Source organism: Gopherus evgoodei, chromosome 21, assembly GCF_007399415.2.
Source record: "Gopherus evgoodei ecotype Sinaloan lineage chromosome 21, rGopEvg1_v1.p, whole genome shotgun sequence".
Lineage (NCBI taxonomy): Eukaryota > Metazoa > Chordata > Testudines > Testudinidae > Gopherus > Gopherus evgoodei.
This window is the reverse complement of record NC_044342.1, coordinates 12,510,284-12,581,687: the sequence shown is the minus strand read 5'-3', so window position 1 is coordinate 12,581,687 and position 71,404 is coordinate 12,510,284. Positions and strand designations below refer to the sequence as shown.

The window sequence follows — 71,404 nt, the reverse complement described above, 5'->3', positions numbered from 1 at the left end:
GGCATAAACTCTGCTCTCAGGTATATCAGGTAAATCTGGAGGAACATTATCAATTTCAGTGGAATTACTCCAGCTTTACTCTGGTTTGACTGTGGCTAGAATCTGATCCTACATCTTCCCCTGAAGTCCAGATTCTTTCTCTCACAGTACGTTTGCCCTGGAGTAACCCATTGATTGCAGCTACACTATTCACAGGTGTAGGTACTACAGCAGTGTGACTGGGTGCTGAACCTCTTCAGCTGTATATCTCTGTAATTCCATTGAATTCCCCAGTGCAAAACTGCAATAGTGGAGTGCTGGATCAAGTCCTTTGTGACAAGTTGGGATTCGGAACATTTGTATTTGGAGATTTCATTTTCAGACACTTCTAATTTATGGGAAAGCACAGTAAGCATCTTTTTGTCATATCTTCTAACGTTACATCCAACCATCTACAGTTCAGTTCTGCTTACTCTGGAAAGGGGGAGAAAAGGGCGAATAAAATCATGATCAGGAATGCAGGAATGCTTCATGGGATTGATTCTCATTTTAATTACCCTGGTTTACTTTGGGACTGTCGAAGGAACCTCTCAATGATATTTAGGTGCCTAACTCACTGAAACTGCTTCAAAAATTGCAACCTTCATTGACTAAAGGCATATTTTTTAAAGTATTCAGGTGCCTACTGGGATTTTTAAAAAGCACCTTGGTGCCTAGCACCTGTCCTAGATGCTTTTGAAAATTAGGTCCCTAAATATCTTTTTAAAAGTTGCCATAAATCTTTACAGAGAGATAAAACATACATTGCACCACAGTTTAGATTAAACGGAACTAGAAATATCAAAAAGCAGAGTTGCTAATTTAAGTATCCAGGCACACCTTTTGCATGTGTTTTGCAGGTTTCCTTTGAGGATGAGGACTGATGGGTTGAAAATGGAGTGATCCCTTTGTGAAAAGTGTTCATCCACGGGCAATGTGTTTTTTTTGTCTTTTATCATTTTCCTGTGTAACTTCATGCAAGAGCCTAGCAATTACCTGGTTTCCCCCACACAGTTTTTATTGGGGCATTTGATGCGCTAGAGGAGTAAACCACATGGATATTGAAAGATGTGTCACGTGGGGTGCTGAGCCTAGGAACCTAAATTCATCACTCTGCTTCACACTAACTGAACAGAGACACTGGCTTTATGTCTCTTTACAACAATTTGTAGCACACCCCACTGCCTGCTAACCATTAACTGCCCTCTTTGGTTCAAGTGGTCTCTTAAAGCTTGTGTTAACACCTTACGTTTAACTATCTGTCCCACCTTGTATTCAGCTTGGACACTCTAGTTACCTTCTCCAGACCTGAGGAAGAACTCTGTAAAGCTCGAAATCACGTCCTTTTCACCAAGAGAAATTGGTTCAGTAAAGAATATTACCTCACCCACTTTCTGTTTCTCTAGAAGTTCTTTGACTCTCTCCAATAATCAATATTCTTTAAGCCTCGTCTACACAAAATTATAGGGCTAGTATAAGTATGTTGATTAGAGGTCTATTTTTTAACTGATACAGTCATAGCTGTACAGCCCGTACTACTGGTGCAGCTATACGAGAATAATGGTGATTTATACCAGTAAATCTTATTCCCCTTTCTGTGTGGCAATATCAGGTATATATACAATATATACAATAATGGTGTAAGCACATTTATACTGCTATAACTGCATCCACACTTGGAGTTGAACTGCTTTAATTATACTACTGTAGACAAAGTCTAAATTTCCCTTTCAAATCAAAAGGAAACTGTCCATTTACTTCAATGGCCATTGGATTGGACCAAAGAAGAACACATCTAGGAAATGAGGTTCAGTGAACACTTACACTTTCCACAATTTCTACAGATCAGCTATCTTGCTGCAGTGTTGTCTGTCTCCCAAAGATGCACCTAAATAACAATAATAATAATAATAATAATAATAATAATTCAAAGACAATGATAAGTTTTAACATCAAGAAGCATGTAATAACATCAGGAATTGATCAGAAAGGTTAGGAAAAAGTCATGTGTTCTCACAATGGTGAACTTCAGAGAGAAACAATGGACATCACTTTGAACTATAGTATTCAGGCATAATTTAAGTGGAGCAAAGTCAACATTTCCTATTTAAATAAAAAGGAAACTGTCCCTTATATTCAATGGCTGTTTCACTGGATAAAAGAAATGACGTTTTTGGAAAATGTTGTCAAGTGAATACTTACTTTTTTGAAAATTTAACAGATCAGATATTTTGATGCAGATATTTTGTTTCATGAAGATGCACCTATAAACACAGTTCAGAGCAAGGAATTTCTTCAAGAAACATGTAATATCAGTAACAAATCAGAAAGGTTAGGGGGGAAAACCATGTATCCACATGATGTTGAATTTCAGAACTAATTAAACAGGAGGCTTAAGAGATGATTACAGACCTTGCTGCACCTAATTTGAAGTGACAGAAATGGGGAGCATATAACACTTTTTCTTCTAACTTCCCCTTGGGGGCTCGTCCCTAAAGCACCATCAGATCACCAGAGGGGGATCTAACAGTTAATTAGCTGCCAAACCAATGGAGAACACAGAGGTATGGATTCTGAGCTCAGTTGCTCTGTAAAGACCCAGTCCAGTGTCTGCTGGAGCCAAAGCTCATCCGTCCATCTAAATCAATGGATGTTGGAACAACCCCAAAATCAAGAATAGCTGTGTTAGTCTCACTCACTTACTCCAGATTTACGCAGGTGTGCAAAGGCTCACTACAGGTGGGTGGGTGTCATATAAGGGCCAGATTTTCCTCTAACTTCCAGTGATTCAATACCACTACTGACCCCAGTGGAGCAACTCCTGATTTACAATGGGGTGAGTGAAAGGAGAATGAGAGACATCATGGTATCCTCCTACTAGATTTCTGCCTCCTGGACTGACTTGTGGACTTTTTCCTCAGTCAAACAAGCCAGCCTAGAGTAGGAAACCTGTGAAGAAACTGGTGGGATGTCATCTCAGCTACCCTGATACTTTCACAGGTTTAGAGCCTTCTCTTCCACCAGTATGATGCATGAGATAATGGGAATGAAGGCAGAGAAGGGATCTGTCCTTGTGTGAAGGGGCATGTTAGTGGATGTGGGCATGGAGACATTCCATCCAATAAACTTACCAATACAGTGCGGCTTAGTTCCAATGTATGTTTTATGTTCCTAAAAGCTCATGCTTCAGGGTTTCAGCCAGCCACCTGCAGGGGTCAGGAAGGAATCTTTTTCCTGCACTGTATTCTGGGAGAAGATTTTTTATTTTTAGTCTCCTTCCTTTGAAGCATCGGGGATGGCCATGGCTGGAGATAGGACATTTGATGGAGAAAGCCAGGGCTCTGAGATAGCACCAAGCATCCTCTCGCTCAGGAGCTGGGCTGGCTGGTCCTTATTCACATGCTCAGAGTCTAACTTTTGGCTCTTGACACAGTCCCACATGGTATTCTCATAAATAAGCTGGAGAAAGGTAGTTTTGTGGGAACTACCATTAAATGGATAGATAATTGGTTAAAAAACTGTAAACAAAAAGAAGCTATTAATGGAATTGTGTCAGATTGGAGGGAGGTCTCAAGTGGGGTTCCACAGGGATCTGTTCTGGGTCCAGTGTTGTTTACCATCTTTACTAATGACCATGTTGCAGGAATAGAGACTATACTGATCAAATTTGCATAGGACACAAAGCTGGTGGGGAGGGGTGCAAACACTTTGGAGGATAGAGCTAAAATTCAGAGGGATCTTGGTAAATTGTAGAATTGAACTCTAGACAACAAAATGAAATTTAACAAAAACAAATGTATGGTGCTGCACTTAGGGAAGAAAACACCAAATGCCCAAATACAGACCCGGTGTAACTGGCTTGGCGTCAGCACTGCTGAGAAGGATCTAGGAGCTGTGGTGGATCACAGCCACAAAACGAGTCAGCAATGTGATGCTGTCCCAAAAAAAGCAAATGCAATTTTGGGTTGCATTAAGAGAGTCATAGCATGCAAATTATGGGAGGTGATAGTAATGCTCTGCTTGGTGCTTGCTAGGCCTCAACTAGAGTAGTCTGTCCAGTTTTGGTCACAAATGTATAGAAAGGATGTGGAGAAACTGGAAAGGATCCAGAGGCAAGTGATAAAGATGATCAAAGGGATGAAATGCAAGCTGTATGAGCAAAGGCTGATGGAACTGTATGTTTAGTTTGGAAAAGAGGAGAGTAAGGGGAGACATGATAGCTTTCTTCAAATACTTGAATATTGCCATAAAAAGATGGAGAAAAAGTGTTCTCTCTTGCTACAGAGGCCAAGACAAAGGGACAATATGTTCAAACTACAGCACAGCAGATTTAGATTAAATCTCAGGAAAAACTTCCTAACTGTAAGAACAGTAGGACAATAGAACAGATGCCTCGAGAGGTCCTGGAAGTTCCTTCACAGAGGTTTTCAAAAGGAGGCTGAGCAGACACCTGTCTTGGATGGTTCAGACACAACAAATCCTGCATCTTGATTTTGTGGATATGTCTACACTGCAATAAAAGACTTATGACAAGTCCGCGGTTGGCCCGGGTCAGCTGGCTCAGTCTCTTGGAGCTCAGGCTGCGGGACAATAAAATAGGAGTGTAGCTGTTTGGATGGGGGATGGACTGGCTGTGAGACCTCCGTGAGTGGGGAGGGGTAAGGAACAGATACACTATATAAGGAACAATAAGGGGAAGCAAATGGGAAAAGAGGGGAAAAAGGCAGCTATACTGTATAATGGGCACTAGGGACAGCAGAGGGTTAGGGGTGGGGGAAGGGCGGCTATACTATATAATGGACACCTGGGGGAGGCAAAAGAGGGTGGAGGTGCTCCTCTAATTTCACATTGCAATATTTCCCTAAGAACAGTATTATTATAGTTTCATTATTTCAGTATTACCATCCATGTCTTCCACCACTTATCTTTGGTCAAAATGATTCTATTCAGTTCAATGGAGCTACACCAGACTCCATTAGCCAGCTCAGTATGATTAATATCTAATTAATGCCCAGGAGGCTTTGAGTCTGTAAGTCTCTGGAGCTGGTCGTATATTTTCACATCAGCCACCTGCAGAGACTACTTATCCCTTGAGCACTTCACTTTCCTTTGGGAGGCAGATGGAGATGGTGGGGGGCAGTCAAGGGATGGTCATAAATGGTGTCAAGGGATTGAATTCTTCAGTTCCTGCCATTGTTAGCACAGAGCAGTGTAAATCCCTGTTGGCAGAGGCAATGACCATCCTCAGAACAGCTAAGAAGAGTAATTAATATCAAGAGAATTAATTATTCCAACAACATAGCTGAGCTGTTTGCCCTGCATTTGTGAGTGTGGCCAAGGCAAGAAACATTCCTGGACCTGGCATTGTCCCTGGTCATCCATCCACTGTTCATATGGGCCCTAGTGCTGAGGCCTCATTGACTTCAATGGGAGCTGTAGCTGTTCATCTGGAGAAGAAGGGCATGAATAATTCCCTGGAGGGAGCAGAATCTTTCCCCTCCCATAGTACTCCCAGGATGTTTCATGTAGAACAACAAAGATGATGCAATGTCCTTTAGCTGTCGCCACTCAACATTTCCCTGCCAAGTTGTTACTGTACTATGTGTCTCTTAAAAATAGCAGATAATCCCCTCCCTGCTCTTCTGGGTCTATTTGGAATCCAGAGATCATGCATGTTTGTCTCTGAAATTCACATGACTGTATCTGTACTTGCTTCACCCTAAACACTACAGTCACATCTCACTGGTGTGATTAATATTGTCTTGGGTTCCCGTCACACAGGCAGCGGCAGGTCCAGGCACCAGTGCTCCAAGCATGTGCCTGGGGCGGCAAGCCACAGGGGCCACCCTGCTGGTCCCTGCGAGGGCGGCAGTCAGGCAGTCTTCGATGGCTTGCCTGTGGGAAGTCCACCGGCCCTGCAGATTTGGCGGCAAGTCAGTGGTAGGTACGCTGAAACCACGAGACCAGCGGATCTCCTGCAGGCAAGCTGCCAAAGGCAGCCCGCCTGCAGTGCTTGGGGCAGCAAAAAAGCTAGAGCCACCCCTGCACACAGGACCACAAAACACTTTAGCAATGCATCAAACTGAATGTGAAATAGAAATGTACTTGGTGGTCTCTGGAACTGAGCCGTGAAATGCAGCCACCTCTTAAGGGCAAAGGTAGGATTGCCAATTTGGGTTAGACATATTCCTGGAGGTTTCACCCAATGACAAGATCTTTACTTAAAGATTAATCTTTAATTCCTGGAGACTCTAGGACAATGCTGGGGGGTTGGCAACCCTAGGCAAACCAACACAACACTGTTAAATAGATGATTAAAGCAGGAAGGTGAGAATACCTGATGCAAACTGGGAACTCTGTTTACGTCTATACTGAACACCCGTGGCTGGCCCAGCTCAGCTGACTCAGGCTTGCGGAGCTTAGGTTGTGGAGCTGTAACATTTCTGTGTAGACATTCAGGTTCTGGCATGTCTACACATCGAGAGGATCCCAGAGCCCAGGCTCCAGCCCCAGCTCAAACATCTACACCACAGTTTTTAGCCCCACAAGCCAAGCACCGGGAGCCTGAGTCAGCTGACCCAGGCCAGTTGTGGCTATTCTGCAGGGCTTTTATTCCAGTGTAGATGTATCATTGTCACCCCCTGTTGGAAGAAACTATTAAAAAAGGCTGCCACTAGCCAATGCACACCGCTACACCTGTGAACAGCACAAGAGAAAACTTGGTGGCAATAGATGATTTTGCATTATTGTATCGCATCTAAGCCATATAACTTCCACCAGAAATAGCACTGTGACAGCATGGACCAGCATGTTCCAAACTGAACCCTCCACCCCCGTTTCCTACAGTGCTCCACTGCCTGGAATGGTGCTGGAATGCTGAATTCAACAGGCCCCAAGAGAGGGGAATGCCCCCAACTGATAGCAGTCTTCATCTGCCTGAAAGGGGGTTCCAAAGAGGATGGAGCTTGGCTGTTCTCAGTGGTGATAATTGACAGAACAAGAAGCAATGGTCTCAAGTTGCAGTGGGGGAGGTTTAGGTTGGATATTAGGAAACACTATTTCACTAAGAAAGTGGTGAAGCACTGGAATGGGTTACCTAGGGAGGTGGTGGAATCTCCATCCTTAGATGTTTTTAAGGCCCGGCTTGACAAATCCCTGACTGGGGTGATTTAGTTAGTGTTGGTCCTGCTTTGAGCAAGGGGTTGAACTAGATGACCTCCTGAGGTCCCTTCCAACCCTGATATTCTAGGATTCTATGCTTTATTTACACACATACACCAGTTCTGGAACAGAGGTGGGGAAGCAGCATGCAGGGCCATTCCTTCTCCCAGGATTCTTGGTCTAAGGGCAATATCCAATTCCGAGGGAGCAACCCCACCTCAAGAACTGACTTTGTGCCCAATGCACAGAGCAAACTCCTGCTCATGCAGTTCTTTCTCTCCTAAGGTTGCCTTCATGCCAAACCTTGCATTCCCAACCTTGTCTTCCCAAGAGTCAAAATTTGCACACACACTAAGGAGAAGAAATTAGAAGACTATGGTGATGCCTGACATAAAATTTGATGAAGATGATGATGATGGGAGCCCCTAGGGGCCAGGACCCCACTCTAGTAGATGCTGTACAAAAACAGAAGCAAAAGCCTCAAATAACTTTCTGTCCAATGTATAACTGGTAGAATCAAACCACCTTGTTTATGTTATTTAAGCTTCCATATACAAAGCTTTAGGGATTGTGTCTCCAAGGATTCTGATCATCTGAAAAAGATGCACTCCCTATAAATCGCTCAGATGACAATAGAATGTCAATTCCTACCTGAAAGTGTTGCCATTTGTTTCTGAACACTGCTGAGAACATGCTGCAAAAATTCTGTGCTGTCTCCTTTTACATTTCTGTCCCTCTCTCCCCATCAGAGGAGGTCACCTAGATATTCCTTCAATATCGGTTCCTAAAGAGTTTTCATTTCTTTCACAGGACAGATTGCGAAGCACAGCAGCGGGTTCAAGTTGTCTACCTTGAAGCAGTCGTGGAATGTGAATATGTAAGTACTGCTGCATCGCTATGAATAAATGTAAGAGCCTTGAACTGTGGTCCTCACCCAGCTAAAATTCTTTTGGGGACTTTTTCTTGGTAAGGGATACAGCATCAGGTCTTGAGTGAAGCAGAGTGGGGCAGTGGGGTGGAGGGGGTAGAGGTAATCACTTAAGAAGACCAGAATGAAGGTGACATATTTAGGCTTGGGGGAATTCAATTTTTATTTTTATATAACTGTGATGAGAAATACTGATGTTTATTTTTAAGCATTCCCTCCCCCTACCTCCTCCCCGTTTTTACTGATTTAAATTTTCACAGTTGTGGGAAGTTAGGGTGGGTCAGACAATAATCACTGAATAGCAGTAGAAGCTGAGAATGACAGGGTGGATCACAGAAACCCCCTTTGGGACTGCCACCTGATGTGCTTTGACTACCTCTGAGCCCATTTTCCCTGCCAGCTTAGGCCTTTAGTGCCCTGCCTGGTTTGAGCTAGACATGGTTGCCTGTCCCAAACCCATCCCCAGGTCTGAACCATGTCCCCTAAAAGCTCCAGACTTAACTGAAAACAGCTTAAGAAGTGTTCCTCTCTCCAACACTCAGATGCCCAGCTCCCAGAGGGGTCCAAACCCTAAATAAATCCATTTTACCCTGTATAGAGCTTATAAAGGGTAAACTCATAAATTGCTCGCCCTCTATAACACTGATAGAGAGAGATGCACAGCTGTTTGCCCCCCCAGATATTAATGCATACTCTGGGTTAATTAATAAGTAAAATGTGATTGTACTAAATACAAAAATTGGGATTTAAGTGGTTCCAAGTAATAACAGACAAAACAAAGTGAATTACCAACCAAAATAAAATAAAACACGCAGGTCTACACCTAATACAGTAAGACAATGATTACAGATGAACTCTCACCCTCAGAGATGTTCCAGTAAGCTTATTTTACAAACTAGCCTCCTCCTAGTCTGGATCCAGCAATCACTCACACCCCCATGGTTACTGTTCTTTGTTCCAGTTTCTTTCAGGTATCCTTTGGGGCTGGAGAGGCTCTCTCTTGAGCCGGCTGAAGACAAAATGGAGGAGTCTCCAGGGATTTAAATAGACTTTCTGTTGTGGGTGGCAACCCCTCCTGTCTTCTGTGCAAAATCCAGCTCCAAGATGGAGTTTTGGAGTCACATGGGCAAGTCACATGTCCATGCATGTCTCAATTTTTACAGGCAGCAGCCATTGCCCCCATACTATCTTGAATATCTCCAAGAAGACTTCTTATATGGATTGGAGTCCTCCAAAATCCATTGTCAGTTAAGTGTTTCTTAATTTGCACATTCCTTTCTCAAGAAGCTGACCAAATGCTTTACTAAGGCTACTTAAACTCAAACAAGTACACAGCCAATATTCATAACTTCAAATACAAAAATAACACATGCATACAAATAGGATGAATATATTCAGTAGATCATAACCTTTACAGAGATATGTTACATTACATATGTGGCATAAAACATAATCCAGTTATGTCATATTTACTTTCATAAGTATATTTCCATAAAGCATTATTGGGGTGCAGCGTCACACTGAGATTCAAAAAGTTAAAGCTTTATAGTCATTAAAACACAAATTGTCAACATCACATGTCAAAATGTATGAAGTAAATATCTTTAAATCAAAATCAGCTAAGTTCTCAAGCCGCATTTTATTTTTTGACTTTTCCTGTCTGTAAATTTTTATTATTATAGATAGAAATATTTTTGTTGGTTTGTATTCATGCAGTAAAATTGATGTTTACCTAAAAATTCTAATCCTTCCCAGCCTAACTACATGGAGTAGTTCTCAAACTGTGCTCTATGGAGACTTTCATTTCGGTCCATACAATGAAACCTTGTAATAAATAAGTTGTGTTTGGAAGGCCTGATCTTATACATAGGCTTGGTAGAATTAGATTATAACCCACTAGATTCTCTTCCCCTCACAGAACTGGTGATAGAACCCAGGAATCCTGATTCCCAGCCCCCCCAGCTCTAACCCACCAGACCCCACTCCCCTCCCAGAGCTGGGAAGAGAACTAGGAATCCTGGCTCCCACTCACCCCCACCCAACTCAACCCTATTCCCTTCCCAGAACTGGAACAATATTAACAACTCTACCACATTTACACTGGCCACTCTTTTCATTTCTCCTGCAGGTGACATAGTCAGTGTAAGATGGAATGGGCAAACCAGTCCATTGTGACTGAATTCATCACCGCTGGGTTCCCCAGCCTGAAGAAGATCAGGGTCCCGGTTTCCTTGCTGGTCTTGCTCATGTACACGGTGACCATGATGGGAAACATGGTCATTATCTTTCTCACCAGGACTGATCCCAGCCTCCGCACCCCTCTGTACTACTTCCTGGGCAACTTCTCCTTCCTGGAGATCTGGTACACCTCGGTCACAGTGCCCAGGATGCTGGCTGACTTGTTGGTGGAAAGGAAGGTGATTTCCTTCAACAGCTGCATATCTCAGCTTTATTTCTTCCTCGCCCTGGGTGCCGCTGAGTGTCTCCTCTTGGCAGTCATGGCTTATGACCGCTACTTGGCTATATGCTGCCCCTTGAGGTACACAGCTCTCATGAGTGGCAAGGTGTGCATCCAGCTCACCACCTGTACCTGGATCACCAGCTTCCTCCTGCCCTTGGTGCCAGTGATCCTCATCTCCCAGCTCCGTTTCTGCGGCCCCAACGTGGTGGATCACTTCTTCTGTGACATCTTGCCTGTGCTAAGGTTGGCCTGTGCCAACACCCACCTCAATGAGATGCTCAGCTTCTTTCTCTGCTCCTCAGTCATCCTGGGATCCTTCGTGTTGACCATGGCCTCCTATGGGAGCATTATCACCAACATCCTCGGCATCCCCTCAGCTGCTGGGCGCAAGAAAGCTTTCTCAACCTGCACCTCACATCTGACAGTGGTGGCAGTCTTCTATGGCACAGTGACCTTCATGTATGCCCGGCCCACAAGGAAATTCTCCTTCCAGCTGGACAAGGTGGTTGCAGTCTTCTACTGCGTGGTCACCCCACTTCTCAATCCCATCATATACAGCCTCAGGAACCAGGAGGTGAAGGAGGCCCTGAGAAAAGCCCTGTGTGGCAAAGGAAGAGCCCTAAAATGACAGTGACAGGGACAGAAAAGGCTGAAACAAATACAGGGAAATTGGCAAACCTGCCAATAAGGAGTGGAGGGTATGCCTGCTTTGAATGGGGAGTCCACCATGGTTTGCTGGACTGACTGCAGACCCACCCCCCAAACTAAGTGTTCCAAAGGAACCTAAGGGAATTAGGAGACTAGCTTCAATGGAATTTTGGTACTTAACTCCTTTCTGCTCCATGGAAATTCCCAGCCTTCTTGCCTGGATTGAAATGTTCGCTCGGGCAGTATGACAGCACTGCCTTGCACTCATCTTGCCTCAGCATGAGAGGGTGGGCTAGACATCTTCTCAAGGGCCCTTCCAATCCTTCATTGCTGTGATCCTACAAAGCAAAGGGCGGAAGGCTAGTCCATGGCCCGGGCACTAGGATATGATGTAAAAGGCTTGGCTTCAAGTTCCTGATGCTGGTGACTAATGGGAGTTAGGGACATAGGTGAAAATGCCACTGAGTGCCTAAATACTTTTAAAAATCTGCCCTTTGGGGGGGCCTCACTTTCCTACCTCCTAGGGATTACAAGGCACTCAGGTATACTGTAACGGGGGCCAAATAAGTACTTTAGCCAGATATAACTATATTGCAATAACCCACTTGTTATTTTTAACATTTAGTTCTATTTTCCTTTTCTATTTCTGCATATTGTGATAGACCCAGGCCAGTTGGGTACAGCAGAATAGCAGAAGGCAGACATACTGGCCACTGGATTAACAGTTTTCTGTTCCCTGACTGACCAGAGCAGGGGCTGCTCCAGGCTAATGAGAACACCTGACTCTAATTAACCTGCAAAGAGTCAGGTGAGGCCATTCAGTTAATGTGACCACCTGACTCTAAATAAGGCCCTGCTGATACTATAGAAAGGGCTCACTCCAGTCAGATAGGGAAGAGCCAGGGAGCCAGAGGCGAGGGAGTACGACTGAAGGGCTGGTTACTGAAGACACCCTCAGACCGTCGTTAAAGGAGCCCTAAGATAAGGGTGAAGAAGGGAGAAGCAGGAGAGCTGTGGGGAAGTGGCCCAGGGAAATGTAGCAACTCTAGCAGTGAAAGGTTGGCTGCCAACAACTGCTATCGTTAGAGTCCCTGGGCCGGAACCCGGAGTAGAGGGCGGGCCCGGGTTCCCCCCAATCCACCACTACAGGAACATCTCCTGGGACTGGAAGTCAGGCCCCTGTCAGGACAGGAGGCTGAACAGAGACTGTGGGAGTTCTCTCACCAACCTCCTTGCAGGCCTATGAGTAGACTGTAATCCTGGCCCTAGAGAGAGAAGGGCTACGCGGAGGGTCACAGTGAGCCACTGAGGCTAACGTTAACCACCTAGAAGCGCAGGACCCACGGGAGCAAGGTCAGAGCTCTGCCACAATATATATGTGCATATATAGTCTACAATATATGTAACCCATCCCAGGTGGGCTGTTAATAAAGTTTGTCTCTACATTTGTTTTGTCTCTTCATTTGTTTTCCCTTTTGTTCTGGTGGTGATTAGTTTAAAGTATGAGGGTATGGCTACACTTACAGTTGTACAGCGCTGGGAGTTACAGCTGTCTTTGTACAGCTGTGTAGGGAAAGTGCTGCAGTGTGGCCACACTGACAGCTACCAGCGCTGCAGTATGGCCACATTTGCAGCATTTGCAGCTCTATTGGGAGTGGTGAATTGTGGGCAGCTATCCCAGCTTTCAAGTGGCTGTAACGTGGTTTTCAAAAGACAGGGGTGAGGGGGAACGTGGGGGAGAGAGAGAGAGTGGCTTTTTGGATCTGTCAGCTCCCTGCCTTGCAAGTTCTAAGGACTGGAACATACACATCACCAACCTGCAATCAATTTAAAAGTTTTGAGCCCTTCCCCCACCCCTCTCTTATTCATTAAATGCAAATTATGCACTCCTAAATAGCCTTCAGACCACATAAGCAGCTGCTCAACACGGACTCTCCCCTCCCCCTCTGCCGTGTGACTTCTCTCTTCAAGCAAACAGCTGTGAACCTTCCAAAGCAATTCCCCTGCCTGCTTCCGCTCGCTAGAGCAAACAGGAGCTGTGTTTGTTTTTTAGATAAGCAGCTCGGGGGAGCTTGGAGTTCAGCCATTCTTCCGGTTTGTTGTGAGCAGGCATTCTGGGATACCTCCTAATACCCTGGAGGCCAATAAGAGCGCTTTTGGTGGCCACACTTGATGAGCAGCGCTGCATCACCAGCGCTGCAATCGTTACACCCCAAGCAGACCAGGTGTACAGCCAGCGCTGCAGCCAGGGAGTTGCAGCGCTGGATGTGCCTTGCAGGTGTGAACAGTTACTAAGTTGCAGCGCTGTAAACCCACCACCAGCGCTGCAACTCTCCAATGTAGCCAAGCCCTCAGTTGCAACTCAGGCTGGAACTTTCAAAGGGACTCTAGATCCCATTGACAATAAATAGGAGTTGGGAGTGGAGGCTGGATTCACAAAAAACTAACTTTTAGGCACCTAGAAAATCACTGGGATTTGCAAAGCCTGAATGAGGGTTGAGTGGAGCGAGATAGATAAGAAAAAAAATCAGTTTCAGGTTGAAATGAATCAATATTTTTTCCCAAGATTTTTACATTTGGACATGTAATGATTCACTCGGCTCTAAGTGAGGGCTCTGGAAACTGGCTGTCTCAAGAAAGAGGAGGACTGTAAGGATGTTTCTTTATTTTCAAGTGGGAGATTTTCAAAGGTCTTTAAACTTCCCTAGTCTCTTTTAAAAATTCTAGCCTGGAATTCCTGGCCTCTATTAGTTGAGCGAAAGCAGGTTTCCTTTAGCTACCAGCAGATCCCTTATTCTCTTCTGGGTCCAGCCCACAGAGTGGGACATACTGCAATGGTGAACATACGACACAGTCCTGGCAGTTACGAAAAAGGCTGATATCAATCTGGGGTATATTAACAGAAGTGTCATACATAATACGTGGGAGGGAACTGTCTTGCTCTACTCAGCACTGGTGAGGCCTCAGCTGGAGTCCTGTGTCCTGTTCTGGGTGCCACACTTAAGGGAAGACGTGGATAAATTGGAGAGAGTCCAGAGGAGCGCAGCAAAAATGAGCAAAGGTTTAGAAAGCCTGACCTGTAAGGAAAGGATAAAACAACTAGGCATGTTTAGTGCTGAGAAAAGAAAACTGAGGGGAGACCTGAGAAGTTTGCAAATATGCTAAGGGCTGTTCTAAAGAAGACAGGGATCCATGGTTCCCCATGTCCACTGAAGGCAGGACAAAACCCAATGGGCTGGATCTTCAGCAAGGGAGAGTTAGATTTATATTAGTGAAAAATTTCTAACTCTCAGGGAAGTTAAGCCCCCAGATCCTGGTGTGCTGACACAGGAAGGGTTAATGCTGTGCCCTGCCTCTCCATGGGGCCACCTGGGGCAAGGCAGGCTCCTGGATGGTCTGCCTGGAACTAGGGGTTAGCTTCACAAAGGGACCTAGGTATGGGGATGCTGAGAATCACCCCAACTAACTTCTAGGTGCCTAGAAAATCACTGGGATTCCCCAGAGGAGCCTGATCTGGAAGGCAAGCTCAGAGCACATGTCGTGGTATAAACCTCCACTCTGAACCTTAGCGTCCAAAAGATGGGGTACCAGCATGAATTCCTCTAAGCTCAATTACCAGCCTAGTACTTGTAGCTCTGCCACCAACCAGGAATTCCAATGCCTGGTACACTCCGGTCCCCCCAAAATCTTGCCCGGGGAGCCCCAAGACCCAGTCCCTCTGGATCTTAACACAAGGAAAGTAAACCCTTTCACTCACCGTTGCCTCTCTCAGACTTCCCCTCCCTGGGTTACCCTGGAAGATCACTGTGATTCAAACTCCTTGAATCTTAAACAGAGAGGAAAATGCACCTTCCCCCCTCCTTCTCTTTCCCCCTCCCAGACTCTCCCTGAGAGAGAAAGTAATCCTAACACAGAGAGAAATTAACCTTTCTCTCCCCCTTCCCTCCTTTCTCCCCACCAATTCCTTGGTGGATCCAGACCCAGTCCCCTGGGGTATCACCAGAATAAAAAAACAATCAGGTTCTTAAACAAGAAAAGCTTTTAATTAAAGAAAGAAAACAGTAAAAATTATCTTTGTAAATTTAAGATGGAATATGTTACAGGGTCTTTCAGCTATAGACACTGGGAATACCCTCCCAGCCTAAGTATACAAGTACAAATTAAAAGTCCTTTCAGCAACATACACATTTGCAAATAAAGAAAACAAACATAAGTTTAGCTCGCCTTATCTACCTAGTACTCACTATTCTGAACTTATAAGAGCCTGTATCAGAGAGATTGGAGAGAAATCTGGTTGCACGTCTCGTCCCTCTGAGCCCCCAGAGTGAATAACAACCAAAAAATAACAGCACACACACAAACTTCCCTCTCTCAGGATTTGAAATTATCCTGTCCCCTGATTGGTCCTCTGGTCAGGTAACAGACAGGCTCACTGAACTTAACCCTTTACAGGCAAAAGAGACATGAAATACTTCTGTTCTATTAACTCTTAACTATCCGTTTATGACAGCACGCTTATAGGATCGGGCCTCACAGGCAGGGGTGAAAGTAACTTAAAGTACTTGCCGGTACTCCCAGAGGGGAAGGGGAAGGGCCTTAACCGGAAGAGGTGTGGTCTCTATTGGAAGAGGTGGGACCTTTAAATCCCGGGGCTTTTAAATCAGGATTCAGCTGAAGCTAGGAGCTGGGCCCTTTAAATCATCCCTGGAGCTGCCAGCTGCAGAGGTGACTGAGAGCCCTGGGGTTTTGGCAGGGGTGAAAGTAATTTACATTTCTTACCCATATGGTCCAAACGCAAGCAACCCACCTCTCCTACATACTTCATGGATCCCTCCCATTGCATGACATGGATAGAGAAAATAAAGCTACTATTACTACTACCAGTACTGTCTGTAATAAAACTTTACTATTGGAATAAGCCTGAAAAAGTGAAAACTCACTGTCACATTTTTCTCCGTGTCTTCCTTCCTCCTCTAGCCAGGCTGTGGACACTAGGATCCATGCTTTCTCCCTGCCTGGCACTGAGCAACAGCTGCCGGGGCTTCCCTCTAGCTTGCAGCAGGGAGCAGGGAGACTGGCTGAGGAAGGGAGAAGCCTGCCTCCTGCATAAGTCTGTTTAAACTCAGCTGTTCCCTGCGCGGTTCAGGAACATTTCAAAGAGGATCTGCAAGCAGTTTGGACATCACAACCATGATCCTCTGCTAGGGAGGGAATGGGATAGATTTGAACTTGGAAATGGTTCCTGATTTTGATTGTGTTTTCTGTGTATAGGAGATTCCCTCATCCCGGGGGCAGAAAATAACTGCCCTGCCATGGTCACACACTGTTCTTATGCAGACAGCAGCAGTGGGCATCTCAGCCAGTGTCCCTACTGCAAGCTAGAGCCTAGAGGAGAACCCCTGCTGGGGGAGGGGAGAAGGAATGCAGAGCCTTGTCTGCAGCCTTGCTGGAGGAGGAGGAGGGAGGAGATGAGAAACCAATGTGACAGTGAGTTTTCCCCTTCCACCTGCTTTTATTAGCTCTGGATTTAAGCGGTGGAGCCAAATGCTTGTATTTGTTGTGTATATTCATATTGGAGACAAGATCCCCTCATCCCAGGGGCAGACAAGGACTGTCCCTGCCATGGTCAAGCACTCCCTCCCTGCTCCCCCCAACTGCTGTGACTGAAATTAACAAAGATGCCAAAAACCACTCCTAACCCCGAGGGCTCAACCACTCAGGAACAGCTGAGTTTAAACTATTCTTATACAGTGGACAGGCTTCTCCCTCCCTCAGCCAGTCTCCTTTTCTTACCGGTCCTCTGTACCGGCCGTACCGGCCTACTTTCACCTCTGCTCACAGGTGAGTAAGGTAGAGGAACCCTTATATGATCCTGTCACTCTGGGGCTCAGGCAGCTGGACTGCAGTTCACATGCCCAGAGGCAGAAATATAGGTGCTGAGGGACCTTCACTGAAAAATTCAGATGCTGAGTGAGTTTAGGATCCTACAGATTTCAAGGGTAGCTGAGTGGGGGATTTGTGAATCTCAGTGGGGCTTGCTTATGGGATTTAGGCACCTCTCATGGTAGTGAGGTGCCTAAATCCTTTTGTGATGCTAGTTCTTGGTGCCTAATTCCCTTAGGCCCCTTTGATCATGACAGACTGTTTCTCTCTGGGCCAGATTTTCTCCAGCTGTAAATTATTTCAATGGACCAATGTCAGTTTACATCAACTGAGGATCTACCTATCTACCCTCTCAACTTTCTCACCAAGATATTTTACACCAGCTTCCTTTCTGTCCCATCACCCAATCTGGCTACCGTCCATGTAAGGCCTTCTTCCACACTAGCTCTCACCCCATCCCAGCCAGTGTCCCCCCATCCCACTCCCCAATTCCTTCCTCCCTCTCACTCCCACTCCTTCCTCTGTAGCCCCCACCTTACAGAACTGTGCCTCCAGATTCATGCACCCTCCATCTGTTCATCCGGCAATGGCCTACTCCCCTCGCTCCCCAATCTCTCCTTTTCTCCAATTCCTGTCCTCTGATACTCTTTTCCCATTTCTCATTTCCTAGTTAACTCTGTGTACAGGGGAGTTCCAGAATGGAGCCTTTAGTTTCCATTGCTACACTGATCTCACCTAATAACACATGTTACCTCCCTAGGACTCCGGCCTTAGCCTCCTCTACAAATAGGAACAAAGAGTGAGGCCACTCTTACGGAATAGAAGGCTGTATTCTGCAAGGCACAGACTCTGCAGAGGATTTGGGGTCTTCGTGAAAAAGGCACTCAACATGAGCACCCAGCATGGTGGCGTGTTTAAAATGGTCAAGGAGATGCTTGGATGTAGAACAAGGGGAGAAGAGAACAGGAGTAATAAACTGATAGCACTTCTATACACAACAGCGGTGAGACCAGGACTGGAATACTGCATCCTGTTTTCATGTCCACTTTGAAAAAGATCTAGAAAAAAACTGGAGAGAGTACAGAGCTGAGTCACCGAAATGATTTGAGGGTTGGAAAAGAAAAAGGTAAGATAATTTAAGAGGTCAATCTCTTTCACTTTCTGTAATGAAGATCCAGAAGTTACTTGATCCAAGTGCACGCCTACCTTCATGGGGAGAGCCTACTGAGTATTTAAGGGTTGCTTAATCCAGCAGAGAAAGGATTAATAAGAACAAATGGCTGGAAATTAAAACCAAACAAATTAAAATTAGAAATAAGGCCCACATTTTTCTCTGTGAGGGTGGTTAAAGGCTGGAACAAACTCCCAAGGGAAGTGGTGGATCTCCATCTCCTGACGTCTTCAGCTCCAGAGTGTATGCATTCAGTCAAGCCCAAATTAATGGGCTCAATATAGAGTAACCTGGTGAAATTATGTGCACTGTGATATGCAAGGGGTCAGATTAGTCTCTTCTGGCCTTAAAATCTATGAATGCTGTGATTCATAAGCGAGTTGCATAACTCATGTTTAACGCTGTAAAACATTTTGCCATATAATACACCATTCAAAGAGCTGCTCTACCCAACCATCTCCTATGGAATCCCATGGGCCTGGTTGAGAGCTCTTAGCCAGGCAAGACTGAACCCAGCTATGTATGAAACATACTTTACTAAATAAAGTTCATTTTATTGTCAGATATTTGCAACTAACCAATCATGATGCAAATTGTCTCCCATTAATTGTATTGGTCTGTTCAGTCTGGAACCTACTGCCTACTCCATTGTCCCTCTCTGCCAGTGACAGAAAGAGAGAGAGAGATTCCATTGTACTGAACAGCCATACAGTCACACTAGTAACATGATTAAAGATTACCCCTAGGAGGAAAGGTTACAGAATCAATATCTAACAGTGCTTCATAGCTGGTGAATGTCAGAGATTTCATTGGGGCTACCACTAATATTCACTAGCTAGGAAGCTGGACCATTGATTCTAATGATGTGACACCAATGTACCCCAGATGGGGTTCTGGCCCCATTGACTCCAATGGAGCTACAGCTTATGGGATCTGGTTTCACTGATTTACACCAGTTAAGAATCTGGTTCATTTACATCAATGCAGTTTTGCTGTTTTATACCAGCTTGGTATCTGGTTCACTGCTTATTTTCTTGTCTCTACCCCGTCTTCGGATGAAGAATCTGTGATTCTTTAGGGATCTAGTCCCAAAGCTTACTCAAGAGCATAGATATACTCAGCATTCTGTCAACACAGTAGTCCTTTGAAAAGAGAGGAGGGAGGCTTCCTTGTTCATACTTGAAGGTAGGTTAAGCATTTCTACCTTCCACACACAGCAGGTTCACTGGAATTTGCTCTGCTGACTGGTTCCTCCTTTCCTTGCATCTCATGTGCTCATTGACATCTGTGCAAAGTGGGTGGAAAACAACACCTAGTGAGAATTCTATCCTCATTTCAGCCACTGGAAGCATTTTATGTTCCCTTTGCAAAGATGTACATGACAATGCAAGGCAGAAAGTAATGAAGAATCATTGGCCATATTCTTCTTTTAATTGCACTGAAGTAATCCCGGAGTAGCTCCATTAAAGTCAGTGCATCAAATCCAATGTAAATCAACATAGCTTTATTTATGTCAATGGAGTTATGTTAACTTAAACTAGATGAGGATCTGGCCCAAAAGATTTACTCCAGATTTAGAAGGCCATACCTACAGAATGGGGGATTGTATCCTGGAAATTATGACCTCCGAAAAGTATTCAGGTCATAGTGGACAATCCACTCAGCATGAGCTCCCAGTGTGGTGTTGTGGCAAAAAGTGCTAATGCAACCTTTGGAAGTACAAGCCGGGGAGTAGGAACAGGAAGGTGATTTTACCTCTGTGTATGGCATTGGAAAGACCGATATTGGAATACTCCATCCAGTTCTCATGTCCACATTTTTAAAAGGCTGCTGAAAAATTGGAGAAGGAACAGAAAGGAGCCACAAAAATGTGTGAGGGCTGGAGAACATGTCTGACTGACAATGGGAGACTTAAAGTGCTTGATCTAATTAGCTTTATTGAAAAGATGGTTGAGCAGTGAATTGATATGGTGTGCGCTTTTATGGGAGGGGGAAATACAGGGTACTAAAGCCTCATTAATCTAGCAAGGAAAGGTACAACAAGAACCGATGGCTATAAACCAAAGGTAGACAAATTACAATTAGAAATTAGGTACAATTTTGAGAGAAGTTTCTTAACCACTGGAACAATCTACCCAGGGAAGAGGTGGATTCTCCACTTCTTGATTTCTTCAGTTCCTTTATGGAAGACGTGCTTTAGTGAAACCCAAGTTATTAGACTCAGTAGAGTGGTAACTGGGTGATATTTAATGGCCTATGAGATACAGGAAATCAAACCAGGACCCTTCTGACATTAAACTTTTTGAATCCATGAGCTTACACTGAGATCAGATTCTAGCCTTAAATGTTTTAAGAAACAGGATTTACTCTGGAATTACTCTAGTGTCACTAAGAGTGGAATGCTGCCCAGAATAAAAGTCAGACCTTGGGACCAGATCCTAAACTAGTGTAAAAAAGCCTAGTGCCACTAACTTCACTATAGCAATTTACAGCAGCTAAACATCTGACCCATCCGGCTGAGGATCTGACCCATTAAGTCTAACTTCTATTTTTACTCATCTCTTTCATAGCAGTGAAATATTTATGCATAGTGGGCCAGATTTTAAAAGGTCTAAAGATGCATATAGATGCCCAGTGAGATTGTCAAAAACACCTAAACAGATTAAGCACCTAACTCCCATTGAAATCAAATGACAGTTACACATCTTATCTGCTTTGAATTTTTAGAAATCCCTCTAGGGATCTGTCTGTATCTTTAGGGGCCAAGCTACCTTTGGAAATCTGGCTGTGTCGACATATGTTACATAGTAGTGAAATATATAGTACCTAGAAAATTGCTCTGAACTCCAGTTAACAAACAGAAGTAACATAAAGGAACCAATACAGGTGGAATTACAGGCCTGAGCTATTGGGAAAGATCCTTGGCTGGTGTAAATTGCAATAATTCCATTGACCTCAGTGCAATAATGCTGGGTTACACCAACTAATGGCCCAACATGGGAAAATTTTGAAAGACACAAATGAATTAGTTGCCCAACTCTCCTTGCACGTTGACGGGAGTTTGAGGACTAGCTTTGGACATTTCTCTTCGCTCGAATCACAGTAGCGCTTTGAATCTCCCACCAAGAGGAGGGCTCTGTCCTAGGCATTGCACTGATCCAGGATAAAAGACAGTTCCTCTGTCAATGATTTTCATTGAATCATGGAAATGTAGGCTTGTAAGAGAGAGATAACCAAGTCTAGCCTCCCACATTGAGGCAGGACCAAGTAAATCTAGATCATCCCTGATTGGTGTTTGTCTAGCCTGCTTCCTCCAATGACAGGGATTACACAACCTCCCTTGGAAGCCTTAGATTTTATGATCTACTTCCTGAACCACATGGGCAGAGCTCAAAGCATAGGCCCCTAATGCTCAAGCTAAGGCTGGGAAATTCAGTAGGATTTGGTGGTTTCACTGTCTTAGGCTCCTTTGAAAAATCAGAGCCTGTTGTGTTAAGGTGGGAGCAGCAGCAGACTCATAAACCTTTTATGTGACCTAGCCACTAGAGAAGGATGAAGTTGCATGGGTTACTGCAACATCCACATAACCCAAGTACACCCTGTACCTGCAGTAGGATGTATTGATTTTATAAATAAGGAAATATAATTAGCAACTACCTCTCTCTCAGTTACAAGAACAAACAACCTACTTTGCACATTGTATATAACCAATAAATACACAGGCATCATCCATCTTAGACACAGTACACACAGAAGGAATGTGAAAGAGCAACTAATTGGTATGAATGGTCCAGGGACTGGGATATTCTAGTCTGGATCTTGCTGTAGAATACATATTGAGTGAAGTGATCACAAGACAAGGGTTACTGAAAGAGCAGAGAATCAAGCAATGATGAGTTATTTCCTTCTGCATCTGTCATTTGTTCATGCTAAACATTTTACAGTCGGAGCAACTAAACAGAAAAGGCGAGAAGAAGAAACCGATTCAGTGCCCAACTTTCATCTGATTTTTGATGCTTATTGTTCACTTTCATGCATTTTCTTCTTTCTTTCTCTTGTCCATAATTTCCCTACAGATGTCATATAAAAAAGAAGAATTGAATGAAAGCCAAACCGTTCTCACCGAATTCACATTTGTGGCTTTCTCCTACCTCCAGGAGCTGCAGGTTCTTCTGTTTCTGGTGTTTCTATTGATCTACCTCCTCACCATCATGGGGAACATAGTCATTATTCTACTGATAAAACTCAGTCCTTCCCTCCACACCCCCATGTATTTCTTCCTGGTGAATTTGTCCTTCTTGGAAATGTGTTACACAACCAGCGTGGTCCCACAAATGTTGGTGCACCTCCTTGTAGAGCACAAAAGCATCTCCATCATGGGTTGTGCAGCCCAGATGTATGTCTTTACCATCCTGGGCCTCACAGAATGCTGCCTCCTGGCGACCATGGCTTATGACCGCTATGTTGCCATATGCCATCCCTTGCAATACACGCTGATCATGAGCAGCAGGGTCTGTGTCTGCCTGGCTGCTGCCTCTTGGGTCACTGGTTTTCTGGTGGAAACAGCACAAACAACTTGGATCTTCACTTTGCCCTTCTGTGGCCCTCAACAAATTCATCACTTCTTTTGCGACATCCTGCCTGTGGTGAATCTGGCCTGTGCAGACACCTCCATGAATGAGATAACGCTGTTTGGGGTGTCCATGTTGTTCATCATGGGGCCGTTCCTGCTGATTCTGGTCTCCTACGTCCGTATCATCTCCACCATCCTAAAGATGCCCTCAGCTGAGAGCCGTCACAAGGCCTTCTCCACCTGCTCTGCACATCTGATGGTGGTGACATTATTTTTTGGAACAGCCCTTTTCACCTACTTGCAACCCAGGTCCAGCTATTCACCAAACACCGATAAGATGATTTCCCTGATGTACACAGTCGTGACACCACTGTTAAACCCTGTAATATATACCCTGAGGAATAAAGAGGTGAAGGGAGCCTTGAAGAAGACAATGGCAAGAAACTTCTGTCCCTGGCCGAGGTGAAATCCTCACTGCTAAGAACATTTCTATTAGGCACCTTGTACATGCAAATCCACAGAATAATAATGGACCAAATCTCTTTTGTATTATTATAATTATAATTATAATAATTATTATTATGATTATTTTAGCACCTATAAGCTTCAGCTGAGATCAGAGTGTCATTGTTTTATCCACAGTACAAACGCACAAATAGTAACAGGCAGTTTCTGCCTTAACACATTTGCAGTCTAATGCTTTGATTTCAAAAGTGTCCTTTATAGATTAATCAATGTTGAGGCCAGTAGCGATAATTAGATCAAATCTGTCCTGTGTAACACAGACCATAGGATTTCATCTGATTAATCCTGTATTGAACCTGAAAAATTGTGTTTCAAAAGCATACAAAAAGGCATCCTGTCTGCCTTTCTATCCATAAAATTCATTCCCTCCCTTCACACCCCCCTGTATTTCTACCTGTCATTTTCAGAAATGTGTTACCTAACCATATGTATTTCTAAAACATCAAGAGATGGGGAATCCACTTCCCTTGGTAGTTTGTTCTGATAGTTAATCACCCTCCCTGTTTAAAATTTGTGCCTTATTTCTAATTTGAATTTGTCTGGCTTTAATTTCCAGTCACGGGTTCTTGTTATGCCTTTTCTGCATCAGATTAAAGAGACCTTCATTACTCAGTATTTTCTCCCCATGAATGTGCTTGCAAATGGCAATCAAGTAACCATTTGGTCTTGATTTTAGTAAACTAAACAGATTGAACTCCTTAAGTCTCTCACCAAAAGAGATTTTTTTTCCATCCCTCAAATCATTATTGTGGCTTTTCTCTCCACCCTCTCCTGTTAATGTGATTTTTAAGACCTCTCTGAATTCATAGATTCATAGATTCATAGATTCTAGGGTCAGAAGGGACCAGTGTGATCATCTACTCCGACCCCCTGCACAAAGCAGGCCACAGAACCCTACCCATCCACTTCTATAACAAACCCCTAACCTATGCCTGAGTTATTGAAGTCTTCAAATTGTGGTTTGAAGACCTCAAGCTGCAGAGAATCCACCAGCAAGTGACCCATGCCCCACGCTGCAGGGGAAGGCGAAAAAACTCCAGGGCCTCTGCCAATCTGCCCTGGAGGAAAATTCCCTCCCGACCCCAAATATGGCGATCAGCTAAACCCTGAGCATGTGGGCAAGACTCACCAGCCAGCACTCAGAAAATAATTCTCTGCAGTAACTCAGATCCCATCCAATCCAACATCCCATCACCAACCACTGGGCATACTTACCTGGCGATAATCAAAGATCAGTTGCCAAAATTAGGCTCTCTCATCATACCATCCCTTCCATAAACTTATCAAGCTTAATCTTAAAGCCAGATATGTCCTTTGCCCCCACTACTCCCCTTGGAAGGCTGTTCAAGAACTTTACTCCTCTAATGGTTAGAAACCTTCGTCTAATTTCAAGTCTAAACTTCCTAGTGTCCAGTTTATACCCATTTGTTCCTGTATCTACATTGGTATTAAGTTTAAATAATTCCTCTCCCTCCCTAATATTAATCCCTCTGATATATTTATATAGAGCAAGCATATCCCCCGTCAGCCTTCTTTTGGCTAGACTAAACAAGCCAAGCTCTTTGAGTCTCCTTTCATAAGACAGGTTTTCCATTCCTCGGATCATCCTAGTAGCCCGTCTCTGAACCTGTTCCAGTTTGAATTCATCCTTCTTAAACATGGGAGACCAGAACTGCACACAGTATTCCAGGTGGGGTCTCACCAGCGCCTTATATAACGGTACTAACACCTCCTTATCTTTGCTGGAAATACCTCGCCTGATGCATCCTGAAACCGCATTAGCTTTTTTAACGGCCATATCACATTGGCGGCTCATAGTCATCCTCTGATCTACCAATACCTCAAAGTCCTTTTCCTCCTCTGTTGCTCCCAACTGATGCATCCCCAATCTATATCTAAAATTCTTATATTAATCCCTAAGTACATGACCTTGCACTTTTCACTATTAAATTTCATCCTATTACTATTACTCCAGTTTACAAGGTCGTCCAGATCTTCCTGTATGATATCCCAGTCCTTCTCCGTGTTAGCAATACCCCCCAGCTTTGTGTCATCCATGAACTTTATTAGTACATTCCCGCTTTTTGTGCCAAGGTTGGTAATAAAAAGGTTAAATAAGATTGGTCTCAGAACCGATCCTTGAGGAACTCCACTAGTAACCTCCTTCCAGCCTGACATTTAACCCTTCAGTATGACCTGTTGTAGTCTCCCCTTTAACCAGTTCCTTATCCACCTTTCAATTTTCATATTGATCCTCATCTTTTCCAATTTGACTAATAATTCCGCATGTGGAACCGTGTCAAATGCCTTACTGAAATCGAGGTAAATTAGGTCTATCGCATTTCCTTTGTCTAAATAGCCTGTCACCTTCTCAAAGAAGATCAGGTTGGTTTGGCATGATCTACCTTTAGTAAAACCATGTGGTACTTTGTCCCAATTACCATTGACCTCAATGTCCTTAACTACTTTCTCCTTCAAAATTTTTTCCAAGACCTTACATACTACAGATGTCAAACTAACAGGCCTATAGTTACTCGGATCACTCTTTCTCCCTTTCTTAAAGATAGGAACTACGTTAGCAATTCTCCAGTCGTACTGTACAACCCCTGAGTTTACTGATTCATTAAAAATTCTTGCTAACGGGCTTGCAATTTCATGCGCCAGTTCCTTTAATATTCTAGGATGAAGATTGTCCGGGCCCTCTGATTTTGTCCCATTAAGCTGTTCAAGTATGGCTTCTACCTCAGACGTGGTAATATCCACCTCCATATCCTCATTCCCGTGTTTTCCACTCAGGGATTACCCACAAACCTCTGTTAGCCTGACTTTGGTCAGGTTGGCATACCTGGTTTTGTCTGCAATATCTTTATTCAGGCCTAACACCGTTTGTCATCCTTCCATTACCCCTAAGCTCCCCATTAGCCTTATTAAAGACTGAGGCAAAGTACTTATTTAGATATTGGACCATGCCTAGGTTATCCTTAACCTCCTTTCCATCCTCAGTGTGTAGCGGTCCCACTTCTTCTTTCTTTGTTTTCTTCTTATTTATATGGCTATAGAACCTTTTACTATTGGTTTTAATTCCCTTTGCAAGGTTCAACTCTACTTGGCTTTTAGCCTTTCTCACTTTATCCCTACATGTTCTGACCTCACTAAGATAGCTTTCCTTGCTAATCCCACCCTTCTTCCACTCCTTGTAGGCTTTCTGCTTTTTCTTAATCACCTCTCTGAGATGCTTGCTCATCCAGCTTGGTCTACAACTCCTGCCTATGGTTTTTTTCCCCTTTCTTGGGATGCAGGCTTCCGCTAGTTTCTGCAGCTGCGACTTAAAGTAATTCCAGGCCTCTTTCGCATTTAGATCCACAAGTTCTTCAGTCCAATCCACTTCCCTAACTAATTTCCTTAATTCTTTAAAGTTAGTTCTTTTGAAATCAAAAACCCTAGTCCCAGATCTATTTTTATTTATCCTTCCATCTAGTTTGAACTGAATTAGCTCATGATCACTCAAACCAAGTTTGTCCCCTAGAACCATTTCTTCTATGAGGTCCTCACTGCTCACCAAAACCAAATCTAAAATGGCATCTCCTCTTGTGGGTTCTTCAACTACTTGGTGAAGGAATCCATCAGCTATCACATCCAGAAAAATCTGATCCCTACTATTCTTGCTAGCACTTGTACTCCAGTCTATATCTGGGAAGTTAAAGTCTCCCATGATCACACATTTCCCATTAGTGTTTACTTCCTTAAAAACATTAAAAAGGTCTCTATCCATATCCAAATCAGATCCCGGTGGTCTGTAGCACACCCCAAGCACTATCTCAGGGGAGGCTCTAGTAGCTTTCTTTCCCAGTGTGATTTTTGCCCAGACAGACTCTGTCTTGTCCATTCCATCACTTCTTATTTCTTTACAGTTAACCTCCTCATTGATGTACAATGCTACTCCACCACCTTTGCCTTTATTTCTATCTTTCCTAAACAGCACATAGCCTTCAATACCTGTACTCCAGTCATGACTACTATTCCACCACGTTTCTGTTATCTCTATAATATCTGGTTTCACTTCCTGCACCAGTAGCTCTAGTTCCTCCATTTTGTTCCCTAGGCTCCTAGCATTAGTATACAGACATCTTAATTTTTGCCGTTTGACTTCACTCACATTCTGTACCCTGTTAGGCACGGACATTCTACCACCAACATCACCTGTTAGTCTGTTATCTACACTACCCTTCCTCCTTATGCCAATTCTTCTGTCCATGGCTGTATCCCCTCTTACTTTGTTTACTTCCCTCTCAAGGTTAAATTCCGATGTGGAGATCTCCCGAACATCTCCCAACCATCTCCCCCAAATTTCTAGTTTAAAGCTCTCTTAATCAGGTCGGCGAGCCTCCATCCTAGAAGTCTATTTCCCTCCTTGCTCAGGTGACGTCCATCCCGAGAGAACAGTCATTTGTCCGTAAATGCTTCCCAATGGCCGTACATCCCAAAGCCCTCCTTATAGCACCACTGCCTGAGCCATCTGTTGATCACCATAATCTTGTCACACCTTTGTCGCCCTTCTCTAGGAACCGGCAGAATCCCACTGAAGATCACCTGAGCCTCGATTTCCTTAAGCGTCTTCCCCAGTCTGGCATAGTCTCCCTTGATACTTGTTGTCTTTGAATGGGAACTGAGCACCTAACTCCCTTAGGCTTCTTTGAAACATCCCAACCTGGAGAGATAAAGAAAGGGTGAAAGGAAGAGCATATTACTATTCCTTGTCCAGAGAAGGGAAATAGGGATTGAGACAGAGATTTACAAGGACCCTGGAGGGATTTGGATGCTCAGTTAATAGGAAGTGAGTGTCCAAATACCTTATCCGAAACTCTCCTCTGGCTAAATTCTAATGTGGATACTCTCAGCTCCATTCTCCCTTGCTTTGCCTCCTGTGTCGTCACTTGCATTTGTTCAATGTGAGCACAAAGTGGAACTGAAAGCTTGGAATGGATGAGTGGAAGAATCTCCCCATTCCAGCACCATTTTAAGAACTACATGTCACTGATGTAAATTATCCCATTTGTGAATCATCAGCAGCAGGAACTGAACTAAAGACCTCTGGATCTGAAAACATGAGTCCCTATTGCCTGAGCAAAAAATATCCCACTGTTAGCTAAAAGCCAGAAGTATATTCATATACCTCGATGTGGTCCAGCCACTAGAGAAGGATTGAGGCAGGGAGGATGGAATAGATCCACACTGTAGAAATGTAACTCACACAAACAGTGGATAATCAGGTCCCAAAGTCCAGTGGTTAGGGTAGTCACCTGAGAAATCATCATTTAAATCCCTTCTTCCCCTCAGACAGAGGGAAAAATTGAACTTGAATCTCTCACATGAGTCTCCCAACCACTATGCTCAAGTTTATGAAGGCGCTCCATCAGCCATTTCACATGAAGTTACACCTGGGTTTCACATTCCAAGGTGCAATCCAGATCCATGAAGGGTTGTGTCACCCTCTGCCTAGCTACACTGGGTGCCTCATAATCCTGTGCTGTTGAGGCTCCCACCTGTGGTGCTCAGAAACAGCCTAACAGCACCTTTAGTGTCTGGTGAAACTGCAGTCCTGGTCCAGCAACTCTGATGCCTGCAGTTTGTGGGTCACATTCCAGTCACACTCTGACCTCCACCAACCTGGATTAGTACTTGCAGGGTAACCCCATCATACACCCAGTCCTGAATTTTCCCATAAACATGTGTTCTGCACTGTCCAGCCCTCTTCTGGAAAGTTCAGGTATTAAAGATCCATTGTCTCTGTGAAAGGTCAATATTCAGCAGTCTACTACTACAACGGGAGTTACCAAACAGCTCAGTTTAAACACAGCACTTCAATTGTTTGGATAAAAGGAGAAAATAAATTAATTAACATAAAAATATATAATGGTTACAAGAGAAATAAAGATAAAACACTTTCTAGGAGCTTAATCTTAACAAGCTACACTTGGTTCAAGGTAAAATCCTTTCCACCAGTTCCCAGCAGCCTGGCTGACCAAATTCACAGGTCAGAATCTCCCTTGAAGATGAAAGGCCGGTTCCTTTATCTTCTTAGGTGAAAAAGAGAGAGAGAGAGACAGGGAAAGATGTCCTGGGGCATTTTTTTTATTTTTAGAGCCCGGTCATTCTTTGAAGTGGATTATTCTAAGTATTACCCCTCAAAGCAAAGATTATGCAAATAGAAAGAAGGTGACATGCAGTCTGGTGTGAAGGTGAGTCCATATTCATAGAATCATAGACTATAAGGTGAGAAGGGACCATTATGATGATCTAGTCTGACCTCCTGCACAACACAGGCCACAGACTCTCACCCACTCATTTCTGTATCAAACACCGAACCTATGTCTGAGCTATTGAAGTCCTCAAATCATGGTTTAAAGACTTCAGGGTGCAGTGACTCTTCCAGCAAGTGACCCGAGCCCCACACTGCAAAGGAAGATGAAAAAAATCCAGGGCCTCTGCCAATCTGCCCTGGAGGAAAATTCCTTCCCGACCCCAAATATGGCAATCATCTAAACCCTGAGCATGTAGGCAAGACTCACCAGCCAGACCCCCAGGAAAGAAATCTCTGTAGTAACTCAGATCCCATCCCATCTAACATCCCATCACAGGCCACTAGGCATATTTACTGCTAATAGTCAAAGACCAATTAATTGCCAAAATTAGGCTCTCCCATCATACCTATCAAGCTTAGTCTTGAAGCCAGACTATCCTCCCTCCATACACCTATCAAGCTTAGTCTTGAAGCCAGATATGTCTTTTGCCCCCACTACTCCCCTTGGAAGGCTGTTCCAGAACTTCACTACTCTAATGGTTAGAAACCTTTGTCTAATTTCAAGTTTAAACTTCCTGATGGCCAGTTTATATCCATTTGTTCTTGTGTCCACATTGGTACTGAATTTAAATAATTCCTCTCCCTTTCTGATATTTATCCCTCTGGTATATTTATAGAGAGCAATCATATCTCCCCTCAGCCTTCTTTTGGTTAGGCTAAACAAGCCAAGCTCTTTGAGTCTCCTTTCATATGACAGGTTTTCCATTCCTCGGATCATCCTAGTAGCCCTTCTGTGTACCTGTTCCAGTATGAATTAATCCTTCTTAAACATGGGAGACCAGAACTGCACACAGTATTCCAGATGAGGTCTCACCAGTGTCTTGTACAACGGTACTAACATATCCTTATCACTACTGGAAATACTTTGCCTGATGCATCCCAAGACCACATTAGTTTTTTCATGGTCATATCACATTAGCGGCTCATAGTCATCCTGTGATCAATCAATACTTGGAGGTCCTTCTCCTCCTCTGTTACGTCCAACTGATGTGTCCCCAATTTATAACAAAAATTATTGTTATTAATCCCTAAATGCATGACCTTGCACTTTTCACTATTAAATTTCATCCTATTACTATTACTGCAGTTTACAAGGTCATCCAGATCTTCCTGTAGGATAACCTGGTCCTTCTCTGTATTGGCAATACCACCCATCTTCGTGTCATCCGCAAACTTTATTAGCACATTCCCACTTTTTGTATCAAGGTCAGCAATAAAGAGATTAAATAAGATTGGTCCCAAAAACGATCCCCGAGGAACTCCACTAGTAACCTCCCTCCAGCATGATAGTTTGCCTTTCAGTATGACCTGTTGTAGTTTCCCCTTTAACCTGTTCCTTATCCACTTTTCAATTTTCATATTGATCCCTATCTGTAGCAGGGTGAGCACTCACTCCAGCCCTGAAGGGGTTGGAAAACCCCTGCAGAGGGCTGGGGCTGGGGAAGGGAGAAAAGCCCTGGCTAATTGGACAAAGTGGCTGCAGCTGGGGCCATGCCCCAAACAGACTGACTGGGACTTATGAGAAGGCCAGGGCAGCCAGAGGCAGTAGCTGTGGATGGAGATAGGCCTGGCTGCTGGAAGATTGAGAGGTACCTGGGAGTGAGGCAGGGCTGAGGAAAAGCCAGAGGAGCAGGGGAGCTCCAGGCTCGCAACTTCCCAGCCTGCTGCCAGGCCCATGGAGGTACTGGGTGTTAGAAGAAGGCAGCAGGTCAAACCCCCCTTGCCAGTGATGAGTGGCTTACACTGCAGGCTGCCCCAGGGAACGGAGGCTAGTTGGTGAATGGCAATAGCCTTACACTGAGGCAAGGTGGGTATAGGGGGTGGGGGTTTCTCAGGGAGGGGAGACCCCGAGACTGAGGGGTGTACTGCTATGGGGCAGCACCCCAGGTAATGGAGCACCAGAGTCTAGGGAGGGACACGGAGACCAGCTATAAGGTGGATCACAAGCCTGCAGAGGGCGCTCCAACGTCTGGAGAGCTAATTTCTGAAAAAGACCAGCACGAGGTTCTGCAGGGGTGAGTCGCACCGTGCTACACCATCTTTTCCAATTTAGCTAATAATTCTGCATGTGGAACTGTGTCTAATGCCTTACTGAAATCGAGGTAAATTAGATCCACTGCATTTCCCTTGTCTAGAAAATCAGTTACCTTCTCAAAGAAGGAGATCAGGTTGGTTTGGTACGATCTACCTTTTGTAAAATCATGTTGTATTTTGTCCCAATTACCATTGACCTCAATGTCCTTAACTACTTTCTCCTTCATTTTTTCCCCAGGACCTTGCATACTACAGGTGTCAAACTAACAGGACTGTAGTTGCCCAGATCACCTTTTTTCCCTTTCTTAAAGATACGAATTATGTTAGCAATTCTCCAGTCATATGGTACAACTCTTGAGTTTACAGATTCATTAAAAGTTCATGCTAATGGGTTTTCAATTTCATGTGCCAGTTCCTTTAATATTCTTAAATGAAGTTTATCTGGGCCCCCTGATTTAGTTCCATTAAGCTGATCGACTTTGGCTTCTACCTTGGATGTGTTAATATCTACCTTCATATCCTCATTCCCATTTGTCATCCTTCCATTATCCCTAAGCTCCTCATTAGCCTCATTAAAGACTGAGGCAAAGTATTTGTTTAGATACTGGGCCATGCCTAAATTATCCTTAACCTCTACTCCCTCCTCAGTGTTTTGTGGTCCCACTTCTTCTTTCTTTGTTGTCTTCTTCTTTATATGGCTATAGAACCTTTTACTATTGGTTTTAATTCCCTTTGCAAGGTCCAACTCTACATAGCTTTTGGCCTTTCTTACTTTATCCTTACATGTTCTGACCTCAATAAGGTAACTTTCCTTGCTGATCGCTCCCATCTTCCACTCCTTGTAGGCTTTCTGCTTTTTCTTAATCACCTTTCTGAGATGCTTGCTCATCCAACTTGGCCTACAACTCCTGCCTTTGAATATTTTCCCCTTTCTTGGGATGCAGGCTTCTGATAGTTTCTGCAACTTTGACTTCAAGTAATTCTAGGCCTCCTCCACCTTTAGATCCACAAGTTCTTCAATCCAATCCACTTCCCTAATTAATTACCTTAATTCTTTAAAGGTAGCCCTTATGAAATAAAAAACCCTAGTCACAGATCTATTTTTGTTTGTCCTTATCATAAACAGATAGCTAAGGGTTAATGTCTCTTTCACCTGTAAAGGGTTAACAAACAATGACCTGCAACATCTGACCAGAGGACCAATCAGGAGACAAGATACTTTCAAATCTGGGTGGAGGGAGTTTTGGGTGTGAGTTCTTTGTTCTTTGTCTGTTCTCTCTCTGGGCTCTGAGAGGGACCACAAGAATTTCCAGGCTCTCTAATCTTCTGTTTCCAAGTTGTAAGTACAAAGGTAGAAAAACAATACAGGCTTTTACATTGTTTTTCTGTATTTGCAAATGTGTAGTCTGCTGGAAATAGTTTAAATTGTATTTTTTCTGGATAAGGCTGTTTATCCATTTTCTATAAGCTAAAAGACCCTGTACTGTTTACCATCTAAACTTCAGAGATAAACCTTTTACTTTTTTCTTTCTTTTTTTCATTAAAAGCTTTGCTTTAAGACCTGTTTGATTTTTTCCTCCTAGTTAAGGCTCGAAGGAAGGGAGTCTGCACTCACCAGGGAATTGGTGAGGGGAAGGGAAGGAGAGCAGGGAGGGGAAGGTGAACTTCCTCTTTGTGTTAGATTCATGGAACTGAATCTGTATTGCCTCTGGGAGAAAGGGGGGAGAAACCTGATCCCTCGGTGTTGTGTTTCAAGGAGTTGAAGCAGGGTAAGCTCCTAGTGTACCCAGGGCGGGAAAGATCTGGGAGGAGGTAAAGAGAGGGGGAGGGAATGATTTATTTCCCTTTGTTGTGAGACTCAAGGAATCTGGGTCTTGGGGGTTCCCAGGGAAGGGTTTGGGGAGACCAGAGTCTATCAGGAGCTTTACATAAGTCCTGATTGGTGGCAGCCTATCAGATCTAAGCTGGTAATTAAGCTTAGGGGAATTCATGCTAGTACCCATATTTTGGACGCTAAGGTCCAGATTTGGGAATTATACTATGACAGTCCTTCCATTTAATTTAAACGGAATTAGCTCATGATCACTCCAACCAAGGTTGTCCCCTACAACCATTTCTTCTTTGAGGTCTTCACTACTCACCAAAATCAAGTCTAAAATGGCATCCCCCCTTGTTGGTTCAGCAACTACTTGGTGAAGGAATCCATCAGCTATCACATCTAGAAAAATCTGAGCCCTATGATATGATTATTACTAGCACTTGTCCTCCAGTCTATATCTGGGAAGTTAAAATCTCCCATGATCACACTATTCCCATTAGTATTTATTTCATTAAAAACATTAAAAAGGTCTCTTTCCATATCCAAATCAGATCCCTGCAGTCTGTAGCACACCCCAAGCACTATCCCAGGGGCAACTCTAGAAGCTTTCTTCCCCAATGTGATTTTTGCCCAGACAGACTGTGTCTTATCCATTCCATCCCTTCTTATCTCTTTACAGTCTACCTCATCGATATACAATGTTGCTCCACCACCTTTACCTTTATTTCTGTCTTTCCTAAACAGCACATAGCCTTCAATACCTGTACTCCAGTCATGACTACTATTCTACCATGTTTCTGTTATCCCTATAATATCTGGTTTTACTTCCTGCACCAGTAACTCTAGTTCCTCCATTTTGTTACCTAGGCTCCTTGCACTGGTGTACAAACATCTTAATTCTTGCTGTTTGGCTTTGCTCACATTCTTTACCTGATTAGGCCCAGACATTCTGCCCTCAGTATCACCTATTAGACTGGTATCTACACTACCCTTCCTCCGTATGTCCATTCTCCTACTCACTACTGTATCCTTTCTTACTTCATTTTCTTTCCTCTCAATGTTAATATCTGGCATGGAGATTACCTGGACATCTCCCAACCATCTCCTCCTAATTCCAACTTTAAAGCTCTCTTAAACAGTGGTGCGAGCCTCCATCCTAAAAGTCTATGTCCTTCTCTACTCAGGTGAAGTCCATCCTGAAAGAACAGTCCTTGTCCATGAATGCCTCCCAGTGACCATACATCCCAAAGCCCTCCTTATAGGACCAGTGCCTGAGCCATCAGTTGATCATCATAATCTTGTCATACCTTTGTTGCCCCTCTCTAGGAACAGGCAGAATCTCACTGAAGATCACGTGAGCCTTGATTTTCTTAAGTGTATTCCCTAGCCTGGCATAGTCTCCCTTGATACTTCCCAGCGAGAATCTAGCCATATCATTTGTTCCCACATGAGGGACAATCAGCGGATTCTTTCCCATTCCCATTAGGATCCTCTTCAGCCTCAGATCCACATCCCATATCTTAGCACCCGGCAAACAGCACACCCTTCTGTTCTCTGGAACAGCTCTGGTTACAAGCCTATCTATTCTTCTCAGTAAGGAGTTCCCAGTCACGTAGACCTGCCTTTTCCTGGTGATGGTGCGATTCTCCGGTCTATCCCCTGTTCCCTCTGGCTGAAAGTCCTCTTGATTCCTATTCACCCTTGCAGTCCTCCTCAACCCATCCAATATCCTCCTGGCGCTCATATTTGGTGCTGGTATCTCCATTGACTCTTTCCCTCTTCCTATAGGACTAGCTGCTTTTCTCTTCTTCCTTGCCCTCTCACCTTCAGCGACCACCTGCTGTCTCCTTCTTCATTTTCCAACCTCACAAACCTGTTCCTGAGCTGTATTTCTCCTTCACTAGCTCATCTTTTCCTCTGCCTAGTTCTCTTAGTCACGTGCTTCCACTGTCCATTTTCCTCACGCAGCAGTTTCCTCTCAGAGTTCTTTGGTCCTGCTTCCATCTACATATCTGAGCTTTTCCCTTCAGACTCTACAGGTCTTTGCTCCATCATCCACTCGAACTCTCTTCTAAACTCAACCAGAGTTTCCACATGCATCTCCAATCTTCTGATTTTTTCTTCCATCAGCTCTATCAGGCAGCACTTCATACAGACGAAACTCTTTTCAGGTGCCTAAATATCTAAAAAAATCTGGCCCATAGGCGAGTAAACCTGGGGGTTTCCAATGTACATTTACTTTGCATTTATCATCATTGAATTTCATCTGACATTTTTGTTGCGCAGCTCAACTTCAATGGAAATAAACTTATATCCACCAGATGGAGATCTAGCTCCATATTTCCATAGGCCCATATCCACAAAAGTTCAGAACCTCCAGGTTTAGTTGGCTATGGGCCAGATTTTTTTAAGGTATTTAGGCACGAAGGCCTAATCTGCTTGACACCAGGAGAAGGGTTCTTTGCTGTGGATCACAAACAGAGATGGGTGCCTCCTTCCAGCCCCAATGTAGGCACCAAACAATTTTGAATGGGCTGGGGTTCAGCTAGCAGCAACCTCATGTGTCATCAGCATCTTGGTGGAAGTGGTTCAGACCACATGGATATTCAACCTTTCCTTCTGTAGCTCCAACCACATCCACCACTTCTTTTGTGACATCCCATCAGTGATGAAGATGGCATGCACGCACACCTCCAAGATCAAGACCATTTTCTTGGCCATGTCAGGGCTGTTCATCATGAGCCCTTTCCTGTTGATAATCCTGTCCTACACCTACATTATTGCCACCATCCTGAAGCTGCCATTGGCAGAGGGAAGGTGGAAAGTCCTCTCCACCTGCTCTTCCCACCTCATGGTGATCACTTTGTTCCATGGACCTGCTCTTATCACCTATCTGAGGCCCAAGTCCAGCTACAGCCTGGAGAGTGACCAAATGATTTCCCTCATGTACACAGTCATGATGCCAATGTTGAACCCCATAATATACACACTGAGGAACAAAGTGGTGAAGGAAACCTTTAGGAAAATGGTAGAGGAAAGCATCTTTTCACATAGCCGGAGAAATTAGAGAAAGAAAAGTAGAGTTAGTCAGAATGGGAAGAATAGGAAGAATAGGAGAAATCCACTAGCATTTTATTGATTCCCCCCACCCCCGGCTCTCATTTATTCCTTGACCTGTTGCTATTTGCAGGGAGGAAATGACCTGTTCTGTAGGAAAACAAGTAGGAAAAATCATGTTTAAAAAATATCTACTTTTCTAATCTAAATGTTATGGATTTTTGTTTACCAAACTTCTGAAATTCAAAATCTTTTGACCAGATTGAAAGTTGACTGAAAAAGAAATGAGAATATTTAGTCAAAGTGCTGTCTCCAAAATATATCTTCATAATTTGAAATGTTAGAGGAAAAAATATATATATGTGGTTGAAAATGAGAAGCGTTTCAGAACATCTCTGCTTTGTGTGTGGGTGTAAACCTCGCAATTTTAATCAATATTTCAATAGTGTAAAAATTCCCAACAGTTCTATATTGAAATCCATTAGGCTTTCTCTTTTCCTGCTTTATCTCTTTGGTGCAACATTTTTTGGCTGACTCTTGAAAGCATTTCCCCAGATTTCCCTCTGACCCAAGTCTCAGGCCTTGTGAATGACTTTCTGTCTAATATTCTAATAGAACTTTACAAGCCTAAATTGTGTGTGTCACACAATGGCTCTGTGAGGTAGATCTTAATTTCCATCATGTTCTGTGTAGGTGCAGATGTCTATGCTAGCAGATCTGATTTTAGCATCAGGATGTATATCATAGATTCCTTTATTTTAAAGCAATGGAAAACCATTATGGTCATCTAGTCTAACTCCTGCCTACAACAGGCCAGAGAATTTCATTCAGTCCTACATCAAGTATGCACTAAATAGACTGTATATTAGATATACAAAATATTGACTGTATTAAATACTTTTCAAACTACTTGAGGGTCTGAGTATAACAATATTGCACTAAATAACTGTGTATACTGTACATATGTGTATGATAATTATCTGTGTATATTCTGATGTAGAGACACTCTTTTGAGTGCTTGTCTACCTGTGTCCCCACCTACAGGTAATAAATACCACATTTAAAACCTCTGTAGCTCGCTGAGCATTCATGTGTATTCCTAAAATGAATTCATAAGCAGCTTAAAATGTACGCCCACATGAACAAACTGAGGTGAATTGCCTGTCAGTATATGATTCTTTTTATTATTATACATTGCAACAAGCAGGGCCAGCTCCAGGCACCAGCTCAGCAAGCAGGTGCGTTGGGCGGGCAAGGGGAAGGGATGGCACGTCGGGCTCTTCGGCGGCAATTGAGTGGCGGGTCCCTTGGTCGCTCTTGGAGGGACCTGCCACAGAAGAAGAAAGCGGTGCGGTGGAGCTGCCACTGAAGTGCCACCGATTGTGATTGCGGCTTTTTTTTTCTGCTGCTTGGGGTGGCAAAAACCCTGGAGCTGGCCCTGGCAACAAGCTAGGTGGAGGCAGAATTATTAGTCTATCTGAAATTCTAACTGAGGATTTACTGTAAATATTTTTTCCAAAGATACAAACACCAGAGTTTTGGACTTACCATATGGAACCAGAAGTAATGAGGCAGCAGCAACACACACATACACACAAGCAAGCAAATACTTTACTGCCTCAGGGCTTTAGCGGCGAGGGGAGGAGTAGGGCTACAGCATCAGGGTGAGGGAGGTCAGGGCTCCGGGGAGGGATAGAGGGAGCTTTCAGGGCTTTAGATTTGAGGGGAGCGCTGAGGCTCGGGTCTTCAGCCTGCAGGTGGCACGGGGGCTAGAGACTTTAACTATGAGGGGAGCAGTGGTTTTGGCCCCAGCGCTGTCCCCGTAACTAAAGCCCTGAGCCCCGGAGCCCCACCACTACCAGAAGCAGAGCGGTGAGAAGCTCCCAGCTCTGCTTCAGCCCCCTGGGTCCATGCCCAGCTTTGTTCCTACTGTTAACATTAAATGATACTTTGTCTTGAGAAATGTGGTCACTGCATTCTTTGCTGGTGGCCACAGCTCCTGCAGTCAGACCTGTTTGTGTGTACAGTGAAATCCACGTTTACTGACATTTACCAATAAAAATGTAGCTGTAATGTCTTTGTGTCTTTCATGGAATGTACTCAACATTCCTTAGAACTTGCCGTGCTTGTGTACAGAAAAGAGAGAGTAAGAAATGAAGAGGAAATTAAAAACCCAGATACAGTATCATGTTCCCAAATGAATAAGAATTGAATCAATGCTGTTTGTGGGTTTATACTATAAGTTATTTGTAAATATTTGGATGATGATGGTGCTGCAGAAGAAGCAGCAGAAGAAGAAGATGAAGAAACTGAAGGCAGCAACAGGTAAAGAAGAAGCGAATAATATTCATTCACATCCTATGTATCACATATTTCAAAGCTTCTTTCACATCCTTGTTCCGCATTGTATAAATGATGGGATTTAACATTGGTGTTAAGACGCTATATAATACGGAGATCAGTCTGGCACTACTTGGTGAGTAACTTGAACTGGGTCTCAGGTAGGAGAAGATAGAGCTGCCATAGTACAGAAGGACCACAGTCAGGTGGGATGAACAGGTGGAGTACGCCTTCCTCTTCCCCTTGGAAGAAGGCATCTTCAGTATGGTTGAGATAATGTAAGTGTATGATAGAAGGATGCAGGCAAAGGGGGTACAGGCTATGAAGAGACCAATGCAGAGCAACAGAAGTTTGTTGAGAGAGGTGTCCCCACATGACAGCTCCAGCAACGGTGGGATATCACAGTAGAAGTAATCAATACGGTTGTCTCCACAGAAGGGTAACCAGAAGGTGAAGACTGTGTGTATTGCAGAGTTAAGGAAGCCACTTACCCAGGAGGCAGCTGCCAGCTGGAGACAAAGGCTTTTGTTGACGATCAGTGTGTAATGCAGCGGGTTACAGATGGCAACATAGCGGTCAAAGGCCATCACTGCCAGCAGGAGGCACTCAGTGCCCACGAAGGAAAAGAAGAAGTAAAGTTGCAGCACACAGCCTGTGTAGGAGATGTTGCTCCTCTCTGAGAGGAGATGAACCAGCATCTGGGGGATGGTCGTGGTGGTATAACAGATGTCCAGAAAGGACAAGTTCCCAAGGAAGAAATACATGGGAGTGTGGAATCTTTGGTCCACCAAGGCAAGGATGATGATGCAGGTGTTCCCAAATAGGGTGAAGAGGTAAGTGAACAAAAACCCACTGAAGAGTGATAGCCACATCTCCTGGAGGCTGGAAAATCCCAAGATGATGAACTCCTTCAACACAGTTTGATTTTGTCTCTCCATGCTTCAACATTCAGTGGTGTTCCTTCCAAGAAACGGTAATAAAATTTTAATAGTAATCTTGATATAAGATATACAAACGTTCCACTTGAAAATACGAATGTATCCGAGAGATGATTTCTTTTGCGGGGGGAAAGTCATTACAGAATATGAGTCACTCAGATACATTGGCGATGAAACTTGTATATTAATACCTGGAACTTACAGAGTGCCTTTCATCCAATATTTTTTTTCCAAAGATACAAACACCAGAGTTTCGGACTTACCGGTCAACTGGACACCATGTGGAATCAGAAGTAATCAGGCAGCAACACACACACATACACACAAGCAAGCAAATACTTTACTGTCTCAGGGCTTTAGTCGGGGGGGCATGACACATTATCCCCATTTTACCAATGGAAATACTAAGGCAAAAAGAGTTGACCTGACATAAACAAGCTCATAGAGCAGGACCAGTGTCCCTTCCACTAGATCACACAGCTCTCCACTGCCTTTATCCAACTCAGTGACAATCCTTCCATAGGATTCAGTGGGCTTTGTATCAGGCCACTGGTAACTAAGTGGAAAGACAGGAAGAAAGAAAAAACAATATACTAAATAGATAGATAGATAGATAGTGTAACATAGTGGGGATTTTCCCTTGTTATGTTGTATGTAAGCCTATGTGAGTCTTACTGTTTTGTATTAATGCTGTGTGTGCCTCAGTTTCCCTATGTATTGAACTAATGTCTAGATAGTGGGAATAAAGGTGTGTGACTATTGGTTGTGGGGGTGATCCAGCTACCTGCACAGATGCTATGGCCACCCCTTGTTAACCTGAGACCAAGGAGGGGGATGTGACCAGGTGACTCTTGGCCTGGGAAGTGAGACAAAAGCCGGAGGAGGAGCAATGGGCAGGGCAGGGACCAGGCAGCTGGAAGCGAGACAGTCTCGGGTGGCTTGGGGCGCACAGGGAGGACCAGAGCTCTGGGCTTCCCTCCCCCCATGATGGACTTGGCTGAAAGTCACAAATTTCTGTGCTAACAACTTCTGTTCTACACTGTGTTCATGTTGACTTCTGTTTCACTGGCTGGCTGATAGTCATGTCTGACTGCGGAGTTGGAGTGCAGGGCTCTCTGCCTTCCCCAGGAGCCCTGCCCGGGCAGATTCACTGCAAGAACCATACAGTGTGGAAGGGGATGCTGAATGCTCTGAGGTCAGACCCAGGAAGGTTGAAGCTGTGTAAACTTCTTGCCCTGGAGACAGTATGCTAGGAAGCAGGAGGCATGCTCCCCCAAAGTCCTGACTGGCTTTATATGGAGTAGTTCCAGAGCACAGCCCTGGTAGCTCCATGATAGATAGATAGATGTGTATGGAGATAGCTAGATAGCTGGATTAAAAGTCCAGTGTACCATGTATGCTTGAGTAGAGTTTGTGTGTTTGTATATTTTTGTGTGATTGCATTATCACTGTGGGTGCAGTGTTTGTTGTGTAGGGTGCATGGAAAATTGTGTTTTATTTGACGATGTGTATACTTTGGTGTGTATCTGTTTAGAAAATGTGCACTTCATTTTTTGTTGTTGTGCAACTGGTCACGCCACAAGTTTCTATTTACGTTGCATAATTTTCATTTACACTGAACTAAATTATCAAGATATCTAATGGAGTTGAGAACAGAATTTAGTCCATTTTATCCACACTCGTGCATACACAAAATATGTAAAAATACACATACACACACAACAAACCTAGAGAGTGCCATCTACACAACACCCACATTCTCAGGGAAGTCCTTTCAGGCACAGAATAAAAAATCCTGCTCAAACACGTTCCCCATGGAGAGACTTAAATAAAACTACAGGTGTACAGAGATGTTCAAGTAGACAAATGTACAACAGAAAACCCAGCAGATTCACAAATGGAGCCAAGATCAGTGTAGCTGCATTTACACCAGCTATGTATCTGGTTCATCAAATTCAACAGAACTTCACTGATTTACCTCAGCTGGGGTTCTGCCCCATTATATTCCTTTATGCACTAGCAGACACCACTAGACTTAGTTGTACATTATGGATATGGCTGGTTGAAAACTATTCATTGACTCTTTAAAGAAAAATAATTGAAAACTGGGTTTTCAAAAACAATGAAAATGTTCATGGGAAGTTTCTGCTTTCTTGTAATTGTTTTTGATTTTTCACTGGGGACGGGAGGGGAACTACAAATTTCCAGCAGCTTTACATCAACCACCTTTCCTCCTGCTCCTCCTGCTCCTGCTCTGTGCCTGTTTCAGTGCTAGCCCGCCCCTTTCCCAGCCTGCACTGGCTCCTGCCTCAGCTGGTTGCCTGCTGATTCTGACACCCTGTTCCACTCTTGCCTCAGGAACATCAGCAGCTGCAGTTTCTGCTCCGGAGGGCAGCCGGGCCACACCTGAGAGGCACTGAGATCCTGCGCACTTGGTCAAAATGCCTGGAGGGGGAAGCTGAGCCCAGTCCAGAGGAACCAGAGCTGCAGGAGCCAGGGCTGCCCAGAGGTGAGGGCAAGTGGAGCAACTTGCCCCAGACCCCGCAGGGGCCCCCACGAGAGTTTTTCAGGAGCCCTGAAGCGGTGTCGTTCACTTGCTTCGGGGGCCCCGGAAAACTCTCATGGGGCCCGGGCTCCTGGAACTTCTTCCACTCTGGGTCTTCGGTGGCAATTCGGCGGCAGAGGGTCCTCCCACTCCAGGACCCACCGACAAAGTGCCATGAAGACCCACGGCGGGGGGTCCTCCCGCTACAAGACCTGCTGACAAAGTGCCCTGAAGACACATGGCAGGGGTTCCTTCTGCCATGGGACTCACCACCGAAGTGCACCGAAGACCCACGGTGGGGGGTCCTTCTGCCCCGGGACCCACCACTGAAGTGCCTTGTCTTCAGCAGCAATTCAGCAGCAGGGGCCTCCCACCACCGAAGCCCCTAGGCCCTCTGAATCCTCTGGGCGGCCCTGGCAGGAGTCCCCACTACCGCATGAGTCACAGAGACACACACAAAAGTCATGAAGAAATGGGAAAATCACCATCTCTCTGACTTGTTTCCTGCTGTGACAACCCTGAAACCCTGTGAATAATGATTAAAGAGCACCCCTACATTTTAACCACTTCCCTACCTCATACAGTGCCATTCCATGAGTGAGAATGAGATCCCAGAGTGCCGAGAGGAAAAGCTCTAGCCAAACCAACAATTAACAGCCCAGAGACACGGTTCATCTTCTCTAGTCAGAAACTTCTCTCCCAGCCAATGTGGTTAGATTTACCTCTCATATGCTGGAACACAGGTGGGTCAGTTCCTGTCCTTCTAGACAGCCAGGATTCTCTGGTGTGTCTGAGGGATTCTCAGATCTGTGGAAAGACAAGAGACAACCCCATTGATGAAGATATTTTAGATGTCTTTGAAAATTACATTGCAAATAGATAGTCGAGAGGCAGATCGATGAGACATTCATTAAGATGACTACCCTTGATAGCGAGACACGATGAACAGTATCTTATATAAGACTGAGAGAAAAAGATGAGGGACAATTCTGTAGATTAGATACATAAGAGTAAATTAGAGTGAGTGATGAGATGTGAGACAGAGAGAAAAAATTCTGGAGACAATTTAGGTGTTGATGGCTCCAGAAAATGAACTTGGGGGCCATAAAAGTAACATAGGAAAACGCTCCAAACTGTCTCTTACTTACCTTCCCACTTGTGATCCACTGCTTCGTTTCTGAAACTCATTAACCTACAGCAGAGAAACTTGTCTGCTAGAGAATCTCAGACATAGATCCTTTCTATATTGTTCTGTGACCTCTGGGATCATAACCCCAGGGTTCTCTCTGACTATGGGTGCCCAGGAGAATTAGTAATTGCATTCTGTTTGTAAACATTTTAATCAATTAAATCAATTCAGCAACACAGAAACAACCATTCCATTCAGAGATGGCCTAGTCCAGACTACAAGGTGCTTGTTGATCAAGGTGAAGGTAGATCAGTTCTCCAAGCATTTCCTGTAAACATGTTCTTCATCATTGTTAAATTGTATTTGCTGCACTAAAGAGATGAGCCTTGAGAACCTGGACACTTTACCTAAGCTTCTCAGGTACAAGTACATGTCATAAGGATGTATCATTTGTATTTATCGATTTCAAGAAGAAATATAATTGATTGCTAGGCCAAAAGTTTTTAGCAATAACTGTCAGTGACATCAACAACATAGCTCTTGGTGGAACTGGTATGAAGTCTGACTAGGCTGTAATGGGACACTGTGTCCGCTTCATCATGACCAAACAATCATGCTGGGAACTAACTGCCCTACTTTGCTGGCACTCTCAGGATGGAGCTGAGAACTCACTGGACCATGGGAAGTTTGTAACTCCCCTTTCAGCCCTATTCCCCAAAACTCTTTAACCAGGGAGCAAATATGAGCATTCAGGGAAGTATAACTATTAATAAGTACACTACAATTAAATATTAACCATACTTTTCACATAAGGTTAAAGCAAGAATATTAGTTGTTAGATTTGAGATTCACATTGACAAATATTTAGGCACATAGAGAGATAAACTCATCTCTATCTATCTATCTACCTATCTATGTATCTAAATCATTTTATACTTCTGCTCATCTCCATAGCGTCTGAGTGCCTTTCCCATAAAATCAGTAGCAATAGAGAAGTACCTAGTTGACTTCAAAGTGTTGGACATTCCTCCCTTTTTGAGATACCAGCTTGTCTTGTGGAAGGTTTTCTTGGTTCTGGATTTTGGGAGAGAAGAGGTAAAGTCGAAGTAGGTGTCACAGAATCCTACATCATGGGCCAGAAGGGGGCATTGTGTGGCAGGTATGAGGATTGTGGAAGTGGGAAGGTGGAAAAGCTTTCCCAAAGGTTTTACAGTGTTTCCTAAAGACGGAAAATGGATTCACCTCATCTGATCCTGGAAGCTCCTTCCATTATCAGATTCCTCCATCCAAGAATGCCTTCTCCCCAGTTCTCATGCATTTCATCCTCAGCTTTGTGATTTTGAATATTACCGTGCTCCTATGTGCTACAATGATACTTACAGAAAATTGAATGCATAGACACAATTTGAATCAGAAACAAATGTACACACACAAGCACAATGGTGTATGCACAAACATAGACAAACAAACAAATATCTACAGACCCACAAACAAGTATAACGGAATGCATAGATATGTGAACATACAAACACATAAAGCTGTGATCTTCAAAAGAGTCCAGACAAGTTAGGCATTCAGATCCCATAGCCCTTTCAGTTTGATTCAGGCACCTAAATCTCTTAGAGGTATTTGAAAATCCCAATTTCAACCTACATGTGAAATCACACACACATCTACAAGCACACCGAAACTGACCCAGAAACACACTCAAGTGGCCATACAGATATGAATATACAATCCCATAGGAATGTACAGTTAGAATCTCTTTCATGGTCATGAATTGATATGGAACGAATTTGCTGGAAGTGACAAGTGAAAACTTCACTATTTACAAAGTTATAAATTAGAGCTATTGTAACTCTCTCTCTCTCTGTTGTCTGGTTAATATATCATACCTGTGGCTTTGCCTAAGTGCTGTACTCCCTTGTGGAGAGATAGTCCAGAGGAGAGCAACAAAAATGATCAAAGGGTTAGAAAATCTGACATAGGAAGGAAGGCTAAAGAAACTGGGCCTGTTTAGTCCTGAGAAAAAGACGGCTTAAGGGGGACCTGATAACAGTTTTCAATATGTTAAGGGTTGATACAAAGAGGACAGGGATCAATTGTTCTCCATGTCTGTTGAAGGCAGGACAAGAAATAATGGGCTTAATCTGCAGCAAGGGAGATTTAAGTTAGATATTAAAAAAAGCTTTCTAATAATTTGGGTAGTTAAACTCTGGACTAGGTTTCCAAGGAGACTGTGGAATCCCCGTCAATTGTGGGTTTTAAGAACAGGTTGGACAAACCCCTGTTAGGACTGGGCTGGGTTTCCTTGGTCCTGCCTCAGTGCTGGGCACTGGACTTGATGACTCCTCGAGGTCTCTCTCAGCCCCACATTTCTAGGAATCTCTGACAGCTACAACTGTCTAAATGACTCCTCAACTCCCACCAACAGCATTTTCTATTAAAAAAAAAACAAAAACAAAAAGAAAACACCTGGGATATTCACTGACACAAACTTTATGAACGCAGTTATGGTTGTACAGGGCCGGTGATATATCAGGCCTATGTGCTTTAGCAATTTTGTGATTGTCACCTTCACTGAGATCTTTGCTTTTGATTGTAACCTCCTTGTTGGTTTAGGACACCCAGGTGCTAGTGAAAACAAGTCCAGTGCTGACAGCATCAGTCTTTTCTGAACACTGCTGCCCATGCTAGGGAGCAGGATGCCTTGTAAAGCACTGAGAGGGAGAAATCCATGACTGGCCATCAACGTGGACTAAAAATTCTGTCCTGGAACAATTGGGTTTCTGCTGGCAGGCCCGCTGACATTCATTGACTCTCAACACAGAAGCAAACAGGGGTAAGATCCAGAGCTGGGAAATTCCCCCGGCCCAAGCACATGGAAACAGGATGTGCCGGAGAGACTGTGCTTAGCTATGGATGCTGACCAGAACCAGGTCTACTGGGGTCGCGAGATCAGACTGACGGGGATGCACCGAGGATGTAGTTTTCCTAAGATGTGTAACTCTGCTGTTGTGATGTAAAGAGTAAAGTGCACGCACCTCTCGCTTTCCTGATGCATTGTTCCAAAAGGGTGTGTCTGGACTCCAGGTGAGGGGGAAGGTCTATAAGTAACTGGATGATGGGAGAAATCAGACCATTGTTCTGTTGTCTAAGCCAGTTGGACTGCAGACTCCCACTGCTCAAGAAGGGTGTCAGAGACTCAGAGACTTTAAGGTCATAAGGGACACTAATGACCCTCTAATGTGACCTCCTGACCATGTGCTATGGCTGGCAGTTGGAGGCTGTGAGCTTCAAGGAAAGTTTGAAAGCTAGAAGCCTCTGGTAATAGGCTGAGCCTTAATCAGTGGGCGGGGCATTCACACAGGCCAGGGATTTATAAAGCCACGCACAAGTGACCAGGGAGCTTTGTGAACAGGGGCTGCTAACAGGGAGTTTCGGAAGGGAGTTCGGAAGGGGAGTGGGAAGGGAGCAGAAGTCCCTTGTCGGTTCTATCTGTGCCCCTTTAGTCCCTTAAAACCTATAAACTAAACTCCTTTCAAAACTTCTTGCTTTAAACAACCCTTACATTAACTAGGAGGCAATGCAGACAGAAGCCCAGCAGCAGAGTGGGGGCTATCCAGTTTATTGCACTGAGTGTAGCATGTATGATTACCTGCCCTGTGGGCGGGTGGCGTATGTGTGCATTCGGTGCAAGGAGCTCCTCGCCCTCAGAGACAATTGTTGTGGAAAATCGACCACACCGTTGATTTTAGATCAGGCAGCCCAAGGCTCTTTTATTGATTACAAGCGTGACCTCAGGGAGAGACAGTGTTTGCCTACACAGAGGGGCGGCTGCTCTACATATTACAAATTTTACCAAGCTTATAAAGGTTAAAACCGCAAAACGTAGCATGCTGGTTATACATGTTATTTGCCTTATTTGGAATATAATGTTGATGATAAGCAAGCTGACCAATTAATTCTCCATCTATGGCTTTTCCTGTTATTGTCTTTGCCAGTCAAGTCTGCGGTTTGACCATTCTAGCACCTTTTCTGTAGTCCTGACAGCAGGCTTAGCTGTTGTAACTTAACAGATATTCTGGTTCCCCTTTATCCAATTCTAGTTCCCCTTTTTGGGGCCCTGGCCACATCTTTCTGCCTCAGCATGCCCTTTGTACAGAAAAACAAGTTTAGCAAACGTTAAAACTCTTGCTCTTAGCTAAAGGCTTTTGGGCCTACTTTTACTCTATTCTCAGCAAAAAGCCTGGGGCCTTGGGTAAGGTAGGGTCAAGGGGGGGTTCCCTATCAACTCCCTCCTTTTGATGCCCTTCCATGGCATCAAACTCCTAAATTTGAATATTCATTAGGTTTTGGATTTCTGAGTAAGGGGTAACAGAAAGTGAAAATGATCGGGCACTACAGAGGCCCAGTCAAAGGGAATCTGGAAATCCAGAAAGGTTTTGTATGATTTCTCCGAAGGCCAATATATAGCATGAGTACCAGAATCTGTGACTAAATTAAAGGTTACATCAGATAGGACAGATGTGTTGAGATAGACGCAGCTATTATTGGCCTGCAGGAGAGTCTGGGAGGCAAGGGTCATAATGCGTCCGTTACCTTCCCAACACACATGATGATGGACCGTGATGACTTCCCCAGGCTTGTATTTTTCCTCTTTTGCCTGAGGATATACTACTGGGTTGTGGTTTCCATGAGGACCTTCTGAGTTCCCCAAGAGGAAATACATTTATCCACTTTCTCCCCTGACTGGTTTCCTTGCTTTGTTTCTAATCTGTGCTGAATCTCCCAGGATTTTTCTTCTCATGACTCCTGGACACATTCCTTTTCCACCTTTGCGATAATGCTCTGTTTTTACCCACTGGCTTAACATTTTTGGGCTTATAATTTTGCTGACAAGGATCTAATTCCCTTAAGGGAACTAGGGCCCCTGGTGAGGTGGGGTATACAAAGCGGGTGCAGGAGTGGGAACAGCACGCTTTACAGCAACAATAGGAAAAACAAATATTCAATAACAATTTCCCTAGGAGGGACAATAAGGTATGGACACAATCTGGTCCTAGATGGTCCAATCAAAGGGAATATGAAATTGGAGGGAAGCCTGATACATTTTGTCCGCGGGCCAATGAATAATATGAGTGCCTGTGATTGTATTTTAGATTAAAGACCATGTCCTGCAAAACAGTTCAGTTGGAATATACACAACTATTGTTGGCCTGAATCAGGGCTGGCGATTTTGTCATATGTATAACTATCTTTCCAGCAGATATACTTGTTAACGGTAACGAAATTTTTCCCAGGGCTAAGCTGTCGAATGCATTGGAGCTGGGGGGTTCTAGGGCCAGAAGGTTCATTTATTTCCCAATCCTATCCAGATATTAGGTGTTATTTATGGGGCGCCAATCAAGAAATGATTAGTGCCATCGGGTGGTCTTACTTCCCATATATCTCGGTGGATGACCCAGTCCCACATACAACCGCCCCATGGACCCAGGAGGATACAATAGGTGGGGGCCCACACTCCTTTCACAGGCCCATAGACCTAGAAGGAGCACTGTGAGCACCAGCATTTCCATCCAAAAAAATCTTCAAGTGTGCCTCTAGGGTCACAAATCAGATGGTAAGCCTGAAGCATCCATATGGGCGGTGGACCAAGCCTGGTGTTCAAGAGCACTCCGAACGGCCATTAGCTGGTCGTTCAGAAAATCCCGCACCTCAGAACAAGCCAGATCCCACTACTATGCCTTCCCTGCTTCAGCGATGCTTAAGAGCATTTTCTCAGTAAATCTTGGGTCAGAGAACTAAGAGTGGAGACAACATGCAATTCGCCCACTCCAGCACAGATACTGCTTACCTGTGCCCTGGAAATAAGCCTATGGCCTGGGCTAATTGGCCCAATTTTTTATCATGCTGTTGATTTTTGCAAATATTCCAAACAGAAGCGGCACTATTTGCCTGTTCCACAAGGAGCCCGCTAAGACCTTCCTTTGGCAGGAGGATGCACCCTAAGTCTGCTGCTGTACTAACCCATGGGCAACCCCTTTGGAGCAATAGGGCAGTTAGCAGTGCTCTAGAAGTGGGATAAAGGCAGGGAGACTTCACAGTTCCCAGGGTAGTGTTTAATCAAATTTACCCTGCCTGGGATTAAGCATGGTTCATTTGAACCCCCTAGATTCGTCATATGAGAGGGAGAATACCATAACAGGGTACTGGAATAGCCTTTAAGCAGAAAACTATTCCCGTGGCCAGGCAAGTTCTGTGGATATATACTTGGTTGTTTACTAGTGAGGCTACTGATTGGCTAAGATTTAGAAAAATATTACTTTTCCATCCCCACCCCAAGTTCATTTATTTCAGGTAGTTTTGGCTAGCCTCCGCAAGCTATTCTTCGAGATTTCGTAGTCTTAATTCACTTAGCTGTCCAGCAATGAGGCCGCAAGGGAGAGGTTACTAGCACAATCACCTTGCTTGCTTGGAGGCTTTATTATGTCCTCAAGTGGAGAGGTCAAAGGCTCAGTGGGTTTGTCAGCAGTCAAAGGAGAAGTTTCCAGTTCTTTTACCTTGTTCTTTACTTCTGCTATCCAGAGAGAGCAACAAAGCCAGAAGGAAAGATAGACCGATCATCAGTCAGAGAGTCATTACAGTGAGAAACATGGGCAGGTAGTCAATTCTTGGCACTTCACAGCGGTGTTGGTAATTAACAATATTTGATGAGTGTCTTTCAGCACGGGGCCAGGGCAAGTTCTCGCTGGTTGACTTCCGTGTAGACCCGGTCTTCTGGTTTCAGCCAGCGGCAAAGCTACTGTATATAAAAAGACCTAACACATTTCATTAGTGCCTGGCAATAATTAAGCATTGTGTCATTTATTAAACGATTGTTCATCTGAGTCAACACCAGCAGGGCACTGTCGATAGTTGCACTGGGTGCCTTGGTAGAAATTTTATGAAGGCTGAGTGCAGTATTTTAATTGGAAGTGGCCTTCTAAGGGCATTTGGCCATACTGATCTGTGAAGCTGCACATGACTTAGTTATAATTTGTCCAGTAAAATTAGGTTCACATTCACTGTTGCTACTCACAGGTACGCCAAAGTTTTACAACAGTTTTGGCATTTGCCTTTTACGAGGAAATACATTACTAAAACTAACACATATTTATAAGAGCAGCATTTTGGCATGCTTGTGAGTAGCAACATCCCGGACGAGCCCCCAAATTGTTGTGGAAAATCAACCACACCGTTGATTTTAGATCAGACAGCCCAAGGCTCTTTTATTGATTACAAGTGTGCACTCAGGGAGAGACAGCAGTTGCCTACACAGAGGGGCGGCTGCTCTACATATTACAAATTTTACCAAGCTTATAAAGGTTAAAACCGCAAAACGTAGCACGCTGGTTATACATGTTATTTGCCTTATTTGGAATATAATGTTGATGATAAGCAAGCTGACCAATTAATTCTCCATCTATGGCTTTTCCTGTTATTGTCTTTGCCAGTCAAGTCTGCGGTTTCACCGTTCTAGCACCTTTTCTGTAGTCCTGACAGCAGGCTCAGCTGTTGTAACTGTAAGGAATCATAACCCCCCACCCTTTATATGTAGCTTTAATACTGGCCAACTCGGACCATCTTCGGCCATTGCCTCTAAAGGTTTACTGTTGCTGGTGCGGACCCTGCCCTAGGGTTCTGGTCGGAAAATAATGCACGAACAGTACTCTTGTGGCGGGTTACCAACAGTAATACAGACATCTGTGGTCCTGATATATAATTGAATATTTGTAGCTTTCTGCCCTTGTTTAGCCGCTGCCTTTAGAATCTTGCTGTCACTGGTGTGGCTCCTGCCCTAGGGTTCTGATTGAAGACCATGTACGATCAAGTACCCTAGTGGTAGGTCCCCAACAGTAATATGAGCATCCATGGTTCAAATATAATTAAATACTTGTAAACTTTTGTTTTCATAAAATCTTGTTTAACCAGTGCCTAAGAATTTGCTGTCACTGCCATGGATACTGCAGCGGGACCCTGATTGAAATAATAAGGCAAATCAGTCCCGGCTGCAGATCCCTGACATTGATATAAGCCTCTGTAATTTTAATATATAATATTGTAATAATTATAAATGCGTTTAGTTTTATTGGTTTATAGGCCCATGTATCCAGGCCTAACTTGTTTATCAGTAATGTCTGACCCACTGGGTGGAGAGGAAACCAAGTATTAAGAAATATGGGTATGGAACACTGACAAAAGAGGAACTAAGCAGGGAGGGACCAGGGGTCTTTTCCTGCCAGTCTGGCTTTAACAAAATATAGCATAATAAGACTGCTTGCTTATAGAAAATTGCCAGGTGGCATTGTCAAGTGACCAGCTTAATCATTGCCAAAATGTGTGACCTATGCAATATGCTAATAGCTTGTGCAATATGTATTCGCAATCAAGAAGTCATAAGACATTGTAATTGCAAAAGCCTCTAACTGGAAATACCCCAAGCTGAATTTACAGTAAATAACCTGCTGATCTGCAATATTAACTACCAAAAATAAGCAAATAACTTGTGTAATCAATATGACGTTTTGCGGTTTTAGCCTTTATAAGCTTGGTAACATTTGTAAGGAGCAGAGCAGTTTTTCCTTGCATGGAATTTCTGTCTCTCCCTGTATGCATACTTGTACTCTCTTTTTATCAATAAAGGTGCCTCGGCCTGTCTGACCAAAATCGAATAGGTGGTGGTCTTTTCCACAACATAACTTAACAGATATTCTGGTTCCCCTGTATCCAATTCTAGTTCCCCTTTTTGGGGCCCTGACCACATCTTTCTGCCTCAGCATGCCCTTTGTACAGAAAAACAAGTTTAGCAAAAGTTAAAACTCTAGCTCTTAGCTAAAGGCTTTTGGGCCTACTTTTACTCTATTCTCAGCAAAAAGCCTGGGGCCTTGGGTAAGGTAGGGTCAAGGGGGGGTTCCCTATCACCACGTATGGACTTTGGAGGCCAGGGTGGAGGAACTGGAGGAGCTAAGGGAGGCAGAGAGGTATGTTGATGAGGCTTTCCGGAACACTGTCGAATTGTCCCACCTCCAGTCAGACAGCCCCTGCGCTGTTGAGGAGGATGAAAGGCCCAGGGAAGCAGAGCAGTCAATGGAAACAGAGGGAAACCTTCCCATAGTTGGGACCCTCCATCTGGATGGTCCTGGGGTTGCCTCTAGCACTGAGGTTACCTCTCCGGGGGAGGGAACTCCAGTTGCTAGGAAAAGGCAGGTGTTAGTAATGGGAGATTTGATCATTAGAAACTTAGATAGCTGGGTTTGTGATGACCAGGAGAACCGTATGGTTACTTGCCTGCCTGGTGAGAAGGTTGCGTATCTCTCGAGGCATCTAGAAAGACTTATGTGTAGTGCTGGGGAGGAGCCGGTAGATTCAAATGAAGTAAAAATCTTAAGTGAATCCACATGTTCCATAGAATCTCAATGGATAGAAATTTCATGCTCTAATAAAAATATAACATTAGAGATCTATTATCGACCACCTGACCAGGACAGTAATAGTGATGATGAAATTCTAAGGGAAATTAGAGAGGCTATCAAAATTAAGAACCCAATAATAGTGGAGGATTTCATTTATCACCATATTGACTGGGAACATTTCACTTCAGGATGAAATGCAGAGATAAAATTTCTCAATACTTTAAATGACTGCTTCATGGAGCAGCTGGTACGGGAACTCACAAGGGAAGAGGCAACTCTAGATTTAATCCTGAGTGGAGTGCAGGAGCTGGTCCAAGAGGTAACTATAGCAGGACCGCTTGGAAATAGTGACCATAATACAATAGCATTCAACATCCCTGTGGTGGGAAGAACATCTTAACAGCCTGACAATGTGGCATTTAATTTCAAAAGGGAGAACTATGAAAAAATGAGGGGGTTAGTTAAAGAGAAGTTAAAAGGTACAGTGACTAAAGTGAAATCCATACAAGCTGCATGGGTGCTTTCTAAAAACACCATAAAAGAGGCCCAACTTCAATGTATACCCCAAATTAAGAAACACAGTACAAGAACTAAAAAAGACCCACTGTGGCTTAACAACCATGTAAAAGAAGCAGAGAGAGAGAGCAAAAGACTTCCTTTAAAACGTGGAAGTCAAATCCTAGTGAGGCAAATAGAAAGGAGCATAAACACTGCCAAATTAAGTGCAAGAGCATAATAAGAAAAGCAAAGAGGAGTTTGAAGAACAGCTAGCCAAACACTCCAAAGGTAATAACAAAATGTTTTTTAAGTCCATCAGAAGCAGGAAGCCTGCTAAACAACCAGTGAGGCCCCTTGATGATGGAGATACAAAAGGAGCGCTTAAAGATGATATAGTCATTGTGGAGAAACTAAATGGATTCTTTGCTTCAGTCTTCACGGCTGAGGATGTTAGGGAGATTCCCAAACCTGAGCTGGCTTTTGTAGGTGACAAATCAGAGGAACTGTCACAGATTAAAGTGTCACTAGAGGAGGTTTTGGATTTAATCGATAAACTCAACATTAACAAGTCACTGGGACTAGATGGCATTCACCCAAGAGTTCTGAAAGAATTCAAATGTGAAGTTGCAGAACTATTAACTAAGATTTGTTACCTGTCCTTTAAATCGGCTTTGGTACCCAATGACTGGAAGTTAGCTAATGTAACACAAATATCTTAAAAGGGCTCTAGAGGTGATCCTGGCAATTACAGACCGGTAAGTGTAACGTTGGTACTGGACAAATTAGTCAAAACAATAGTTAAGAATAAAATGGTCAGACATATAGAAAAACATAAACTGTTGAGCAATAGTCAACATGGTTTCTGTAAAGGGAAATCATGTCTTACTAATATATTAGAGTTCTTTGAAGGAGTCAACAAACATGTGGACAAGGGGGATCCAGTGGACATAGTATACTTAGATTTCCAGAAAGCCTTTGACAAGATCCCTCACGAAAGACTCTTACTTAAACTAAGCTGTCATGGGATAAAAGGGAACGTCCTTTCATGGATTGAGAACTGGTTTAAAGACAGGGAACAAAGGGTAGGAATTAATGGTAAATTCTCAGAATGGAGAGGGGTAACTAGGAGTGTTCCCCAAGGGTCAGTCCTAGGATCAACCCTATTCACTTTATTCATAAATGATCCGGAGAAAGGGGTAAAATGTGAGGTGGCAAAATTTGCAGATGATACTAAACTACTCAAGATAGTTAAGACTAAAGCAGACTGTGAAGAACTTCAAAAAGATCTCACAAAACTAAATGATTGGGCAACAAAATGGCAAATTAAATTTAATGTGGAGAAATGTAAAGTAATGCACATTGGAAAAAATAACCCCAACTATACATACAATATGATGGGGGCTAATTTAGCTACAATGACTCAAGAAAAAAATCTTGGCGTCATCGTGGACAATTCTCAGAAGATGTCCACGCAGTGTGCAGAGGCAGTCAAAAAAGCAAACAGGATGTTGGGAATCATTAAAAAGGGGATAGAGAATAAGACTGAGAATATATTATTGCCCTTATAGACATCCATGGTACACCCACATCTCGAATATTGTATACAGATGTGGTCTCCTTACCTCAAAAAAGATATTCTAGCACTAGAAAAGGTTCAGAAAAGGGCAACTAAAATGAGTAGGGGTTTGAAGAGGGTCCCATATGAGGAAAGATTAAAGAGGCTAGGACTCTTCAGCTTGGAAAAGAGGAGACTAAGGGGGGATATGATAGAGGTATCTAAAATCATGACTGGTGTGGAGAAAGTGGATAAGGAAAAGTTACTTACTTATTCCCATAATACAAGAACTAGGGGTCATCAAATGAAATTAATAGGCAGCAGGTTTAAAACAAATAAAAGGAAGTTCTTCTTCACGCAGTGCACAGTTAACTTGTGGAACTCCTTACCTGAGGAGGTTGTGAAGACTAGGACTATAACAGAATTTAAAAGAGAACTGGCTAAATTCATAGTGGTTAAGTCCATAAATGACTATTAGCCAGGATGGGTAAGGAATGGTGTCCCTATCCTCTGTTTGTCAGAGGATGGAGATGGATGGCAGGAGAGTGATCACTTGATCATTGCCTGTTAGGTTCACTCACTCTGGGGCACCTGGCATTGGCCACTATCGGTAGAGAGGATACTGGGCTAGATGGACCTTTGGTCTGACCCGGTACAGGATCATGCACAAGGTCTGCACCTGGCAGTATGCCTGAGAGTGACCCAGAGCTAGGGACAGTGATCAGTCACTATCTAGACCCAGAGGGGTTAGAATCACATGGGAACCACAATTTGGGTCTGAGTACAACAGATTGGTGCATACCCAGAGGAAAGACAGAGCTAGGTAGTCACACACCCATTGAAATTTAACAGTCAATTCACACCTCAGAGGTATTGTGTCAGGCCCTCTGCAAACTCAGACAGACCTTGCCACTAGGATTTCACTCAGGTCATCTTTGCAAGGTTGTCTTTGCAACCACAACATCTGGAGACTTCGGGCTAGATTCACAAGAGCGATTTAGGTTCCTAAAGCAGCATTTAGACACCACTGATATTCCTGAAAACCTGGCTACCTTGTCCTATAGGTGCCTAATGTCCCCAGGTACATACGTTTCCACCAGTAAAGTCTCAGAGACACCTAACTTTTTGCCAGTGGACTTGTGCAAAGCCACCAAAGTACTGACACTACTGAGCAGCTCGGTAGCTGGCTCACATCACCTCCCCAGTAGGATTTACAAACTTGGTGTTCCCTCACATGCCTGAATTCTAGGGGTCTGATCTGGGAGGTGTGCTCAGAGGTCTCCCTCTCTCAGTCTTTCTCCTGTTGAAGTTGTTCTACTCGGTCTGCCTACTTAAATCTTCATTGGAGCAGAGAGGGGGACACGGGTCTCCCAGGAGAACATTCTAGCAGCTAGCAGCTATTATTACAGAGTTCTAGAGTGGGAATAACTCTACAGACGAGTGTCTAATGCATTCTCCTGAGAGAGCCAGGTTTTATTCTCAGTTTCACAGAAGATTTGGAAAGGTCTACAGTACAGCCGCACAGCTACAGTGCTGCAGCTGTGCCGCTGTAGCATAGACACTTTCTTCACTGGCGGAAGGAGTTTAGACACCGATGTAGTTAATCCACCTCTCTGAGAAGTGGTAGAATTCTTCCATCAGCCTAGCAGTTTTCCCAGTGGGGGCTTTGGTCGGCTTAAATATATCACTCCCTGGTGTGAATTTTTCACACCGCCGAGCAACATGGCTAAATCTAAGTGTTCACTGGGCTTTTAATTTTGGGCAGAAAGTGGGACAGTTTCAACAAGAGGGATGGAGAGGCACCCACCCCTGATTTCCATAGTAGTGATCAGGACCCTTTCCTAAGAGGTGGTGGGCCTGGAGCCAAATTGGTGCTGCACATCAGGCAAAGGGGGGCTTTGAAGCCAAATCTCGCCTGAGTGACTGCTCAAATTGCTCAGTGCTTGGCTGGTGGCTCCCCGTTCAGCTTGTCGGCTTTTGTGCAGTCCTGTTTTCTCCCCATATATTGTACAGGGAGCCTGGGATCCAGATCCACCAATGGATCTAGGTGCTAACTGCCAGTTTAGGGTCCTAAATCCCAGAATCAAAACCCTGTTCAGCTGCCGCTGAACCCTGTAGGTGCCTAAACTCACCTGGGATGGAGGAGATCCCCTCATTCAAGTCCCTTCCCCTGCCTGACAACAAGAAGCATTTGAACAGAGCTCTGCCACCTCTCAGGTGGGTGCTGGAACCACTGGGCAATGGAAGAGTCCGATGTGGGATCCCTCTCCTGCGGAAGCTGTTCCATTGTGAAAGATTCATTGGGGGAAGAGACAGAGAAGCAAACCTAAGAATGACTCTGCAAAGCCTGGGGGTTGGAGCTCTCACCTGGCAGACCCAAGGCCCACTCTCCCTGCTCCAATACCCCTGTTTAAATTAGTTAGCCACAGTGCAGGAGCTTCAAGAGGAGAGACTGAGGTGACCATGCCTCAGAATATCCCACAGCCCACTGTCTATGGCATTTAAATGAGAGGTGGAAGGTCACTGATCAAATTTCTTCTCTACTTCATATGCGGGAGAGTGGGTCTTGAACCAGAGGTTTCCACATCCCAGGTGAGTATCCGAACTGCTGGGCTAAAAGTGAGCAGGGAGCTCTTCTTGCCCTGTCCAAAATGATATCAATGCCTAACACCAAGGGATGATTGGCAGCTGAGAATCTCAAGCAGAGGGAGGTGCCCCCCTGCCGATGGCACTTAGGAACCTGTCTGCAAAGAGAGGCTGGGGAAATGATGACTTTGCTTTAGGTCTGCTCAAGACTTAATATGGTGACAAGCAACACAAAACAAAGACGGATTGATTCTCATCGTAGTGCAATGTCAGATAATTCCAGTGATGTCAGAGGACTCACATCAACATATGTGACTGAAAAATTATGCCCAGTGTGGCTGTGTGAGCGTCAGACTCAATGTTAGATACTAGAGTTTAGTCCCTCTACCGGAGTTGGTTCAAAAAGGAACTTTTTGTAAAAAAGGATGACAACATGTAACTATGGCATTGAGGTTGAAGTTTTAATTACAGAAGATCATGACTTTCATCATAATTCAAATTCCCAAAGCAAACGTAACTCTATGACCTTGCTATGGAGCAGCAGAAGCAAATATGGTATTTCATGACCATGGACAAATTTCTGCACATTTTTTATTCCCCCCCACACACAAAAAGAGAAAGGAAAACAAAAGAAAAGTGTTATATAAGTGTTGGTTATTTTAAATGTCAAATTAATGTAGATTTGATGGGTAGACACAGAGCTAGATGATACAGAGCAATTTAATTAGAATAATGACTTTCAAATGGGTCCATTTCCCACTTATTTTATTTCTTTATTATATTTATCATTGGAAATTACAGTTGCCTTTCAATCAAATATAGGTCCCAGAGGCTTCATTGCCATCTGTCTTGGATGGCTTAGACACAACAAATCCTGCATCTTGGCAGGGGTTAGATTAGGTGATCCTTGTGGTTCTTTCTACACCTGTGGTTCTATGATTCTAGCCACCTTCTGTGTCTTTGAAAATGTCCCGCTAGACTCAAAGAAAAAGTCATACACAGAGAGAGTTGAGAGTAAGTATTTCTCCCATTGACATTGATCTGAGTATGAATTTCCATTGTCAATGACAGATATCAATGATCAATAGTGATTTGGACTGGCATTTTCAAAATGGACTAAGGGTATTTGGTGCCCAAACCCTATTGTACATCCATGAAAGTAGGGTGCCACCCTGTCTGTGAAAATCCCCTCATTTTCCATGTGGAAGTCAGTGGAAATTCAGTAGCTAAACCCTTTAGGTTGCTAAGAAAACCAAAGTCTATGAAGTCAATGGGGGTATCGCCTGATTAAATTCAAGAAGGGTCTCAGGAGTTGGGTCTTATGGTTACAATTGTAGTCATAGAAACATCAGGCTGGAAGGGACATCCAGAAGTCAAGTCCAGCCCCTGCACTGAGGCAGGATCAAGTAAAACTAGACCATCCCTGACAGGTGTTTGTCCAAACTGTTCTTGAAATCCTCCAAAGAAGGTGATTCCACAACCTTCTTTGGAAGCCTATTCCAGAGTTTAAGTACTTTTTTTTCTTAAGACAAAACATGCCCAGTTGTTTTCACTTTTCTACATAGTTTAGGCTTTCTAAACCTTTGATCATTTTTGTTGTTCTCCTCTGGACTCTTCCATTTGTCCACATCTTTCCTGAAGCAAGACTGTAATAAAATACATTCAGATATTGAATGTGGACTCTGTGAAAGTTGTCCCCTTTCTGAGACCCTTCCCTAGTTCCCTGAGAACATATCTTTTATGTTGCCAGCTCATGCCTCCACTTCTTACTGAGGTGGGAACCCTGTCATCTTACTATTATCTGACTGGGTCTCTGGGTTACTTCTCCCTGGGTGGACCATTTTCCTGTCAGCTTCCAGGAGAGTCGACCACTTTTTAACCCTTCAGGGTTTTTTTATCTCAGACTTAGCCTTGCGAAGAGAAAAAAAAACTTAACCGAGATGATGCAACTGATGACCCAGATATTGTTGTTTTCACCTCCTGAAATGGATAGATCATAAACTGACTTATCTGAGTGGTTGTTTTCCACGATGGCTTCCTTACCAGCTCACTTTACAATCTCCTTTGATTTGACTTTATTCATTCAGTTGGCCGCAATATGAACTTGAAAAGGGAAACCAAGTCAGATATGACATTTCTAAACAATGACACAGACATTTTCCCCTTTGTGATACTCCCCAAGTTGAGACATTTCCATGTGGCTCAATGACCAGGAAAACAAACTATTTTTTATGAAAACAAAGAAATCGTACTCCTGGCGAAGAGTTTCCTCAGAGCCTCCCTCACTTCTTTGTTCCTCAGGCTGTATATTATGGTGTTGAATGTCAGAGTGATGATCGTATAGAAGAGGGAAATTGCTCAATCGATGTCCATGGAGCCATTGGAACTGGGCCTCATGTAGGTGATGAAAGGGCTGCCATAGAACAAAGTGACTGTGATCAGGTGTGAGGAGCAGGTGGAGAAGGCTTTGCGTCTCCCTTCACCTGAGCGCATCTTCAGGATTACGCAGATGATGCTGGCATAGGAGGTGATGATCAAGAGGAAGGGGTCGACTATGACTGCCACAGCGAGGAAGGCAAGAATGGCCTTGATGAGGGATGTGTCAGTGCTTATCAATCGAAGTATTGGGAGGACTTCACAAAAGAAATGATTGATTTTATTTGACCTGCAGAAGGGTAAGGTGAAGATGGCCACCGTTTGCTCACATGATACCACAATGCTCGCAATCGACACTGCAATTGCCAAGCTAATGGTGACCTTTCTGTTCATGATGAGTGAGTAAGGTATAGGGTAGCATATGGCGACGTACCGGTCATAGGACATAATGGCCAGCAGGCCACACTCCGTGCTACCAAAGAAAATGAAGAAGTACATCTGGACTACACAGCCTAGGAAAGAGATAGTCTGCCGCTCTGACAGCAGGTTGGTCAAGGTCTTAGGGATTATGACCGAAGTGTAGCAGATCTCCAAGACTGACAAGTTCCTGAGGAAGAATTACATGGGGATGTGGAGGGCCAGGTCAGCCACCATGACAGAGATTATAAGGCCATTTCCAATCAAGGTGATGAGGTAGATGAGTAAGACAAGGACGAAGAGAAGGGGCTGCAGATCCTGGAGGTCTGAGAATCCCAGAAAGATAAACTCTGTCACTGCAGTTAGGTTTCTCTCCATAGCTATCTCCTGTGGAGGTCACATAGGTATTTAGATACCTCGAAGCTTTCATGGTATCACATAGATAGATAGATAGATAGATAGATAGATAGATAGATAGATAGATAGATAGATAGATAAAGTCACAGTTAAACAGTGAGCTTCACCCCATCCCCTCTCTCATCTCTCTGAATACACACAGATCAGCTGTTCTGTCTCTTGGATCTTATTCATCTCTGGCTGACATCTTGTGAGTTTTCTTCTCCTGCTTGTTCTACACTAAAAAGTGGGACCAACCAAGACATGTGACTCAGGGGTGTGAAAACTCCACACCCTATCGCAATGTATCTTAGCTGATCTAGCCTGCTGTGTAGATGGCACTGGGTGGACAGAAGAGCTCTTCCATTGACCGAGTGGCTATGTCTCAGAGTGATCAATTACCAATGCACATGTAAGGACCCCGGCCATAGCTTCAGCGAGGGGCTACACTGAAGCACTGTATCAGTGCAGCTGTGCTGCTGGAATGTGATAAGTGTAGAAACACACACTGAGAGTAGGACCCACACACACTGCCTTGTGCACCTAATTCCCACAACCCTGCAGGGCTGGCTGGGGCAGGCAGTTCAGGCAGACGGTGTTTTCTTTTCCTTACATTCTCCTAGCAAATGCAGCGCCACCGTGTGTCTGTCCAGTTCTGAATCTGGCTCCCGAACTGACGCACCCTGTTGAAACTGGTTTGGGTGCTTCCCACAAGAATGTGCAGGAGCCATTGAAGCCATGGGCTCTGGCCCTTTCTCTTCATGATACTGAAGCAGAAGCTGCTGGGTAGCTCTTTGCGAGGATCCCCTCTCTCTGCGTAACTCAACGCACATAAAAACCTGCAGTACCAAACGTCAGATCCTTCATCCACTGATTTGTGCTGACAGAACTCACGTTGCAGGATTAAAAACATCAGTGTAGAAGTTCCCACTCCGGCTGGGGCTGGGCTCAAAAACCCAGAGTGCTTGGTAGGGCAGAGCCCAATAATGTCTGTATTGTCCTATTCCCACACTTAGCGTGAGCCCTACATTCCCCAGGCATTTGTCCCGGGCTCTGAGACTCGGTGCCAGGGGGTATTATTTGCTGGGTAGCTGTACCCTCTGTGGCTAGGTGGGCATACAGGGCCTCAGGGTGAAACATCTGATCCATTGTGAGGTACAGACACACCTCACCCGTGGCACAACCAGGCACACTGTTAATAATTAGGGCTGCAGATTTGTCATGGCATTTTCTATCCAGAATCACAGGATGGCAGTCTCAATAAATTTGCTAACAGCCAGGGATTTAGTGGCAGCTTTGGGAGGTGGCATCATCCTCCCGGAGCAGCCCTGTGCACCACAGCCCTGACCCCAGCCCTGTGCAGAGGGGAAGTCCGCATCAGCCGGCCCTGCCTCCTGCTCCTGCACTGTGCCTGTTTCTAAGCTAGCCAGCTCCTTTCCCAGCCTGCATTTGCTCCTACTTCAGCCGGCTGCCTGTTGATTCTGACACCCTGTCCCACACTTACCTCAGGAATATCGGCAGCTGTTGTGTCTGCTTCAGAGGGGCAGTCGGCCCACACCTGAGAGGCACTGCGACCCCGCGCACTTGGTCACAATGCCTGGAGTGGGAAGCTGAGCCCAGTCCAGAGGGACCAGAGCTGCAGGAGTCCCCACTGCGGCGTGAGTCATGGAGACACACCAAAAAGTCACGAATTAATGGTAAAATCATTCTGACTTCTTTCCTGCTGTGACAGCTTTGCAGCCCTGTGAATAATGATTAAAGAGCACCCTCACACTAGTCCCCGCTTCGCTACCTCCTACAGTGCCATTCCGTGAGTGAGAAAGAGATCCCAGAGTGCTGAGAGAAAAGCATTAGCCAAACCAACAACTAACAGCCCAGAAAAAAGAACAGGAGTACTTGTGGCAACTTACACACTAACAAATTTATTTCAGCCCAGAGTTACCTTGATAGCTTGACATGATGCTCAATATCTTGTATAAGACCGAGAGAAAGAGATGAGGGACAGTTCTGTAGATTAGATCCATAAGTGTATGTTAGAGTGAGGGGAGAGAGAGAAAGAGAGAGAGAGAGAGAGAGAGAGAGACAATTCAGGTGCTGATGGCTCAGAAAATGATCTTGGGACCATAACACTATCATAGGAAAACGCCCCAAACTGTCTCGTACTTACCTTCCCACTTGTGATCCACAGCTTTGTTTCTGAAACCCATTAACCTGCAGCAGAGAAGCTTCTCTGCTAGAGAATCTCAGACATAGATCCTTTCTATATAGTTCAGTGACCGCTGGGATCAAATCCCCAGGGTTCTATCTGACTATGGGTGCCCAGGAGAACTAGTAATTGCATTCTGTTTGTAAACACTTTGATCAATTAAATCAACTCAGCAACTCAGAAACAACCTTTCCATTCAGAGATGGCCTAGTCCAGATTGCAAGGCCAATTGTACTTGTTGATCAAGGTGAAGAATATTGGTTTACTGTCAGTTCTCCAAGCATTTCCTGTAAACATATTCTTCAGCACTGTTAAGCTGTATTTGTTGCACTAAAGACCTGAGCCCTTAGAGCCTGGACACTTTACCTAAGCTTCTCAGGTACAAGTACATGTCGAAAATGTATCATTTGTATTTATAGATTTCAGGAAGAAATATAATTGATTGCTAGGCCAAAAACTTTTGTCAATAACTGGTGTGAGGTCTGACTAGGCTGTAATGGGACACCATGTCCATTTCATCATGACCAAACCATCACACTGGGAACTAATTGCTCAGCTTGTTAGCACTTTCAGGATGGAACTGAGAATTCATTGGACCATGGATAGTTCTTAACTCCCCTCTCAGCCCTAGAGTGACTTCTTAAGGACAGAGTTGAGGCAGATTGGCAGGGAGCGGATGTAGCAAAATTCACAGAGCCCTTGCATTGCTGTATGCGACCTCCCAAAAGCCAAGGTCAGTGTCCTACAGAGATATCAGCTCTTCTTACCATGGATATCTAAATCTCCGCTTCAGATCTGTCCCCTGGCAGGAGTGACTCCGGTTTGTTACTACTTGATGGCTTTTTGGTGTCTCATGTGAAATGCATACACTGGGTTTCAGAACAGTTCCCAGTGTGTAAAATGTATTCACCAATGACCTTGGAAGTCATTTGCAAACCTCTTTGTCCATTCATACCAGTGTCCAGGGGCTAGGGCGATGTTCACTCCAGTGCCATTCCCAAACCATTCCCACTGAGTGTGACTTTCAGTGTGAATTGGACAATCCTTCGAATATCCCAGCCTAAACCTGCAAAGGCCTTGACTGGTGCACAGGCCTTGAGTGTACTTGATGCTGAAGGGTCATGGACCTTGAGCCAGCCTGGTCACCCAGATGCAGGCTCCCCAAAGCCGGGCTGAGGCAGATTGGTGGGACAATGTGTTGGAATTGTCACTACTTCAGCTTTCGCCTGATCTCTTTGATGAGCCACAGGAGAAATTCTGTTCTCATGTGCAGAGCTATGCTTGTTGGATTAGGGTTTTCTTCACCTCCCTCTGAGACATTAGATCTTTGCAATTGACAAAGTTATGACACTGACAGGAATGATCTCAGCCTTTAGAGACAGTCTTTTCTTGCCTGTGATTTTTGCCAATTGTGATTATTAAGTAGAGCTGGTGTAAGAATAATGAAACCTCTGATTTATAAACTTGTTTGTGAATTACATAGTAAGGACTCTTCTCTAATGATTGGAGAGAAGCCTGTTTCAAGAAGATTGACTGTTTAGAGCAGATAGCTGATCATCAGCTTTTCTGGGTTCAATTCCTAGCTTGGAGATAGGAGTGGGTGTAGTAGTTAAAGTGTGTGAGGCGGATGGGAGTCCAGATTCTGCGGTAAAAGGGCACAATGGAGATCTGGTTCGACACACGTATGAATGTTGTAATCACTCTCCTCATTCCTGTGGAGGTCAACTATCTTCTTTAACTGACAGCTCTTCAGGGAGGGGGTCATATTTTCAAATATACTCTTGTTGTGGCCATATCAATAGAGCTCCTGTCCCGATTGGAGCATATGAGCATTGATCTCACTCCCTCCATGGTTGTAGATTTGGATTTCCAAAGGAGACTCATGGAGTTAGGCACCCAAATTGAATTCAAAGCCTACAGGAGTTGGGTGACTGACAATCTCAGCCTTCATTACACTGGTCTACAATTTTTGAGAAGTCGTCTGCTTCAGAAATAAAATGTGATATTTATTATGTATTTTGATGTGCTGAATTCAAATATAACAATTAAAACAACTGATTGGCTACTGTTTCTAAGATATTTAAGTTTTTACATTTTATGTCTATGTATATTGTATAGATAGTAGAATTTTAATCATAAATTGTAAACCTAGATCTTTTCATGTGTTTATGGTTGCTTTACATGATAATATTTCACCTGTCCTGTTTATGTAACACTTTAAAAATCAGCAGAAGGGTTATATAAATAAAATGTATTATGAAACAAAAGGCAAAAAACTATTCTGTATATAGTTTAGTCCTATTCAGTGCCTACTTGGTGCTTCTTGGCTTGTCTCTTGTATTCCTTAAATGGAGCATCTCTTGTCACTGTCCAGCAATAGTCTGCAAGCATTGATGGGCTCCATTTGCCCTGATAGCCTGCCAGGAAATTCCACTGCTGTAGTCTGGAGCCCAACAGCTCTGCCTTACTCTTGGGTAGTTCCAAATCCCTGACAAGGTCATTCAGTTCACTTTGTGTTAGGAGGTGTGGTTCAGAGGAGGAGGATGGGAGAAAATGTGGGTCCTGTGACATTGATAGTTCAGGACCAGAAGTTTCATCCTCTTCGTCTTCCTCATCTGACTCAAGTGAGAATGATTCTGGTGCATCAGGAACCGGCAGTCCTTTTCCGTGGGGTACTGGGCGTATAGCTGATGGAATGTTTGGATAAAGCACAGTCCACTTTTTCTTCTTTGACACACCTTTCCCAAATGGAAGCACCATGCAGAAGTAACAATTGCTGCTATGATCTGTTGGCTCTCTCCAAATCATTGGCACTGCAAAAGGCATAGATTTCCTTTTCCTGTTCAACCACTGGCGAAGATTTGTTGCACAAGTGTTGCAGCATATGTGTGGGGCCCACCTCTTGTCCTGATCTCCAGTTTTGTAGCCAAAATAAAGGTGATAGGCTTTCTTAACCATAGTGGTTATACTGCACTTTTGTGATGCAGAAGTCACTTCACTACAAACATAGCAGAAGTTTTCTGCACTGTTCACACAAGTACGAGGCATCTCTGCTCACTTTGGCTAAACAGAAATGTGTCCCTTTGCAAAATCAAACACTGACAAATAAGAGAGCATGACACTATATGATTTCTAGAGCTGATATAGGGCAATTTGTTCAGCAGAGTGATGTAAGCTTCGTTATGATTGCATCATCCATGACTTCTAGGAATAACATGATGCAATTCATAAAATGTATGACGCAATACCAGCTTCAGATTGCATCATTCATTGTTTTGCCTAAAAAGCAAGTACTGTCCAAACCCAGTCATAGATTTATTCATAGATCCAGTCAAAGATGTATTTTAGTCTTTTCTGGTTTCAATTGAGATCCCTTCCATTTATAACTCACTTATCTTCTGCCATTCCCAAGTCAAGGGTCGTATATACTGACCCAATAGCATATCTTGAAAACTAGAGCCAATCAACAATTTTAAGCATCATTTTCGTTCTCAGTGACCCAGAATTAGTAAAGTTGGACTACATTTATTTCAGAAGCATTTTGGCTGTAGAGCAGTGTTATTTTTGCCATACTGTCAAGGTCTACAACAATGACTGTGAGTGACCACAGACGGGTGGACAGAGTCTGTGATTGGTTCCATTTCCCTGAAGAAGGGTTCAGCTTTGAACAAACAGAGAAGCACTGGGCAAAGGGATGCGTATTCTGAGACACGTTGCCATTAATATACGAAGGCGAAGATTTGGAGTCAACCAGCTCTCATTGACCTTGAGCACCATGTGAAAGTCTACCTCAATTAGGAGGCTTTGAAACTCCAAGTGGGGTGTCAATGTCATTATAGAATACATCTTTTGCACACCTAGACAAATTTCTTCACACCCCCACTGTCAAACTTTTGACACCCCAAATGTCAAAATCAGTTCTTGCCCCCTTAGGCCTGGTTGGTTGGGGGGAAGTGCTAGAGACTGGTTAGGGGTAGCACTATGGAGTACATTATTTTGGTTCTGCACCCACTGAGCATCTGCTGTGGAACACAAGCAGGCCTTTCTGTGGTAGTTCCTCCTCTCCCCCGACCAATCAACACTGAGATGTGTTCCTATGAGGTCCTGAGTTGCCAATGAGCATGTACAACACTTTTGGTTTCATTCAAATCAGAAGTGCCCCTCCGAAGATTTCACTTTGTCTTCTCATTTCACCTCAAGTTATGTCACGCAGCCAGAGATATTGGCCACCCACTGTGACAGTATGAACCCCTATGGTTCACCCTTTTACAGAACTCTTCTGTACAAAGTATGTCTTGTGAGGAATCATTTGAAAAATCATACATTGCTGAGCATTATTGTCGATATAGCAATATTGTATGTAAAGTTATAAGATGCATTCATATAACAATGCTAAAACACATTCTAAGAATAGGGAACAAGTCCAGACAGATCCTCAGAGGCAAAAGGAAGGCTTGAGACTCAGCCAGGTGTCACCAAGGACTATCACCTGTTTAAGTGGCCATTCATCAGGCAGGAAAAAGAATGTGGGGTGGAAATCCACTTTTTGACAAGGTGATAATTGTGGTTCCTGTCAAAAAGCAGACATGCTGGTGCCTGAACTCCAGCATGAGATGGTTCTCAAAGAAGAAAAGAAATAAAAAAGGGGGAAAGGACACTCCAAATGACTCCTTCTCCCTTCTTGTCTGTCCATGGCATCCATGACATCTTATGAACCGAGAACTGGGGGTGAAGGGCCCTTGCTGGAGGTACCTAGCCAGTAGGACTGAAAAAGAATATGATGAGAAAACCATTGATTTAAATGCTTTTAACTTGTGAAGTTAGATGTTATTTGCATTTTACCTTTTTTCTTTATAACCAAATCTGATTTTGTGTCGCATTGCTTGTAATCACTTAAAATGTATGTTTTGTGGTTAATAAACTTTTCTTGTTTTATCTACACCAGTGTGTTTGGATTAAAGTATTTGGTAAACTCCATTTTGCATAACAAGGTTTGTGCATACCATTTATTATTAATAAAATGATGGACATTACATGAGCTTTTATTATCCAGATTGCACCCTGGGGAATGTCACATCCAGTCTCCACCCTTTCTTTCTGGAAAAGCCTGATCTTGCAAACATTAGCTTTTGAAGCCAGTCTTGCTGACATGAGATTTCTCATTGACCGCATTGTGACCATTCATACAAGCACAGATTTCTCCTCGGAATGGGAGCTGTGCAGAATCCCGCTCCAAAGACCATTTTCCCTGCTGATGGATACTGGCAGAGCTGTGTTGATTTCAGGGGAAAACTGGCAGAGCTGTGGTGATTTCTAGTTGGCATCATCTGAAGATCTGACTCCTGGAGATTGGCTCTATTTTGGTTTAACCTTTGAGCCTTACTCCAGGCTGTCTAAATTCTTGTGATGGGCACCAATTTATTGAGAGCTTTCCACAGGGCCTCCTTCACTGCGTTGTTTCTCAAGCTGTATATCAGGGGGTTAACCAGGGGAGTCAAGATGGTGTAGAAGACAGAGAACACTTTGTTCAGTGATCTCAGCCTGTTGGTGTCTGGGAGCATGTAAACAATGATTAGGGACCCATAGTAAATTGTCACCACACTGAGGTGGGAGGAGCAGGTGGAAAAGGCCTTTTGCCTCCCAGTGGTGGAGGGGATTCGCAGGATGGCAGCAATGATATGAATATAGGATGCCAAGGTCAATAGAAATGGGGGCAGGGTGAATATGGAGGAAGATATGAAAGCAGTAACTTCCAGACGGTGAGTGTCACTGCAGGAGAGTTTTATTATGGGAGTGAAGTCGCAAAAGAAATGGTCGATTCCATTGGAGTCACAGAAAGTCAATTGTGACAACAACACTGTCAATGTGGCCATCGCTATGGAGCCACTTACCCAAGAGCCAGTCGCCAGCTGGAGGCAGAACCTATCATTCATACGGGTGATGTAGTACAGGGGTTTGCAGATTGCTAAATACCTATCATACGACATTGCAGATAAGAGAAAACATTCTGTAGCTCCTAAGCATCCAAAGAAATAAAATTGTACAAAACAAGCAGTAACAGAAATAGTCTTGTTGCCGGTCAGGAAACTTGACAGCAACCTGGGTAGGATTATTGAGGTGTAGCAGGTCTCCAAGCAAGACAAGTTTCCCAAAAAAAAGTACATGGGGGTGCGAAGGTTCTGAACAGATACAACTAGTGCCAGGATGAGGATGTTCCCAACCATGGTCACAATGTAGATTACTAGAAAGAGGAGGAAAAGAAGAGTCTGCAGCTCCGGGAGATTTCCAAATCCCAGGAGGATGAATTCTGTGATGGAAGTTTGATTCCCCTCGTCTGTGTCTGCCATGGATTGTGCCTAAACAAAATTGGAACTAGAATTGAAGGGAAATAAATGTATATTTTAAGAGATGTTCAGTATGTTTATTCCATACACCCATTTCCTCCTCCGATAATCATAAATTCAACATCTTATGATACCACCCAAAAATTAAGGCAGACAAAATTGGTTGTCACTTAAAAATATATAAAACTAGGAAGATACAAGATCCTGAAACATTGGTTCTATGAATTCCCACAAACCCTTTAACCAGGGAGCAAACATGAGCATTCAGGAAGGTATAACTATTAATAAGTACACTACAATTAAGTATTAACCATACTTTGCACATGGGTTAAAACAAGTATATTAGTTGTTAGATTTGAGATTCACATAAATAGACAAATATTTAGGCACTCAAAGAGATAAACACATTCTCTCTCTCTCTCTCTCCTTCCACCCATCTCTATAGCATCTGAGAGCCTTTCCCATAAAATCAGTAGCAATAGAGAAGTACCTAGTTGACTTCAAAGTGTTTGGACATTCCTCCCTTTTTGAGATACCAGTTCATCTCGTGGTAGGTTTTCTTGGTTTTGGATTTTGGGAGAGGAGGAAGAAAGTTGAAGTAGGTGTCACAGAATCCTACATCAGAGGCCAGGAGGAAGCATTGTGTTGCAAGTATGAGGATCATTCCTGTTAAAGTAGAAAAGCTTTTCCAAAGGTTTTACAGTGTTTCCTAAAGACATAAAATGGATTCACCTCATCTGACTCTGAATGCACCTAATCTCCTCTGGAAGCTCCTTCCATCACCAGATCCCCCCATCCAAGAATTCCTTCTTCCCAGTTCTCATGCAATTCATCCTTAGCTTTGTGATTTTGGATATTACAGGGCTCCCAGGTGCTACAATAATACTTACAGAAAATTGAATGCATAGACACAATCTGAATCAGATACAAATGCACACACACAAGCACAATGGTGTATGCACAAACACAGACAAACAAACAAATGTCTACAGATCCACAAACAAGTATAACGGAATGCATAGAGATGTGAACATACAAAGATATAAAGCTGTGATCTTCGAAAGAGTCCAGAGGAGTTAGACATTTAAATCCCATAGATTTTCAGTTTGATTTGGGCACCTAAATCTCTTAGGGGTATTTGAAAATCTCAGTTTCAACCTGCAAGGACAATCACACACACATCAACAAGCACACCCAAACTGACGCATTAGCACACTCAGGTGGCCATACATATATGAATATACAATCAAATAGGAATGTACAGTCAGAATCTCTTTCATGGTCATGAAAACACAAGAGAGAAAATATTATTCTTTGGTACGGAATGAATTTGCTGGAAAAGGCAGTGAAAACTTCACTATTTTACAAAGCTAGAAATTAGAGCTATTGTAACTCTCCCTTGTCTGGTTGATATATCATACCTGTTGTTTTGCTTGAGTGCTGTACTCCCTTAACCATTCTGAGCTCTTATATTTATAATGAAGACTGTTTATGTTCAAATGTTTACTAATGTATATTCATTTCAACCATGAAAACTCCTAACTCACCTTCGCAGAAATGGATTGTCACTATCTTACATGGATCTCCAAGTGCTGCAGAACAATTGTTTATACAGATTCTGGTGACCATTGGGAAAATATTCTGAGAGAGACTCTGCTGGGGTGTTGCCAGGCAACCCAAACTCCCCTGACAAACACGAGATGATGAGCTCATTCTTTCAACAAAAGAATCACAGGCTCTATCTGACAGAGCGAAGGGTTGGTATATCGTAGACCAGTGGAGTGCAGGGTTGGAAATGGGAAAAGTGAACTTGTCTCTCAATTAAGCTGTAAAGACCCAGGGTCCCCTTTCCATTATATTGCAAGGATGGTGTCATGGTGCATTGCTCCCTTGATGAAAAATCACATCACAGACATTGGGCAGTCATTGCCAAGAGGGTATCCCAGAGTTATTTTACATATCAATCTATAGATCTATGTA

The 71,404-nt window shown here is 43.8% G+C and overlaps 6 protein-coding genes across 7 annotated transcripts in view; 2 read left to right on the top strand and 4 right to left on the bottom strand.

Moving 5' to 3' along the window:
* Nucleotides 1-3,654, bottom strand: part of LOC115638078 (olfactory receptor 11L1-like) — a 5,788-nt gene extending 2,134 nt beyond the window's left edge. The window contains exons 1-2 of the mRNA XM_030539667.1: nt 3,636-3,654; nt 1,327-1,347 (exon numbers count right to left, since the gene is read on the bottom strand). Coding sequence (XP_030395527.1) covers nt 1,327-1,347; nt 3,636-3,654 — 40 coding nt within the window. The remainder of the gene's footprint in view (nt 1-1,326; nt 1,348-3,635) is intronic.
* On the top strand, nt 214-11,347 carry LOC115638258 (olfactory receptor 6N1-like). 2 transcript variants are annotated; one of them, XM_030539841.1, is made up of 3 exons: nt 214-387; nt 7,990-8,056; nt 10,236-11,346. In XM_030539841.1, the coding sequence occupies exon 3, from the start codon at nt 10,255-10,257 to the stop codon at nt 11,194-11,196; it is 942 nt and encodes a 313-aa protein (XP_030395701.1). In that variant the 5' UTR covers nt 214-387; nt 7,990-8,056; nt 10,236-10,254; the 3' UTR covers nt 11,197-11,346. The 2 variants fall into 2 exon arrangements, with proteins under 2 accessions (XP_030395701.1, XP_030395703.1); XM_030539843.1 differs by lacking the exons at nt 214-387; nt 7,990-8,056 and adding an exon at nt 9,296-9,350 and having other exon boundaries at nt 10,236-11,347.
* Nucleotides 11,348-22,346: 10,999 nt separating this feature from the next.
* Nucleotides 22,347-23,309, top strand: LOC115638077 (olfactory receptor 10A4-like). The gene has a single exon (XM_030539666.1). It carries the CDS (start codon nt 22,347-22,349, stop codon nt 23,307-23,309), a length of 963 nt encoding a protein of 320 aa, XP_030395526.1.
* A 15,681-nt stretch (nt 23,310-38,990) lies between these two features.
* Nucleotides 38,991-39,917, bottom strand: LOC115638259 (olfactory receptor 5V1-like). The gene has a single exon (XM_030539844.1). It carries the CDS (start codon nt 39,915-39,917, stop codon nt 38,991-38,993), a length of 927 nt encoding a protein of 308 aa, XP_030395704.1.
* Nucleotides 39,918-60,043: 20,126 nt separating this feature from the next.
* LOC115638075 (olfactory receptor 10A7-like) lies at nt 60,044-67,960 on the bottom strand. Its single transcript, XM_030539665.1, has 2 exons — nt 67,923-67,960; nt 60,044-60,668 (listed from the first exon to the last, which is right to left on the bottom strand). Exons 1-2 carry the CDS (start codon nt 67,958-67,960, stop codon nt 60,044-60,046), a joined length of 663 nt encoding a protein of 220 aa, XP_030395525.1.
* A 513-nt stretch (nt 67,961-68,473) lies between these two features.
* Nucleotides 68,474-69,427, bottom strand: LOC115638074 (olfactory receptor 11L1-like). The gene has a single exon (XM_030539664.1). It carries the CDS (start codon nt 69,425-69,427, stop codon nt 68,474-68,476), a length of 954 nt encoding a protein of 317 aa, XP_030395524.1.
* Nucleotides 69,428-71,404: the final 1,977 nt, after the last annotated feature.

Excerpts from the sequence above, each read along its gene's own strand:
- LOC115638258 (XM_030539843.1), top strand. The coding sequence starts at position 10,255 with ATGGAATGGGCAAACCAGTCCATTGTGACTGAATTCATCACCGCTGGG.
- LOC115638075 (XM_030539665.1), bottom strand. The coding sequence starts at position 67,960 with ATGCGACACAAAATCAGATTTGGTTATAAAGAAAAAAG. Across the intron at positions 60,669-67,922 it reads TTTGGTTATAAAGAAAAAAG|GAACTTGTCAGTCTTGGAGA; the intron begins GTAAAATGCAAA and ends ATTCTTCCTCAG.
- LOC115638259 (XM_030539844.1), bottom strand. The coding sequence starts at position 39,917 with ATGGAGAGACAAAATCAAACTGTGTTGAAGGAGTTCATCATCTTGGGA.
- LOC115638074 (XM_030539664.1), bottom strand. The coding sequence starts at position 69,427 with ATGGCAGACACAGACGAGGGGAATCAAACTTCCATCACAGAATTCATC.
- LOC115638077 (XM_030539666.1), top strand. The coding sequence starts at position 22,347 with ATGTCATATAAAAAAGAAGAATTGAATGAAAGCCAAACCGTTCTCACC.